The sequence below is a fragment of the Sus scrofa genome, chromosome 12, assembly GCF_000003025.6.
Source record: "Sus scrofa isolate TJ Tabasco breed Duroc chromosome 12, Sscrofa11.1, whole genome shotgun sequence".
Lineage (NCBI taxonomy): Eukaryota > Metazoa > Chordata > Mammalia > Artiodactyla > Suidae > Sus > Sus scrofa.
In genome coordinates, this window is record NC_010454.4 from 3,691,019 (window position 1) to 3,744,689 (window position 53,671).

At 58.8% G+C, this 53,671-nt stretch overlaps 2 protein-coding genes and 2 long non-coding RNA genes across 7 annotated transcripts; 3 read left to right on the top strand and 1 right to left on the bottom strand.

The window, feature by feature from the left end:
- On the top strand, positions 717-6,043 carry LOC110255951. The gene is made up of 3 exons (XR_002336947.1): positions 717-1,308; positions 1,929-3,457; positions 3,956-6,043. It is a non-coding gene; the product is annotated as an uncharacterized LOC110255951 (long non-coding RNA).
- LOC110255952 lies at positions 7,143-17,693 on the top strand. Of its 3 annotated transcripts, XR_002336948.1 has the most exons (4): positions 7,143-8,183; positions 9,009-9,160; positions 11,853-12,142; positions 13,575-17,693. It is a non-coding gene; the product is annotated as an uncharacterized LOC110255952 (long non-coding RNA). The 3 variants fall into 3 exon arrangements; XR_002336949.1 differs by lacking the exon at positions 9,009-9,160; XR_002336950.1 differs by lacking the exons at positions 9,009-9,160; positions 11,853-12,142.
- On the top strand, positions 37,724-43,191 carry LOC110255953 (probable low-specificity L-threonine aldolase 2). 2 transcript variants are annotated; one of them, XM_021066526.1, is made up of 7 exons: positions 37,724-38,021; positions 39,586-39,669; positions 40,174-40,262; positions 40,670-40,855; positions 41,554-41,691; positions 41,893-42,085; positions 42,527-43,191. In XM_021066526.1, exons 1-7 carry the CDS (start codon positions 37,820-37,822, stop codon positions 42,811-42,813), a joined length of 1,179 nt encoding a protein of 392 aa, XP_020922185.1. In that variant the 5' UTR covers positions 37,724-37,819; the 3' UTR covers positions 42,814-43,191. The 2 variants fall into 2 exon arrangements, with proteins under 2 accessions (XP_020922185.1, XP_020922186.1); XM_021066527.1 differs by lacking the exons at positions 37,724-38,021; positions 40,174-40,262 and adding an exon at positions 38,059-38,799.
- On the bottom strand, positions 46,265-51,727 carry TMEM235 (transmembrane protein 235; the record flags this gene model as incomplete). The annotated part of the gene is given in 5 exon segments (XM_021066528.1): positions 46,265-46,831; positions 49,622-49,723; positions 49,725-49,761; positions 50,288-50,360; positions 51,548-51,727. Coding segments are annotated over 5 exon segments (834 nt in total), but the record flags the coding sequence as incomplete, so codon positions are not given.

Consider the following 53,671-nt stretch of genomic DNA (forward strand, 5'->3'; position numbering starts at 1 on the left):
TTGGGGCTTGTAGTTTGTGGGGGGAGGGAGGCAAGGAGGGGGGCTGGAAAGGAGAGAAACAGTGAGCACTCAGCTGCCAAGAAATGTCAGAAAAAAAGGAGGAGGAGGTCCCGTCGTGGTGCAGCAGAAACGAATCTGACTAGGAACCATGAGGTTGCGGGTTCGATCCCCGGCCTCGCTCAGTGGGTTAAGGATCCGGCATTGCTGTAAGCTTTGGTGTAGGTCGCAGACGCGGCTCGGATCTGGCGTGGCTGTGGCTGTGGTGTAGGCCGGTGGCTACAGCTCGGATTCGACCCCTAGCCTGGGACCCTCCATATGCCGGGGGAGCGGCCCTAAAAAGACAAAAAAATAAAAAACAGACATTTCCACCATAAAGACAATCAGGATTTTTTTGTGTTTTTTTAAAAGTGATTTTGATATTTGTATAAAATGTTTAAAGGTTGGAGTTCCCGTCGTGGCGCAGTGGTTAACGAATCCGACTAGGAACCATGAGGTTGTGGGTTTGATCCCTGGCCTTGCTCAGTGGGTTAAGGATCTGGCGTTGCCGTGAGCTGTGGTGTAGGTCACAGACGTGGCTCGGATCCCAAGTTGCTGTGGCTCTGGTGTAGGCCAGCGGCTACAGCTCTGATTAGACCCCTAGCCTGGGAACTTCTATATGCCGCGGGAGCAGCCCTAGAAATGGCAAAAAGACAAAAAAAAAAAAAAAAAAACAAGTTTAAAGGTTACGCTCTATTTATTGTTATTACATAATATCATCCCCGTGTATTATTACACAATACACACCCTGGTAGCCTATCTTACCAATTTAGGGTGACCAACCATCCAAGACTTTTCCAGTGTTAGTGCTGAAAGTCTTGCATCCTGAGAAATCAAATCCAGACTTTGAGTTACCCTAGTAATGGAGCGCTTGCTCCTCATGGGCACAGTACAGTTGCCACAGCTCCAAGCATCACACCCTCATGAAATGACAGTGCACCGAGTAAGAGGAAAGGGGGAGCAAGCAAAACATATTTCTCCTTGAACTTCTCAGAAGCCACAGAGACACTCCCCTTGCATTTGATTGGCAGGCCTGGGTCTCATGATCACTCTGGACCAATCCCTGGAAAAAGAAGAAGGGGTTGGTATGACTGGTATAGGCCCATCCCTATTCATCCCCAGGGCCAAGATTCTGTTTCTGAGGAGGAAGAGGGTAGGTATGGCTGCTTGGAGGCACCCAAGGGCGTGAGACCAGGCTGGACCGGCCACACGGGGGACTCAGCCTGCTTGGAGTCCTGGCTCTGCCCTGTTGTGGCAGGTTACCTGTGCTTGGTGAGTTTCATACGCCTCACCTGAAATAGGGGACGATAAGAGTGGCTGTCCCCACAGAGTTCTTGGGGAGATCTAAGAAGTCATTGAGTCTGGCAAACAGCATGGCAGCTGGGTCAGCGGAGACAAGCTATGCCCACTGTTTTTCAGTTTCCAAGGCGGCTGATGGCCCAGCACCGACCGCCTGCTCTGGGGTCTCAGGCCTCCCCCTGGAAAATGTGCTGGGGGTGGGGGAGGGAGGGTTTTCGAGGGGAGCCTCGAATCTGCTCCACTGAATCGTGTCCTTTCTGAACCACTCATCCTTCATGCGGGGTTATTTCCTCGGGGGGCGGGGGGGGGTCCCAGAAGGGCAAATATTGACTCAGAGACAATGGACTTTGAAATGATGCTTTATTTTAAATTACATATGTAATAGATGATCTTTGTAGAAAGCTGGACCACAGAGAGAAGCAGAAAGGAGAATATTAAAATCGCCTGGTTGGCTTTCTTTTGGCTGTGCCTGTGACCCACGGAAGTTCCTGGGCCAGGGATCGAACCCAAGCCACAGCAGTGACTGAGCCACAGCAGTGACAGCACCAGAGCCGGATCTTTAATCTTTTTTTCTTTTTTGGCTACACCCGCAGCTTATGGAAGTTCCCGGGCCTGGAATGGAAGGGAAACTGCAGCTACGACCTACGCCACATCTGCAGCAATGACCGATCCTTAACCCACCGCACTGGGTCGGGGATGGAACCTGCACCTCCCCAGAGACGAGCCGGGTCCCCAACGCTCTGTGCCACAGTGGGAACTCCTGGAATCTTTTGCCCGTTTTCCTTTTGCTCCCACTGTCTGTCCCACTGCTGTTGACAGGTCTGCATATTCTGGATCTGGGTGCTTCAGCAACTGTACGCAGTGCAACGGTCTCTTTCCACTCAGTGGCTTGTCCTTTGCTCCTTACTAGTTGGGCGCAAGCCAGGGATGGCTCAGGGACTCCAGCACTTCTCCCAAAGGTCCCCCAGGTCTCCCCAAAGAATATTCCACCTGAGTGGAATGGCCCACTGGCCAGGCAAGCAGGCCCGAGGTCCCCGAGCCCCAGCTCTCCCTGGGGACAGCCCTCCAATCCTCTTGGCAGAAATATCATAGGAACTCCGGGCCTGCCACCGTCAGCGGCTAAGGGAGTGGAACACGCCCAGAAGAGGAGGCAGGGGTCCAGGTGCAGACCGAAGCATGGTCCCCCCCACTCCCCGCTCCTGCAAGCAGCCGAGGGGCAGGCTTGTCACGTACGGATTAGATCTGGGGGTCCAGAGACCCCCCCGGGGAGTCTGACACCCTTTCCCGAGTCAGCTCCCTCGGGAGCTCGCTCCCTCCTGGCTGGTTCTGGGGGCAGGGACCTTTCCTCTCTCCGCACGCCTCCCTCGGCTCTTCCTTCACTGATGATCAGAAAGCCCAGTCCATCCCCAGCGGGTGGCACCCTCCCCAGAGGGACTGTCCCTTCTCCCCTCTCACCATCACCTCCCCGTCTCGTCCCTCCATCCTTCGCTGCCCACCCCAGACATACTGGGCTACCTCCCGGCTCAGGGTCCCTCCCAGGACCCCGCTCTCTGCTCTCAGCTTCCCTTCCTGCCCCCTGGGCAGAGAAACTCCCACGAAGCGGCATCTGCTCTGCTTTCCCACCCCCAGGCCCCCCCAGCATCTTCTTGGTCCACACGGGCTGGCTTTTGTCCCCCCCCGCCCTTGTCAAGGTTGCCCGAGAGCCACCCTTTGTCCCACCTGTGGCCCCGTGTCTACCCTGGTCCCCTGGTGTCTGCAGAGCATCTGCCACCCGGCCCCCTCTGCCGCTCCCGCCCCCACCACACTCCCCCACCAAGCGATTCTCGTGACACCAGATGGCCGTCCTACAGCTGAACCCAACTCCGACACTGTCGACCTGGAGACAGCGCCACAGGTTAAGGCCTCTGGCCCGTGAGACTGTCCCCCCCGCTCAGAGCCCGAGCCCAAGGGCTTGATCCCCGAGTGACCCACCACGTCTGCTCAACTTGGCTGCAAGTCAGAGGTTCCCACGTCCTCCTCCCTCTGGATCCCGTCACCCGTCAGCACAGCTCTCGGAACTCGGTTTATTACAGGAGAAAGGACGCAGGACGGCCCAGATGAGCCGCCACGAAGAGGTACACAGGTGAGGACAGAGCGGGTCCTCGGCAAGGGGCCTCCTGTCCTCCCCCTCCCCCCAGGGTGCCTCACCCTCCCGGCACGTAGATGTGGTCACAGCCCAGAGGCCCTCCCAACCCTGCACTTTGGGGATTGTTCTGGAGCCGTCCTCCCACAGGCAGCCGTGATGATTAACCCCGTTTCCAGCCCCTCTTCCCTTCCCGGAGGGCGGGGGATGGGCCGCACGTCCCCAGCTTCTAATCACCGTCTGGTCCTTCTGGTGACCAGTCCCCACCCAGAGTCGCCTGGGTGACGATTGCCCAGGAAATTCCAAGGGATTTAGGAGCCCTGCGTCAGGAACCGGGGTCAGAGACCAAATATTAGGACAAAAGATAATCCTGCTGTTCTCACCGCTTAGGAAATTACCGGGGTTTTAGGTGCTCTGTGCCAAGAACCAGGTCAGAGACCCACATACACAAAAACACGTAACGATATTAATCCACGCGTCACGTTGCTTGTGCTCCAGACAGACGCCTCACCGTTTCAAACACCCGAAAAGCGAAGAGCAGCATGTGCTTTTCTTCAACCCCTCGCCTGGGAACCTCCACATGTTGCGGGTGCAGCCCTCGAAAGACAAAACAAACAAACAAGCAAAAACGGTACCAATTGCAACGGATGGGAAGCGTCCCCAGAGCGCTGCTCCCGGGGCTTCTCGGGAACTCAGCCCAGGGCCAGCATCCCCATCCAGGCAGCTGAGCCCCAAGATCATGCGGGGCGTTGGCCCGGCCAGGACCCATGGTTAGCCGTCTTTCTGGGATCTTCTCCCCGTTGTAGGAGGGAGGCTCCGTCCTGGGGTCGCACGCAGTGGTGGTTGAGAGATCGCCACGTGTCAGACCATCCCCACGTGGTCTGGGAGCCTGAAGCCTCGCTGTGTCCAGAATCTACCAACCCCGTGTCCCAGCGGTACCTCGGTGCACCTCCTGGACTGAGCCTTTGGCCTGAGCTCCTCCCCCAGTTCCAGGTGGGGGGTCCTGCCCCCTCCCTGCGGTTTATGCTCCATCGGCCTCCTGGACGAGTTATGGTCCCTCGCTGACCTCTCGGAGGCCTCCATCTCTCGGAGCACCCTGGGGACCTCTCATGCAGCGTGACCTGTGCCATCGCGTCCCTGTGACTTTGTCCCGAGGGCCAGGTTAGGGTCAAGCAGGACGAGCTTGTGGGGCGTTGAAAACACCCGTGGCAGAGGGAGTCTGGAGAGACCCAGAAGGGCGTGGCACGAAGCAAGATTTCCCAGGGTGCGTTCCTGGCCAGAGATGGCAGAGAGTTCCAGGGGCTGGGACTTTGGAGACATCCGTTGGAGAAGATGACCCGTGAGCAAAGGAAGACAGTCCAGAAAAGCAAAATGGAGGCTCTGGGGTCACTATCAGCCCTTTTTTTAAAAAAAATTCTTTTTATTTTTTGGTCATGCCTTCCGCGTGCAGAATTTCCCAGGCCAGGGATTGAACCTGTGGCACAGCAGCAACCGAGCCATGGCGGTGACAATGCTGGATTCTTAACCTGCTGCACCACGAGGGAACTCCAATATTTGTACGTTCTTGAGCCAGAGTGTTCCAGAAGTGAAGGGGGCTGCCTCGCCCAGCAGCAGGCTCCCTGTGGGTGAGCCTTTGGGAGAGACTGACTCCTGGGATACAGAGAACTGTCTGCCAGGATGCTTTGGATGGCAAGTACCCAAAAAACTAAGTTCTACCCGGCTTAGACCTCAAGGGGCGGTGGTCAGCTCCCATATCTGAATCGTCCAGGGGCCCAAGCGGTGGCCATGAGAGGGGCCCTGCCTCCTGGGAACCAGCTCCATCCTCCCAGGCTCTCCCACCTGGTGGAAAGATACCTTTGAGCAGCCCCAAAGGTATGCACCTTCAGGTTCAAATCCAGCAGACAAAGAACACATCTACTGCCAGCTAAAGCCAAAGCAGGGTTTACATCCTAGGGCGCCCATCTGGCCCGAGTGGGGTACACAACCTGAATTACTGTGACCAAAGGGCTGAGATGTTTTTAAACTGGCTCAAACCAATCAAGGCTCACCCTGTGGGTAGAGCTGCGTCAATGAGGAAAGTGGGGAGAAAAGCAACGAGTCCCCTCTCAGAAGGATGGGGCAGGGAGGGCCCTAAGTTTCTATGATTACAAGCTCCCAGAGGACACCCGTCGCAGCACAGCGTGTCCATAAATAGGTGATTAATGAATGCTTGTTGAGTGAATAAATGAAAGAAAAAGAAGGAAGGAAAGATACAGCTCAATATAAAAAAAAAAAACTATCCAAAAAATGGGCAGAAAAGTAAATCAATTATACGCCAATATGAAATAAAAATTAGGGAGCTCCTGTAGTGGCTCAGTGGTTAATGACCCCAACTAGTATCCATGAGGATGTGGGTTCGATCCCTGGCCTTGCTCAGTGGGTTAAGGATCTGGTGTTGCTGTGGCTGTGGTGCAGGCCGGCAGCTGCAGCTCTGATTCGATCCCTAGCCTGAGAACCTCCACATGCCTTGGGTGCGGTCTGAAGAAGAAGAAGAAAAAAAAAAGGCAAAAAATAAATTAATTAAATAAAATAAATAAAATTATAAAGGCAAAAAACGGGCAGAAGGTCTAAAAAGACATTTCTCCAAAGAAGAAATACAGATGGCTAACAGGCACATGAAAAGATGCCCGACATGGCTAATTATTAGAGAAATGCAAACCAAAACTACCAGTATCCCCTCACACCGGTCAGAATGGCCATCATTAAAACAGTCTTTAGGAGTTCCCGTTGCGGGCGCAGTGGAAACGAACCTGACTAGTATCCATGAGGGTGTGGGTTTGACCCCTGGCCCCACTCAGTGGGTTAAGGATCTGGTGTTGCCGTGGGCTGTGGTGTAAGTCACAGATGTGGCTCAGATGTGGCATTGCTGTGGCTGTGGCGTAGGCCAGGGGCTACAACTCCAGTTAGATCCCTAGCCTGGGGTCTTTCATATGCCTCAGGTGCAGCCCTAAAAAGCAAAAAACAAACAAACAAACAAAAAACCTCTATAAACGGAGTTCCCACTGTCACGCAATGGGACCAGCAGTGTCTCTGCAGCATCAGGATGCAGGTTTGATCCCTGGCCTGGCACAGTGGGCGTTGCGGCAGCTGCAGCAGAGTTCACAGCTGCAGCTTGGATCTGATCCCTGGCCCGGCAACTCCATATGTCTTGGGGTGGCCAACAAAGAAGAAAAAAATCTGCAAAGAGTAAGGGCTGGAGAGGGTGTGGAGAAAAAGGAGCCCTCCTGCGCTGCTGGTGGGAATGTAAACTGGCAGAGGGACGATACAGAAGAGTATGGAGATTCCTTATAAAACTAAAAACAGAGTTACCATATGATCCAATGGTCCCACTCCTGGGCATAGATCCAGAGAAAACCACAATTGGAAAAGATACGGCAGCACAATTTACAATATTAGCTAAGACATGGAAGTGGCATAGGCGTCCATCGACAGGAGAGTGGACAAGAAGATGCGGTGTATTCATACAATGGAATACTACTCAGCCATAAAAAAGAATGAAATAAAGCCATTTGCAGCCACACGATGGCCCTTCACTTATCCTAGAAATAAGTGAAATATTATATGAGATCACTTATATGCGGAACCTCAAAAAAGACACACATGAGCTTCTTTATAAAACAGAGACTCACAAACATAGAAAAGAAACTTATCAAAGGGGAAAGGGGGTGGAGGAGAGGTAAATTAGGAGGGTGGGATAAACACACACACACACACCACTATGTATAGATAATCCGTAAGGGCCGACTGTATAGCTCAGGGAACTGCGCTCACTATTTTATAATAACCTACGAGGGAAAAGAATCTGAAAAAGGATAGACAGACAGACAGACAGATGTATACCTGAATCACTGTGCTTTACACCTGGAACTAAGCCGATACTATAAATCAGCGGTACTCGAATGTTTTAACACATAGGGGAAGAAAGAGCAGAGGGTCCCAGCAATAAGGGAAGAGCCCCTCTGAGCAGCTGAAGTTGCTCTTCCTGGAGAGGAAGCCAAGCCAAAGGCAGAAACTAAAGCAGGAGGGCGAGACCCATCGGAGGCGACAGCTGGGACCACCAAGCTGTGGCGTGGGGCCCAGGACGTGATCTGAAGAGAGGCGGGGGACCAGGCTCGGCTGGGAGCTGTGGCTCTCACGTCCTTTTGAAGCCTGACTCGGGACACTTGGCAGACCCAGAGGTGAATTCTCAGATCAGAGAAGAGTGGGGGCAGGTGTGAGGGACGCAGCTGGACCAGGCCACCCTGGTGGAGGTGCCAGGGAGGCAGGAACAGGCCCCTGTTCCCTCCTACCCCGTGACCTCAGGCCCCTCTCGGGCAGTCTGTAATAGGCGGTGGAGGTGACAGGGTGGCAGAGATAGGCCTCTGTGACCTCAGGCCCCTCTCGGGCGGTCTGTAACAGGCGAGTGTCCACAGCACCTGCCGAAGATCTCGGGGCCCTGGGTGGACCTCAGAGAGGCCTCCCATTCGACTCCAGCTCTGGCTGCTCTCCTGGCCAGGACACCGCCTGTTCCCAGAACACCGCCTGCCCCAGAGGCCGTTCACCCTGGCCGGTCAGGCTGGGCCAGAGGGCAGGGGCCCAGCCCAGAAGCCAGGGGTGAAGAAAGAAAGCTGCCAGCTGGACGGCCCCACCGGGCCCCTCGGGCTGCAGGAGGCGGATGCTGTGGGTGCTCAGAGATGCGGGTCTGAAGGTGAGTGACAGGCCTGTCCGGCCCAGACACAGGCTTCCACTGGAAGTGTGAGAATCTCTCTTGGCAAATGGTCTGCCCGTCATAGGCTGCGGCACGCGTGGTACCTTGGGGCTCCTGCCAGGGTGAACGGGGGGCTGGGGAGGACTTGCAAGCATAATAGATGGTGGGGGCCGAGACCCCGGCTGACAGCCAGGGTGGATGGATGGATGTGGGCTCAGGAGTGGCACCACTGCACCCCGGGGGCCTCCCACATTCAGCTATGGTTTGTGGGGGCAACTGAGCCAACTGCCAAGAGCGTGAGAAAGAAGGGCTGCCCCTTGGGGCGAAGGGCGGCCCTTGGCACCCTTTTCCCATGGAGGTGGTTCCTTGCCTGCTGCACCTGATGACACAGGACAGGGACAGGGGAGCTGGCCCAGCTGCCAGGGTGCAGGGCCCAGGGCAGAATGACAGCTCAGGGCCCTGGGGTCAGAAGCATCGAGAATTTCTGACAGCAGAGCGTTCAGTCCAGCACAGGGTCCCCCTGGGCATGCCCAGAAGGAGAAGGGGAGAAAGTCACGACGGGGTGGGGGGGGGGGGCAAGGCCGTTGCAACGGGCACCTCAGGGGCACACAGGACTCACCCAGGGCCTGAGGCCGCACAGTGAGGAGCCAAGAGCCCTTTGCATCCTGTGTCTCGGTTAAACCTCTAGCTCAGGCTCCCTGGGCCTCAATTTCCTCACCTGTGAAGTGGATCTTATATGAATAGGGCTGTTTCCCATCATTTACACGGAATGCTTAGCACAGCACAGGGCATGGAAAAGGCTCCCAGTACGTGCCCTCATTGCAGCCTGGGTGGCTCTTCTTTGCTGAACTGCCTGCCTGGATGCCAGCGCCCACCGCGTCCCCCCAGCCTCCAAGTCAGTCTCAGCCGCCAACAGTGACCAGACCTCCACATGCGGGAAGCCAGGCCACTGCCCAGCGCCACGCCACTCCCGCCAGGTAGGACACACACACACACACACAGAGGCTTTCTCTTGCGCACACAGGAACACCCTTGATCCGGCCTTTCTCACCACTGTGATGCCTGGCAGCTGCACGCAGTAGCTTTGGCCGAGCACGACGCTGGGCCACGAAGGTCTCCCTCTAGTGGCCCCAGAAGCAGCAGCTGCTCACGTCTGACTCAGCAGCAGACAAGAAGCCACACGAAGGCACTTTGGCCCCTGGGCTGCAGCGGAACCCCAAGGGGAGCCTGCAGGGATCTTTCTGAATGAACGTTTTGTCCAGATATGTGCCTTGGAGTGGGATTGCTGGACCATAGCGTAGTTCTAGATTTAATTTTCTGAGGAACCGCCATCTGTTTTCCATAGTGGTTGTACCAATTGACATTCCCACCAACAGGGAGGGAGGGTTCCCTTTTCGCCACCCCCCCAGCACTGGCAATTTGATGACTTGTTATCAATGGCCATTCTGACCGGTGTGAGGTGGTACCTTGTAGTTTTGGTTTGCCTTTCGCTAATAATTCGTGATGTTGAGCATTTTTTCATGTGAGGTATATTCTGGAATCTAATCAGGTAGCACTTTTTTTGTGGGGGGGGCTTTTTGCCAATTCTAGGGCCACTCCCGCGGCATATGGAGATTCCCAAGCCATGGGTCGAACCGGAGTCACAGCTGATGGCCTACACCACAGCAACGCGGGATCCGAGCCATGTCTGCGACCTACACCACAGCTCACGGCCATGCCGGATCCTTAACCCACTGAGCAAGGCCAGGGATCGAACCCGCAACCTCATGGTCCCTAGTCAGATTCATTAACCGCTGCGCCACGACAGGAACTCCAAGGTAGCACTTTCTGATTGGATGTCAGTGTTTGGAAGGAGGGATGCTGGGATTAGAAAAGCCTCGGATCCCAAAGAAGAGATACAGAATCTTCCGGCTCTAGAGTCTCTGGCTGGGGTGTCCCCAGGATCTGAGGTCTGACGACTCCGACAGCAGCATCAGAGCAGTAAGTTACCGAGCTCAGATAAGGTCCCCCTCTTCTTCCCCATGTCAGCTGGTCTTGAATGGTAGCGTATGGCTCAGGGCAGCAGGGAGAGATTTTAAAAATTATTTCTTTGCAGATGAGCAAATTTAAGATTGTGCCTCCATAGTTTAATTTTGTCTGAATCCTGACATCTGAATGTGCTTTAGTTTATGTCATTCAAAAATATCTTAAGCAATCCAATCATCTTCTTAGTGAAAAATATACAACTGGGGTTCCCCCCCCCTTTTTTTTTGCTTTTTAGGGCCACACCCACGGCATACGGAGGTTCCCGGGCTAGGAGTTGAATCCGAGCTACAACCGCCGGCCTACACCACAGCCACAGCAACACCAGATCCGAGCCACATCTGCCACCTACACCACAGCTCACAGCAACACCGGATCCTTAACCCACTAAGCAAGGCCAGGGATTGAACCTGCCTCCTCGTGGATCCTAGTCAGATTTGTAACCACTGAGCCGATGGGAACCTCTGGGGTTTTTTTCTTTATATATAAGATATTTTGTGGTTCACTTCATGAACTATAGTGTAATTTTTTTTTTTTTTTTTTTTTTTTTTTTGGCTGCCCTGAGGCACGTGGAGGTCCCAGGCCAGGGATCAGACCTAAGCCGCAGTCATGACCTTTGCCGCAGCTGTAGCAACACCGATTCCTTAACCCCACTGTGTAGGGCTGGGCATGGAACCTGCATCCTGGGTGTCTTTTTAGGGCCACACCTGTGGCACATGGATGTTCCTAGGCTAGGGATCAAATCAGAGCTGTTGCTGCCAGCACACACCACAGCCACAGCAACGCGGGATCCTTAACACACTGAGCGAGGCCAGGGATCAAATCTGCGTCCTCATGGAAACCAGTCGGGTTTGTTGCCACTGAGCCACGATGGGAACTCCTTTTTTTTTTTTTTTTTTTTTTTTTTTTTTTTTTAATATTTAGGTGTTTCTTTGGGGGTGTGTGGTTTTTGGCTTTTTAGGGCCGCTCCCGCGGCATATGGAGGTTCCCAGGCTAGGGGTCTAATCGGAGCTGTAGCCACCGGCCTACGCCAGAGCCACAGCAACGCGGGATCTGAGCCGCGTCTGCGACCTACACCACAGCTCACGGCAACGCCGGATCGTTAACCCACTGAGCAAGGGCAGGGATCGAACCCGCAACCTCATGGTTCCTAGTCGGATTCGTTAACCACTGCGCCACGACGGGAACTCCTGTTTCTTTTTTTTTTAATGGCATTTATTTTAGGACCATCTCCTTTGCCACGACCATCTGGGTTTGCTTCGGTGACCGAGGGGCAGGCTGTGTCACCACACGAAATCCCATTCCTTTGGCTTCGGCCTCGGCATAATGGCCTGCAAGTGCTTCCCCTCAACACCGGGGTCGGCATCGAGGTCTCCGGTGCCCCGTTTCCAGTGGGACACGCTTTCAGCAAAGCAGATTGGAACCTTGGCGTTCCTCCCCCTCGGTACTTGAGAGACAACTGTTCGGATGCCAGCGTAGAAAACATGATTGCCTGGTGCCCACTGGAACGAGGGGAAACTGAGGGTCTTCCTTGATTTCCGGAGCAATAACTTCAGCCAGGAGTTTGTTCTTTCGAAAAGGGGGGGAGCAGGCAGATGAAGGTATGCCCTCCCCGTGGCCTGATAGAGACGTGTTGTTTCCTCCAAGATGCAACAGGATGCCTTTCGCAGCAAAGTCAGAGTGGGCGCCTGGACCCCACGCAGACCCCCGGACCTGCTGAGGAATGAGGGCTTGGGCAGCGCTGCTCTGGAGGAGCCGCCCACAGAGCGCATCCCACCACTGTTCATAAAGGCCTTTTACGGCCCCGAAGGCCCGCGTGCGGGCCTGGCCCTTGGGGTGCTTCCCTTTGGGGGAGCCGCTGCAGAAGCCGCCCCGGGGGGGACCCTCCAGGCAGCACTGGATGAGTGATGTCCTGCTTGCCCAGAGGATCGGCCCAGGTGAGTCTGAGCCAGGTAGCCGGGTGGGGTCCGGAGCACCCCCAGAAGATACTGGCAGGGTCAGGGAACACGAAGAGTCATGGGGAAACCAGAGGTTCTAAGGATGCCAATGCAAAAGTGCGGAGGCATCGCCGAGTTCACGCTGGGAAACGCCTCCTGGAAGGAGGAGGGTCTGAGAAACCGAAGCCTAAAATGACTCGGCCCCACCTGCCCCCGGAGAGGCTAAAAGAGAGCACATCTGCAGTCGTTCCCCCTGCAGCTCGGGGTTTAAGGACCCGACCTTGTCTCTGTGACGATGCAGGTTTGATCCCTGGTCTTGCTCATGGCCAGAAACCGTGGTGAAGGTCGCCGATGTGGCTCGGATCAGGTGTTGTCATCCTTATGGCACAGGCCTCAGCTGCAGCTCTGACTTGACCCCTAGCCCGGGAACTTTCTATGCCACAGGTGTAGCCAGGAAAAAAAAAAAAAAAAAAGATGGAGTTCCGATTGTGGCACAGCATAAACAAATCTGACTAGGAATCATGAGGTTGCGGGTTCAATCCCTGGCCTCGCTCAGTGGGTGAAGGATCTGGCCTTGCCGTGAGCTGTGGTGTAGGTTGAAGATGCAGCTTGGATCCCATGTGGCTGTGGCTGTGGTGGAGGCCGGCAGCTGTAGCTCTGATTCAACCCCTAGCCTGGGTACTTCCTTATGCCACGGGTGCGGCCCTAAAAATCAAAACAAAAAAGAAAAAGAATGAGTGTTTCTGTTTCTGCAGATGATGGTATTGGAGCAGGAGCCAAAAGGAGAGTAAAAGCTGGTAGGCGGCCGGCAGATGGTGCAGGGGTGGGAAGGGAGCCCTGGCGACGGGGCCCCCAGTTGACGCTGTGGAACCTCTCCCCGGGGTGGTTCGTTTCTTTCTTTCTTTCTTTCTTTCTTTCTTTCTTTCTTTCTTTCTTTCTTTCTTTCTTTCTTTCTTTCTTTTCATTTTTTTTATTACTCAAATGAATTTATCACATCTGTAGTTGTATAATGATCACAACAATCTGATTTCATAGGATTTCCATCCCACAGCCCAAGCACATAGGGCGGTTCTTTAGGCACGTCGCTCCGAAGCCTCGCCCGGCCTGAGATACGGGGGTCTGGGGTCCAGGTAGGGAGCTAAAGGGAGACTGAGAGCTGAGAGCATTTTCTGTTTGGTCTCCTAATACTGAAATTCAATGATGCCCACTCTTGACGGGGACGCTGCGTCAGGCTTTCTCTGCTCTGAGCATGTTCTGGTTCATTTAGCCATCGCAGCAGAAGACAGGGCTCAGGCTAAAATGAGACTGGTCTTCCTGGGTATTGACTTTCCCAGGGCAGTTAGGACCTTGGCTTTGGGCAAATCACTGAGGCTTCAAATTTAACTCAGCCACCACTGCGTTTCTCTGACCTATTTGCAGTTTTGTTCCCCAGATGCCTGGAGATCTCCTGGGACCACCTTGCAATAACTCACGGGCTGCTAACGAAGCAGGCTTGACCCGTCTGTCTCTGTGTGCGAGCATCCGTCAGCAAAAAACCTGGATCTGAGTGGCATCAAGCTGACCACCTAGAGTCCTGATCTCATCCCAGTTCTGCAGGAGAACGTTGCAGGGATTCTCTAGAAACTGCACTTGGAGCCGTGTGGCATCAAGGACCCCCACCAGGAGGCCATCCTGCCTGCCCTGAGCCGCTGCTCCCAGCTCAGGTCCACCAGCCTAGGTGGGAACCTCCTCTCCACGGTCGTGATGGAGAAGCTGCTGAGTCACACGGCTGGGCTGCCCCGCTGAAAGGATGAGTTTTATCCCGGCCCCCGGGAGAGTCAGAGCTCTAGAGGACCTCGGCCTGGGGATACTTGCCCAGCTGCGGGAGGAGCTGATGGAGTTGATGAGGGGCTTTGGAGGTCCAGGGCCATCTGGCTTTGCTCCAGCCCGCGTCCTCGCTGGGGCAATAAGACGTTCTATCACGAGGAGTCGTTCTATATGATTGCCGTCCACCTGTGTCGTTGGGTGTATCGGTCCAAAGCACTTCTGGGCACTTGGGTTCTGAAATCCAGGTCGGGCACCATGTCAAGGGAACACAGACCCATGATAAATGGCGGGGACCCTGGCATGAGCGTTTCTCATGGTTCCCCTGGTGCTCCCATTAGTCTCAGCTTCCGGGCATCGTGTGTCCCGGGAGAGGGTCTCGGTGCACAAGGCAAGGTCCCCAGTTCTGGAAAGTGTCGTCCACTTGGCCAAAGAGTGTTACCCTCTCATCTTCACCAACCTGTGCCTGTCATGAGTGGGTGGTTGTCCTATGTGAGTCAATCTACTTGTGGCCAGGAGAGAGACCCCCCCCAAAAAAAATACTAAAATAGTGTAGTCAGGGAGTTCCTGCTGTGGCTCAGCGGTTAATGAACCTGACTAGTATCCATGAGGACTCAGATTTGACGCCTGGCCTCGCTCAGTGCATTCAGGATCCAGTGTTGCCATGAGCTGTAGGTCACAGATGCAGCTCGGATCTGGCGTGGCTGTGGCTGTGGTGCAGGCCGGCAGCTGCAGCTCCAATTCGACCCCTAGCCTGGGAACCTCCATATACCACGGGTGTGGCCCTAAAGCCCCAAAAGACAGAAGAAAATAAAAATAGAATAGTCATTTAACATAGTTTTTTTAGTATTTCTAAGCCACATTAAAAATCTTATCAGGAGTTCCCGTCGTGGTGCAGTGGTTAACGAATCCGACTAGGAACCATGAGGTTGCAGGTTCGGTTCCTGCCCTTGCTCAGTGGGTTAACGATCTGGCGTTGCCGTGAGCTGTGGTGTAGGTTGCAGACGCGGCTTGGATCCCACGTTGCTGTGGCTCTGGCGTAGGCCGGTGGCTGCAGTTCCGATTAGACCCCTAGCCTGGGAACCTCCATGTGCCGCGGGAGCGGCCCAAAGAAATAGCAAAAAGACAAAAAAAAAAAAAATCTTATCTTTTGTGGGGTGGAGAAAATCCTTGAGATTATTTCTCTAAAAACTGCTGTCTCTCCTTATCAAGGAAGACCAGTATAGATTTTTTTCTTTTTTTATTAAATTTATTTTTTATGATATAGTTCATTGACAGTGCTGAGTCAATTTCTCCTATACAGCATAGTGTGAGAAAAAGAATGTATATATATATATATATATGATGTTTTTTCTTTTTATGGCCACACCTGGGTCCTATGGAAGTTCCCGGCTAGGGATCCAACCTGAGCTGCAGCTACCAGCCTACGCCACAGCCACAGCCACACCAGATCCGAGCCGCACCTGCAACCTATGCCACAGCTTGCTTGCAGCCATGCTGGATCCTTAACCACCCACTGAGAGTGAGACCAGGGGTGGAACCCACATCCCAACAGACACTATGTTGGGTTCTTAACCCGCTGAGCCACAACGGGAACTCCTTGCATAGCATTTTTCCTTCTAACCCATCGGGATGGATAACAAAACACTTGCTTTATGCTACTGATAACTCGGAGTCAACTCAACTTTTCCTCAGTTCCATACTCTTCATTCAACCAACAGCACATGGTATCGAAAAATATTCACTATTCACCATTGAAAAATACTCGTAAGTGCACACGATCAGCTGAAGACTCATCTATAGACAAATCAATACATAGATTGACCTTAGAAAGGAGTGATAACGAGAAGAAGCTTGCACAGTTACAGATGCCAAGGAGTCCCACAGTCCACGCTCTGTAGGGTCGAGAACCAGCAAAGCCATTGTAGAACTCAGTTCAAGGTTTAAACCTGAAAACCAGGAGAACTGAGGAAACCCCAAGTCCAAGGCCAAAGGCCTGAGAACCAGGACACCACTGGTGTCAGTCCGGAGTCACAGCTGTCGAGAGCCAGAAGCTCCAATGTTCCTGGGTGAGAAGAGGTAAAGGGAGGAAAGATGCAGTCTTGGCCAATTCAGGCCCCAAAGAGACCGGACGATGCCCATCTGCCGTGGTGAGGGCGGGCTCTTCATTCAGTCCCCAGTCAACCCGTAATCGCCTCTAGAAACACCATCCCAGAAACACTCAGAATTGGAGTTCCCACTGTGGCTCCGCGGTAATGAACCTGGCTAATATCCATGAGGATGTGGGTTCAATCCCTAGCCCCACTCAGTGGGTTAAGGATGCTGCGTTGCCGTGGCTGTGGTGTGGGTCACAGATGCGGCTTGGATCCCGAGTTGCTGTGGCTGTGGTGTAGCCTGGGAACTTCGACCCCTAGCCTGGGAACTTCCATATGCTGCAGGTATGGCCCTAAAAAGCAAAAAAAAAAAAAAAAAAAAAAAAAAAAAAAAAAAAAAAAAAAAAAGAGAGAGGAGAGAGATGCAGAGACACAGAGAGAGACCTGAGACACACAGAGGCACAGACTAGAGGGACACGGCCACAAGCCAAGCCACGCCTGCTGCCCCAGAAGCTGGAGGAGACGAGGAAGGACACTGGCCTTGAGGCTTTGGAGGGAGCACGACCCCGCTGACACCTTGACTCCAGACTCCTGGCCTCCAAAACCATGGAGGATCAATTTCCGCGGATAAAAGCTGCCCATCCTGCAGTAGTTTGTTCAGGCAACCCCACAAAACCGATACATCTGGGACACGCAAAGAGAGGCCACCTACGACCTGGCCCCCTGACCGGCCCTTCTAAGTCCGCGCTTTTGTTCCCATTTCACGGGCTCCCGAGGCTCTGAAATGTTAGCAACTTGCTCTCCAGGCGGCCTGCAAAGAAGTTGCTTCACCCTTTTGAAGTCTGCCCCGCCGGGGACCCCAACTGCTAGGCTGGGCTCCCAACCCCACCAGTCCCATCAGGGGAGACACAGAAGGACCCACTTTTTCTGAGAAGGATGTTTTACGTGTTTCACAGGCATGCTCTTATAATGTTGATTATTTTCAGGCAGTTTTCAGAACGTAAAATTGCAGCTGTATTGTTGGGAGTAAATTTTATTTCCTTGGCTTGAAAACACAAACCGAAATAATAAGCCCGTGAGTAGCTGAATAGTGTCATAATTCTGTAGAATATAAATTTATGGCAATAGAAAAACGGTAAAACACTAAGAACTCACTGCAGCAAAATTGGGGGGAATAAATGTTACTGCTGGGCCCCAAACACGAACGAATATTCTACTCAGGCTACAGAGGCACCTCATACAAATGAGAGTAAAATGCCTGCCGAGCACCAGCCCCCAGGTAATATCCCAAACGGCAGAGCTATGACTGGAAATCCATCTTAGGCCTCGGACAAGACACAAATAAAACAAATGATTCCCTGTGTAGTTAAATTTTCAATCATCCTGCTGACAAGAATTTTTTTACTGCTGCAATTGGGAAGCTATCAAAGGCAAAAAGAAGAAGTCATTTCAGCTCCGGGAAAGGCAGGATGAAAAAAAAGGCAGCTGCACTGCAAGAAGTCTACAGGGTGGAGGGACTAGGGCTGCCAGAGAAAATGCTCAGTTAAATGTGCATTTCAGGCAAACAATGACTACCCCTTTGTATAAGTATATCCCATCTGTTGCAAGGGATATACTTACCCTACAAAATGTATGTTATTTCTCTGAAACTCGCACTGAATGTGGCACCCAGTCTCTTGCTGGTTTGTTTTACTACATTTGGCAAACTTGGGTGGGGGGAACCTGAAGCCCAAGGGTGAGCCTCCACCTCCTCATAAGTGAAATCTTTTCCTTTCTTTTCTTTTCTTTTCTTTCCTTGTTTGTGTGTTTGTCTTTTTAGGGCCGCACCCACAGCATATGGAGGTTCCCAGGCTGGGAGTCTAATTGGAGCTGTAGCCACCAGCCTACACCACAGCCACCCACAGCAATGCCGGATCTGAGCCACAGCTCACAGCAACGCTGGATCCTTAACCCACTGAGCAAGGCCAGGGATCGAACCCGCAACCTCATGGTCCTTAGTCGGATTTGTTAACCACTGAGTCACGACGGGAACTCCCATGTCTGGAAGCTTTGAGTGAGGAGCAGCGAGGGGTGCTCAGGGGGTGTCGACAGAGCCTTGGCAGTGACTGTTTAGGTCCAGAGGTAAACAGTGAGGAGAAAGCCGTGAATATGACAGGGATTTAGAGACCTATTTCATAGAGCCTCACAACTGTGATGGGAGCGGGGCTGTGCTGGCGGCTGTTTTAAAGAAGGAGAGTGCAAGTCGCCATCATCTGGTGGCTCCACAGGGACCTACCTCTGCCCCCCACTGCAGCGTGAGGTCACTAAGGGGTCTGCGGGGGGCACCGCTTCCGTGCTGCACTGCGGGTGACCTTGGGAGGACACGCCCTGGGTCCTGAAAAGCTTTGCAGAAAGCCTGGCTTTGCAACCAGGCTCCGAGCCACCGCCGGGGTGGGGTGGGGGGGAACCAGCCTCGGGACTTCAGTAGGAGCCAGGGCTGCTTTGGGATCAAAAGTTGCACGATCCGGTTTTGACCAGCCACTCATTTGCCACGCTTAATAGAAAGTCGCTTTGGGCTGCTGCAAAAATCCACTTTCAGAGGCAGCCGGCTTTGCCCCTTTCCCCTTCCCACAGGGGGAAGTCAGGAGAGGTGAACCCCAGGAACCCCAGAAAAGGCTCCACCCCGAGGAGGCTCCCCAGGTGAAGAAACAGCCCTCTTCCCCATCAGTGGACTTGGCCTTGCCTCGCCGTGGCCGCGGGCGCCGGCGCCACTGACGGAAAGCCCCCAGTGGGCAGAGCGGGCCAGGCTGCCCTCCCACCTCCCGACGGGTGTCAGGCACACCCGCGGCTCCCGTGCCTCTTGGGCAGGACACACTGGTCTCTGCTTCCGCTTTGGGGGTTTGTTGAATGCAAATAAGGGGGAAACGTCAGAGTGTCCCCCAGTACACCCAGACACCAACCTCTCCCAGCATCTCCACCCAGGTGACCCGGGCCTCCACTCCACGGGCCCCGGACTCCCACCAGGACCCCCCACCCCCTGCCCAACACAAGCCCAACTCCCACCCTGCCTGCTGCCCACTTTTCTGCTGGAACCTCAGGCCTCCCGCAATTCGGGGAACACACCCCCCACACCTCCCCAGGGCCACTGTCCCCCAGGGCTGCTGCTCCAGCGGTCCCCCAGTTTTTCCTGTGAGGCTCGCCCCTGCTGCCTTCAAGGCCTGGCTCAATCACCCAGCCAGCCTTGAACTTCAGAACCCATCCCCGGCCCGCTGCCTGCTCCCCGCTCTCCTTTTTCCTTCCAACACACCGGAATGCTTCCTTCCTGCTGGCTGTCCTGGCACCTAGAACAGCACCTGCACCTGCGGGGCAGCCGGCACGCAGATGTGGAACAGATGAAGGAAGCGCAGGACAGCCAAGCCCGCTTCACAGTGACCATCTCTGGGGTCCTGCAGTGCCATTTAACCAGCCCATCACCTGTTGCTGGCGATGCCCGTTCTTTGTCTCCCCACGGGGACGAAATCCTCTGAAAGCCACCGCCGCACCCCTCCTCACAGCCCAGACCCGCCTGCCCCAGAACCCCTGCACGCAGTAGGTGGGGACAGGCCTGCAGCTACAGGCACCTGGCTTGAAGGGCTCTTCTCACCCGGAGCGGAGCGGAGTGGGGTCACTGGCTGGGGCAGGGCTCCCTTTGCATGTGTTTTGCATATATTTTGCATAAACACGACCCCTGGGGGAGTTTAAAGCTCTCTCCTCTGTCACTGCTGGAGCTTAAAGGCTGGCACAGAGAAAGGGCCTTTGCTGCCTCCCCAGGCAGGGGTGGGGGGTCGGGGCTGCAATCAAAGCAAGGACAAGCTTGTGATGCCAGCCGGAGGGCAGAGGGCCACGGCAGGACCCTGGGGAAGGGGGAGGACCCAGACCCCCAGCCCTGGCCACACTGAGCCTGGGAAGTGGGCACAGAGGGGCTTGGCCCCTGAAGCCCAGAAGGCAGAGGTCCTTCCCAGGGCTCGGGGAGCCCTACTTCACCCCCAGAGCTGGCCCCTCTCCCGGAGGCCAGGTCACAGAGAGAAGCTTCTGGGCGCAGAGCGGGTGGGACGGAGCCTTTACCTTCCTTCCTCTTTCTGGGAAGGGAGCCGTCCTGCAGGCCCCGGGAAGCTGTCCAAGGCTCCCCTGAGACCGCACCCGGCTCCCTGCACCTGCGGGGCTGGGGGGTGGGGCAGGCAGGGGCGTAGCCCTGGGGAGTAGAGGCAGGGAGGGGACACAATGGGGAGGGCGTGTCAGCTCCGCCGGTGGCCTGCGACCTCTGCCCTGACCCCACCCCCATCCCAGCCGCACAGAGTGGCCCGCAGAGGAGGGTCACAGGCAGCTCAGGTGAAGATCCCATCCACCTGCCTGGGAAATACCCTCCCGCTCCGTGCCCTCCCAAGGGCACCTCCCTCCCAGGGCAGGTGGGGAGCAGCTTTCAGGGAGCTGAGCCTGGGCCCGTGCCTGGTACCCACTTCAGGCCTGGCTGGGAAGGCATCTGAGCTGATGATCAGATTGGGGGGGGCGGGACTGGACCTCTCCTGCCCCTCAACAGGCTGCACCAGAGCGCAGGATCCCCGCCCCCAGCCCTGCCCGGCTGTCAAGAGACCGCCGCTGCTGTACCTGTGTGAGCAGAACCTTCCAGGGAGGGGGGCACCTGGGAACCAACTGCAAGGGGAGGGGGAGGACTCTGGCGGGGGGGTGGGGAGCAGGTGGGAGACGGGCGAGGGGAGGGGTGGCCCTGGGCAGGCAGAAGCTGGCACCCCACCCTATCTTCTGTCATTACCGGAATCGAGGCGGGCCCCCTGGGGTCTCAGCAGAGCTGCCTGCTGGTAAGTCCCTTCCCCAGAGGCCCCTCCACCCTTCTTCCCCGCAGGCCCAGCTGTGCCCGCCGCCCAGCCTGGTCCCCTCCCGGCTCCTCTGCTGGGGCTGTCCTGTGGCCCTGAGGCCCCGGGGGGGGGCGGCGTCCACGCCGGCTGGCTCTGCCCCTCCTGCCGCAGCAGCCTCTACCACCACCGCCCCTTGGTTTACGGGAAGCCCAGGCTTCGGGCCACGCAGGGAGCAGCAAAGACCCCTGTGGGAGGGTGGGTGGCGCTGAGCAGGTGGGAGGCCCTGGCTGGCCTGCCTCCCTCGGAGCCCTGGGTGGGCGGGCTCTGCCCGCCTCACTTCTGAACATGAGAGCCACACAGCCAAGCCAAGCCAAGCCGCAAGAGGGGCTCCATAACACACCAAGTCCCCGGCGGCCAGGCCACGGAGCGGGCTTTCACTGAGACCCAGCCCTGGGTCTGAACACCATCAGCTCACTGAGTGGGGCTGGTGGGCGGCTTCCTTCTCGACCCCCTGTTCGTTCCCAGAAGGAAGGAAGCCCATATTCGATGCCGCAGCAGCCCTTCTGGGCAATGTGCTCCACTTCCCAAGAGGCTACCAGCCTCCAATCATCTCATCCTGGGGGAGAAGGAAGGAGACTCAGTGCCCGCACCCTGGCACTATCCAGGTCTTGGGGTCTCCCCCCTCCCCCAACACCAGTGCTCTGAGTCTTGGCCCCTGGCAGTGGCTTGACGAAACGCCCACCCTGCCCTGGCGGAGGCTCAAGGTCATGGCTCAGGTGGAGACCTGCCTTTGAATCCTATTTATGTGCCTCCGGGCAGGTACCTGTCCACCCTCGCCTCACCTACGCTGGGCAGCATGAGCAGCCCTCACCTCGCTGGGTGGTTGAATTGTGACAGCGTGTGGGAGCGAGGACCCAGCTCGCAGTTAAGTGCTCAGCACAAGTTAGCTGGAACCTGAGAGGCACCTGCCGCTAAACCCACCCTAACTAGTACCAGTTACAAGAAACAGAAACGCATCTCAAACGAGAGCTTACTGTCAAAAGGAGACTGAAACACAAACCAAAACTACCATAAGACACTGCTTCACCCCCATTAAGAAGGTTATTATGTAGAAAGAAAGAAAGAAAAGACGGAAGGAAGGAAGGGAGCGAGGGAGGAAGGAAGGAAAAAACAGAAGCGTTGGTGAGGATGCAGGGCAACGGGAACCCTTGGGCACGGCTACCAGCGATGAATGGAAAACGGAGCAAGCACTGAGCAAAACACCATGGCAGCTTCTCAAAAAATTAAATTGGTTTTTTTTGTTTTTTTTGTTTTTGGCTTTTTAGGGACACGCCTACAGCACATGGAGGCTCCCAGGCTAGGGGTCGAATCAGAGGTGCAGCTGCCGGCCTACACCACAGCCACAGCCACGCCAGACCCAGGCCATGTCTGCGACCTACACCACAGCTCACCACAACGCCGGATCTTAACCCACTGAGCGAGGCCAGGGATGGAACCTGCCTCCCGATGGATGCTAGTTGGATTTGTTTCCACGGCGACACAATGGGAGTTCCTAAACTTAGATTATTAAACAACCCAGCAATTCTACGTCTGGGTATGTACTCAAAAGAACTGAAAGCAGAGTCTCAAACAGATACTCACACCCGTGTTGACGGCAGCATTAATCATAGCAGCCAAAAGATAGAAGCAGCCCACGTGTTCATCAACGGATGAATGGATAAACAAAATGTGGTAGATAAATACAATGGAATATTATATAGCCTTAAAAAGGAAGGACATTCTGACACAGGCTACAACACGGATGGACCTTGAAAAGCATTATGCTCCAGGAAATAAGCCAGTCGCAAAAGGACAGATATTATGTAATTTCTCTAGAAAGAGTCAAATTTATGGCGACAAAGTAGAATGGTGGTTGCCAGGGGCTGGGGAAGGGGAGGATGGGGAGCTAGTGTCTAATGGGGACAGCGACTCAGTTTAGCACAGGGAGCACGTTCTGGAGGTGGGTGCCGTCCTCTGCCTCTGGCCCTGCCTGGGACGCAGACCTCACCACACAGGGCTCCTCCCCACCTCCCGGGCCCGGGCACCCCGCACACACCAGCCTTCCCAGGTCCTCTGCACCCAGCTTCTCCTCCTCCGCTTCAGAGGCCCTGGAGGAGGTGTTCCCACTCCTACCCTAACCTTGCCAAGGGCAGGGGGCCAGTTCCCGGAGGTGAGGAAGGGGAGGGAGCAGGGGAAGCAACAGGTGTCACTGCAACGGGGGACTCACACAGGTGGGTTTGAGCCTCAGCCCCGACATTCACTAACTGCTGTCTGGGGTCACTGTCAAGGGCAGGTGGGATGTGACAGTCAGCTGTTCGACCACCCTGTTCACAGGACTGTCCGGAAGGGGTGTACGGCAGACCCTGCCCCAGATCAGATGCTCAAGAAAAGCAGACTAGCAGTGATGCTAACAGCAGCCCTGGAAGGAGGGCTGCGTGGCCGGGGAGGTTCCCTCATTCCCCAGGGAGGGCATTTGCAGCAGAGCGTGGGTCCCTGAGTCAAACAAAAAGGCAGTGAGAGCCCAGCTCTGCCTCTCGGTTTCCTGGCATTCGTTCATTCATTCATCCACCCATCCATCCATCAGGCCCTCCTCGGTGCTGCAGGTCCCGCTCTGCACTCTGCAGACCCATCAGGGAGCGAGCCCACGCCCCTGCCCTCATGGAGTCGACACCGGGGAAGATTAAGTGAGTCCGTCTCTGTACTGTGCTTAGAACGGGGCCTGGCATGACGTAAACACCACTGACATGTTCGCTGGGTGGTTTTGGTTTTTTAGGGCGGCACCTGCGCCACATCGAAGTTCCAGGGCTAGGGATCGAATTGGAGCTGCAGCTGTGGTCTACGCCACAGCCACGGCAACACCGGATCCAAGCAGGTCGACCACATGCCACCTATGCCGCAGCTCGAGGCAACGCTGGATCCTTAACCCACGGAGTGAGCCCAGGGATCGAACCCCCATCCTCACGGGGACTATGTCGGGTTCTTAACCTACTGAGCCACAACGGGAACTCCTGTTTGCTGTTATTATTAATTACTGATGCCCATCTAGCAAACCAGCCCTGTCCAGGCTGGCAGAGCCCCGCCTCTTTGGCCCTACAGATGCCCCCCCACCCCGTCAGCATGTTTGCATGTCTGACCACTGTTGCTCCCTTGGCCTGGTCTGCACAGGGGCCTGGGCAGAGCAGGAGGGCTGGACTGAGTGGAGAGAGACCCACAGAGCCCAGAGCCAGCCCACAGGTGCCCCACGGTGGGGAGCCCCTGCCCCAAGCCTGGCCCCAGGACACCTGCCCACTAGGCAAGTGCTGCCAACATTGGGACATACCCTGTTCCCAGGCTTTCAGGGGAAGGAGGTCCCTTCTTGCCTCCTGGAAGATAAAGGAAGCAGTGAAGGGGTTGAAGGGCAGAGCCTGGTAGCAGGGGGCCCGCAGGTGGGGGCTCACAGGGAGAAGCCAAATGCTGGGCCCTGGTGGTGCCCACGGAACAAATTCAAGTCTAGCTGTGGGCCTGGCAGGGGCAGGAACAGGAACGGGGCGGGAAGCCCGAGCCTTCCTTTCATCATCCCGCAGCAAAGCATTTACAGTCAATAAACGGGCTAATTAATTCTCTTCAAAGACCTCTCAATTATTCATCCTGGGCTACAGAGAGAACAATTAGAGCATCGCCCACTCACAGCTCTGGAAGTGCAAGCAGGCTGGGCCGCAAAGCTGAGCCCCTGGGCCGGCACACCCTCCCGGGGGTCCCCAGCCCTCCCCCCTGCAAGAAGTAAGGCAGGCTTTATCCCTGGGGCCCAGGAGGATGGAACCCCTCTTCTTCCTCAAACCTGCCAGCAGCCCAGATCACGAGCCTCCCTCCTCGGGGGAGGCCGCCAAGCCCTGATGCAGTCCGTGACTTCTGCCCAGCAGCCCATCAGAGCAGACCTGGGGACACAGAGCCAGGCTCCAGGCATGGGGGATGTGCTGCCAGATGTGGGCACTGGGGCTGCTGGACTTGAGCTGAGCCCTCTCTGCCTCTGGGAGAGAAGTCTGTGCCTCAGGAGCAGGGGACCAAGTAGGAGCTAATCTGGCCAGCAGCTGCGTGCGGCCGGGCTGGGTAGATCTGCTGCCCCACCAAGTGGGGCAGGAGGCCCCCTTGGCGAGCTGGAGCCAAGCAAGGACCCTGGGGGTCCGCAGCTGCCCCAGCAAGACTCCTCCAAGCTGGGAGACCGTGGGGAGCTAGCTCCCCTTCTCCCCTCCAACTTCCTGGAGTTGCTGAGGTCCCATCCTGGGGCCTTGAGGGAGAGGCCAGCCTGGCTGTCCCCTTGCACCTTCTCCTATCCTGCCCAGGTCCCCCACTTGCCGGCGGCTCTCTCCCCCCCCTGGCCTCCCCCAAACGGCTCGGGCAGGCCGGCAAGCAGAGGGTTAACTCCCAGCCGCTCCCAGACCGCGCAGAGTGGGGGGCGGGGGGCCGGGGGCGTGCCTGTCGGGAAGTATGGATTTCTGCAGTGGTTTTACTGGAAAAGCTGTAGCTGAAGGTGGGAGGGGGTCACCATGGCAACTTCTGGCTATGGGAACAGGTTGGCTGGTGGGAACCGATCCTGCCAGGGGCCCGAGGGGGCCCGGCTGGCGCTTCAGCCCCCGGGGGCTCCCTTGGCTGCCCGCTGGGGGTCCTCGCCGACTTGGGGAGGCCCAGAGACCCTCCCCGACCTGGAATTCCCGCCTTCCCTGCCTCCCCGGAGCGCCGCCGCCCAGGGCCGGGCCCCTGACTCAGCTGCCCCGCCCCCGCCGAGGCGCCCCCCACGCCCGCGCTCTCAATCGATGAACCAATTACCCGGCGGAGCTCGCAGGAATCCCCCTCGGAAAGAGCTTTACCTCGGGAGAAAGCTCCTCGCCGCGGCCTGGGGCGCAATTCTGGGAATGCCTCGATGAGGCTCCCGCCCCGCCAGGCCTGGCCGACCCAGGGAGTCCAGATTCCATGGGCCCCGAGCTCATCCCAACCCGGCCCCCACCCAGTCCCAACCGGCCCGCTCAAGGAAGTCCTCCCCACTCTCGGCACAAACACGCACCCCCTCCCGGCCAGGACCGGGGCCCCCCAGGCGCAGGAGGCTCCTCGGTGCACCTCCAAACCTCCAAACCTCCAGGCCCTCTGTCCTCCTGGAATTCCCGGTGGTCGGGGTAGGCCCTGCCCAGCGCTCCCCCCACCCCCCCGCGTCGTGGGCGCCTGCCATCCCCTGGGACCTCCCGCCCGGGCCGCCTGGGACGGGGGGGCAGGTCAGGGCGCTCCGGGCACCCCCGGAGGGAGCAGTTGGGAGCTCCCAGGACCTCCAGGCCCAGGTTCCCAAGGCCCCCAAGGATTGATCTCCGAGCCCCCCCTTGCAAATCCTGCAAAGCACAGGGTGGGCGGGTGCGAGAGGGAGGTGTGCGCCTGGGACGCTTCCAGGAATCTCCAGAGGCGGCGTTGCCCAAAAGGCCAGGAATAGAGGGCACAGACAGGCCACACGCAGCTGGGGGGCGGGGAGGAGGACCAAGTGAGGGGGCAGCCCCGGGCCCCTCCCCTCGCCTTGCTGCAGGTAAGACCATCCGCCTGAATCCACGTGGGCACCAACCCCTGCTCTGCTGGAGTCCGCAGATGGGTGACTCCTCTAAACCTCGCTTTCCTCATTTGTAAAACGGGCAGGAAACGCCTCCGGGGGATGGTGGAGCGCTAAACGGGGCCCTAACGCCCTGGGACGTTAGCAGGTGCGGGATCCAAAGGTCACGCCTCTGCTCTCCTTTGGCCGCCGCTACCAGGAAAGAGCCGAGACCCCCCGTCTTAAGGCCTCCTGAGTTGCTGCTGCTGAAAGAGGTGGTTCCCCACCCTCCTCCGCGGCCAGCTTTGCACCGAAGAGAACCGGCCCCGGCGTGGCGCCCCCTGTTGGCAGGATGGCGCAGGCAGTAAACCCGCCCAGGTGTTACCTCCCGCCGCGGAGATACCTGCTGCGGTTTCCCAAGGCGCGTCGGGGCCTGAAGGAGTTAAATCGACCACGAGTGGGGTCCTTCCTTTCTTCACCCCCGGGCCGGCTTAGGGGACGCCTCGACCACCTCCCCCAGCTCCCAGCTGCTCCCCTACGGCCCCCGCCCCGCCCCCGCGCGCCCCCGGGGCTTCCATCTCGCGCTCTCGGATCCGCCGAATCCCGATAAAACATTTGGGGAGATAAGTGCTGCGTATAAATAATTAAGACCACATGCATATTCGCCAACAAAAAAAAGTTTAAAACCCCCATTCCGGGAACAGCTGCGTGTGTGGGGCCGGGCGGGGCTGCCAGGCCCACCTCCACCCCACGGAGGCCCTCCCCCACCCCAGGGAGGGGCTGCCCGGCTCCTCCCCCAGCCCCTCCCCCAACCCAGGCTGGGCGGGAATGGGTGGCAGAGGGGCTCTGAGCCCACCCTTGAAGTAAAGACTAGAACCCCGGGTGGGGGGGGCGCCCTCACAAACCCCAGAGGCCAAGCCCCTAGGCAGCGTCCCCCACCCCCAAGGCCAGGCAGGGTCTCGGCGCCCATGGGTGCCCAATAAACATTTACTGAATAAACGAACGGATGTGCCAACGAGCCAGCTGACCCCAGGTTCCAGGGGAGTGTCCGTCCTGAGGTCTGGCAGAGGGCAAACTGCCCTCATCCCCCCTCCAGCTGCCGCGGGCACCTTTCCCAGGTGCAGCTGGAGGGCCTTAGGTGAGAAGGTGGGAAGGACTTCCAGAGGGAGCCAGGCCACAGGCTGGACAGCGGAGCTGCCCTCCTCCGCAGGAGTCAACGCAGGATGGCCCTGCCCAGAGCTCGCGCCTGCCAGGACTGTCTAATGCCCTCTAGCGCCTGCTGGAGCTGGCCTCTGGGGGTGGCCTGTTCCCCCCCCCACGAAAATCTTGTCCCCATCTTTGGAAGGAAGGGCCTCACGCCTCTCTACTCCTGGTTTTCTCATCCACGTCAATTCGGGTACTTATTTATTTATTTGTCTTTTTGCCATTTCTAGGGCCATTCCCATGTCATATGGAGGTTCCCAGGCTAGGAGTCGAATCGGAGCTGTAGCCTACACCAGAGCCACAGCAATGCAGGATCCAAGCCATGTCTGCAATCTACACCACAGCTCACGGCAATGTTGGCTCCTTAACCCACTGAGCAAGGCCAGGGATCGAACCCGCAACCTCATGATTCCTAGTTGGATTCATTAACTTCTGCACCACGATGGGAACTCCTATTCAGGTACTTGTTAATGCCCATCACGTTCCAAGCCCCCTGCTAGGGATCTGAGAATGAAAGACATAGGCCTTGCAGCTCGCAGAGGCACACGGGGCAAGTGACAGGGACAGAGGCTGCTCTGAAGTAAGCCAGCTGCCCAGGAACCTGGGAGAAAAGTGTGTCTTGGCAGCGGGCTAAGGGCCATCGTGGAAGGCTTCCTGGAGGAGAAGACAAGAAAGCTGAGTGGATGAGAGCTGGCTCCTGGGGCAGAAGGGGAGCAGGGCGGGCTGTGCCTCCAGGTGCTCCCAGCACTGCCCCCTGCTGGCTCTACGCACACCTGCAGTGCTCGCAGCCGGACCTCCAGGTACGGGTTCCAATCCTGTCTCTGCTACTTACCAGCTAGTGACTCTACCTCCCGGGCCTCAGTTTCCTCATCCGTTAAATGGGGATCATGGTCCCGGCTGAGCAGAGCTCCTCGTGATCTCCCCGTGGCCCTCTGTCCTCGGCAGGAGACAGAGCATCCTATTCCTGCACCCGGTCCAGGCTGGTGAACCGAACTGTGGCCCTTGGCGTTTTCTTCCTGCTCTTCCTTCCTCAGCAGCCACAAATCCCAGTGGGAGCACCAGCCGCTGCTCACCCGGAACTCAGGAAAATGCACCTCCGCTCGGGATCAACGGCGTCTTGTACTGTCACCCACCCACCTGACCAGGAACACGTGACACCACACGCTGTGTCCTGCCCCTGCCCGGGGCCCACAGGAGCGTGACACATGTTCGTTTCTGGTAGCAGGTGTTCTAGTGACAAATCTTGCAGGGACCGCCCGGCTAGAGAGACAGGTGGGCGTGCTCGAAAGGTGCCGGAACGTGCACTGCCCTCCATCCTGAGCAAGAGGTTCGGGGGGGCGCCCAGCTGCGGCCGCCTCTCTCCACACCCCACTCCAGGGTCAGGACGGTCTTGCCTCTGCTCCTGATGGGAGCAGGGACCCACCTGAAAACCCCATCTCTGCCTGCCCCCGAGCCCCATCTGCCCGCCCCACCTGCTGGCCCTCAGACCCCCAGCAATCCCCCAACGAGCTCGCTCTCCGGGACCCTGAAGGTGGGCCCTTCCTTTGCCCTGCCTTCCTGCACTTCAAGCTCAGCAGGCAGGTGCACAGGATAAAAAGTCCTCAGACCTGAGGGACAGTGACCTTCAAAGCACCTCACTGTGTGGCTCATGCACCCTCTTATTAGGAAGGTTTGAGCTCATAATTCCATGTGAGCTCATAACTATATATGTACAGTTATTTATAGATTTCAAGTTTCCATGACTGTGAATCTATTACTTGCATTATAAAATATTCACAAAAGATAGACATTTTAAAAGGACAAGATGTAAATACTCAGCATAAAATCCTCCTCTCCACCCCAGGGAGTCATACCGTGGGTCCCATTTTGGGGACCAAAGTGAGGGAGAGGCCACTCGGACTCCGGGGCTGTGATGGGGCCCATTCCCCAACCTTCCTCCTTCCTAAAGACCCCGCTCTGAATTCGGCCACCAGGAAGACTTACTCCTCCCTGAGGCCAGCCATCCTGTCAGCAGCGAGGGAGCCAAGCCCAGGGCTCCCAGGGGGTCCCCCAACAAAGTGCCACCCTCTGCAGGGCGGCCAGAGGAAGAGAAGTTTGACTAGTCTGTGGCGCAGGGGACAGAAACAGGCCCACGGGGGACAAAGTCACAGAAGGACTAGGGTTCCTTCGAAGACAGACATCTGGCAGTTAGGGCCTAGAGCGAGGAGAGAAGTCTTGAATGCTCCAGAACCGGGGTCCAGTCGCACCACTGGGGTCAAGACGGGCGGGGAGCCCCACGTCCAGCACAGGGCGAGGGCCCTGGGAACACCGCTCATAAACAAGGTAGGACCGACCCTGGGACGCCAGGTGTCTGTTCCTGGACTCAGAACTTGGCGGAGGCTGGGCTGCCTTCTCGCCCACACCCTGTGCCCCTGCGACGCCTCTGGGGTCCTTGGGGAGGCCCACCCGTGGTGGACAGGGCAGGCGAGCCCTGGAATTCTGCAGCAGAGGCTCTCTCCCCTCCCTGCGCCTGCGGATAAGGCCAAGCGGGCTCAGAGAGTGGACCCCGAAGCCCTGACTCCTGTCCATGTGAGCTCCATCCGTGTCCGCTCTCTAGAACTTTCTTTGCCCTTCCTTCCCACATGCGCTCTGGCCCCGGTGGCTGCAGGAGCAGGGGACAGAGAGGCAGGGGAGGTCGGAGGGGAAGGGTGCCCTCCGGGGCTCTGCCCACAGCCTCCCACCACGCAGGACCCTCGTCCTCAGGTCATCCACCCCCGGCGTGGGGTCAGAGTCGGTGGAACTGGACCCCACACAGGCCATGCCCTGGCCCATGCCCAGCGTCTGACCCCACCGTGCTCCCCACCTGGTGGCCGAGGGGCCAGGGCCCCGGCAACAGGCGAGGGCCTAGCCGGCACGGAGCTGACCCCGTGCCTCGGCCCCAGCCGGGTAACAGGAAGCGAGAGGCCGATGCCGGTAAGAGAGCAGATTCGAGAGATTAGAGGTCCTGCTGCCTGATCAGAAGCCGCCTGGACTCAGAGGACAAGTTACTGGAAGGAGGAGGAAGCTGCCGCAGTAAATAACGCCAGGCCCCCAGCACAGGCCTTCGCTGCAGGGAGCCCAGTCGCGGAGGGTGCAGGGTCTGCTCTGGGGGGGCAGGGGGAGGTGTGGCTCCAGAGGGTCCCCTGGGCCCAGCTGGCAGGGCCTGAAACTCGGGGGGGGGGTCCCCAAAGCTCTGCCCCTCCACCCTGCCCTGGCCCCATGCTTTCTGCCCCTACTGCCCCAGCCCCAGCGGAGGCCCCTGAAGTGGGGACCCTGTCCTCGGCTTGCTTGGCTTCTCCCACAATCCTCCCTGTCCCCACCCCAAAGCATTCCCGGAATTCACTAGCTGCTTCCTAGGAGAAAGGAGGGCACCTGGGGGTCCTGTCCCAGCGGATTTCCCAGGATTCCAGATGCTCCGCCCACCTGCCTGCCAGGCTTTGCCTGGGGCTGTTCTGCCTACTAGGGCCCCCGGGGCCCCCGAGGAGCCCCGAAGACCTGGAGCTCCCCGTGGCCTGTCCCCTGGACCCCCCACCCCTGCCCCGATGTGGGTGCTCCTGTCCAGACCCAAGACACCTCCAATCGAGAGGCTGAGCTCCCAACCTTGCACACCCTGGGAGGGGCTCCGAGAGGCAGCAGGGCCCCCCGCCTTTGTCCCCAAAGCCTTGGTGGCCCCCATCCTCCCTTTCACCAAGACCCCCACCTCAGCTGCTTCTTCCCCGGTCAGGACACTGTCCCACCCTGACCCAGGCAGCGCCCCCACTGGCAGCCTGCGCCAGCGCAGCGGCCACCTTGGGATGGGGGGCACAGGTGTCACACGGGCACCTGCTCTCCCAGCTGCAGTCTCCACACCATGGGGCCAGCAAGTGCTTAAATAATGGCCGAGCAGAACTTCCAAACTTCAGAAGACAATCCGGAGAAGGTCATCGTGACCTTGGGGAAAGGCAGGCTGTTTTAAACAAAACATGAATCTCGGCGGGTGCGGGGGAGGGCTTAGCTGCAGAAAATGAAGAGCTTGTGATCTAGCAAGAACTCCACAAAAGTGAAAAAACAGACCATAGAAAGGGGAAATTTTTATTTTATTTTTTTGGCCATACACATAACTAACAAGGCTTAGCATCCAGTATGTGGAACTGAGTCTGACAAAGCGATTCGAAGAGACTCGGGCTCCTCGCAGGAGCGGAATCCGAGAGGCTAACACGTAAGAAAAGGTGTTGGCGTGCGTCAGTGATCAGAAAGCGCAGATTAAAATCACGAGAAACCGCCACGTGTCCCCAGAACGACTGCAGTTTTGAAATCTGATGATGATGCGTGAATCACCGCGGTAACTTTGGGGCCCGGCCGGGAGGGTCCGGCAAGGAGGAGATAAGGTCACCGCCTCGGCGGGGCCTCCCTGGGCATCTGCCCCGTGGAAATGCGTGCACACGAGCCCGGGAAACAAGGGTGTGAACGCACACGCTCACGACAGGGCTGTTCCGAAGCCCGGTCTGAAAAGAGCCGAGGCGGGAATGGAGAAATGAGCCACGGCGCACAGCCGAAAACCACGTGGTCGCGGCAGGGACGAGCGACGGCTGCGGCGCGGATGAATCTGGCAGGCAGAGCATCCAAAAAGGAGCGAGGCACACAGGGGACACCCCTGACCCCATTCGGATCGAGTCCCCAAACCGGGAGCACTCAGCTATTACTCAGGATCCATCCACGGTGGCAAAACCATAAAGCAAAACAGGCAACAATCATAACAGTCAGACACAGCACAACTGCCGGCAGAGGGAGGGGTTGTGCACCGCAAGGAAAAGCCTGGAATCCTGGCCATATTCTTTTTCCTGGTCGGAGTGGCAACGACACGCGAGTTTATTTTATATGCATTTGTAAACCTGTGCACGTGTCTCGTGTGCTTTTCTGTAGCATGCTGTGTGATATCTCATGCTGTTTTTAAAAACACCAGTGCATTTGAGTTCCCACTGTGCCAGGCACTGGGAATCCAGCCACGCAGCCCCCAACCCAGTCCTGCTCCTGGCACTCCTGGTCCAGGCCCTTGAGGAGGGAGGATGTGAGTTCTGGGGTTGCCCCTTGGGCTGCACAGTGCAAGGGCTCCCAGCTACCAGAACCCCAAGCCCTGTCTGCAGAGCCCGCCTGCCGAGCATGGGGTGCAGCCCCCCCTTCTCCTGGTCCCTCGCCCTGTCTGGCACTCCAGAGATGGCTCTGGAGGGGACCCCTCTGATGCACTGTCACCTCTCCCTCCCTGGGGGCTGCTCCCACCCCCTTCCCTCCCTCCCAACAGCACACCTGGCCTTGACATGGGGTGGCCCCCACTGGAGCCAGTTGTGTGCCCACTGCCATACATGGCCAGGGCCCCCAGGCCCGGGGATCTGTCTGTCCCTCTGCCACCCCCAGCCCCCACCTTCAGAGATGATGGTACAAAGAGCTTTGCCTTGACTCCCGGGCTGTTGGGACTGGACTCAGGCCAGCGCCCTATAGATCCTGCAGGCTCAGGGCCAAGAGCACGGATGGGGAGGACATCTCCCCAACCTGTTTACAGGACCCGGGCTGCTATCTCCAGCTCCAATCTGCTGCCTCCCTTTATCTCGGCAGGGCCAGCCCCGGGTTCCCAGCAGCGGCCTCCCCGCCGCTCACTTCCTGCCAGCGGCCCAGTGTTACAGGAATACGCACACTGAACTTGGCTCGTGCGTGTGTGTGAGTGTGCGCGTGCCCACACCCCAGAGCCTGCCCCTGGAGGGGTGCCAGGGAGCCTGGGGGTGCCGCAAGAGGCAGCCCCCCAGGACTTGTATCTGTTCCCTCGAAAGCCTGTCCGTGTCCTCCTGCTGCTCTGGGGAGCGGCAAGGAGAAGCCAGGGAAAGGGCCACCTCCGGGACCCCCAATGTTCCCCATGGAGAGACCGAGGCAGGGCCAGCGCCTGGGCCCCCGCCCGCCTCCCCCTGCCCAGGGCCCTGGGGCTTCCACCGTCAGAGCCCCCATCGGGCCCCCTGCCTCACTTGACAGTCTCCACATTCCCCGGGGTCCCGGGGTCCAGGGACCACGTCCCCCCTCCTCATCCATTCCACTGGGCATGAGTACCACAGGCCGGCGCTGGGCTGGGCACACGGCACACCGTGAAAGCCAAGAGTGTCCCTGACAGGCCCGTAACCCGCAGGCAGTGAACAGAAAGCCCCTACCGCACCCCCAGAAGGAAAGCCACCTCCCTCCCCCACTGGACCAGGGTCGGGGAGCTTCCCGGAAAGAGCATCTCAGCTGAGACAAGACGACAGAGAGGTGGCAACCAGGGACACGTGCCGCTGGTTGGGGGTTTCCGGGCAGAGGGAATAGCAGGTGCAAAGATCTCGGGGTGAGGGTGAGGCCAGCGCATTCGGGGAACAGAAAGGTGGCTGCAGCGGCGAGAGGGAGGCAGCTGGGAGGAGGCCACCAGGGAGTTGGGGGCAGGAGCCCAAGGTGGCCTGACCCAGGGTGGTGGCCATGGGGGAGAAGGGGGACAGCTGATGTGTGGCGTGGGTGGGTCTGCATGCGTGACCTCCAGGATGGCAGCTGAGGACAGGGCTGGCTCCTTCTGAAGAGGAGGGAAGTGGGGGTCAGCACAGTGACATGGGGTGCGGGGGAGGGACAAGCCAGGCTGGCTGCACAAGGGGCTTCTGGCTTCTCATCCTGGCCTGGGCGCCGAGAACTGTCCCCAGCCTACAAACAGGGTGACCCCGGTCTCAGACACACGGCCCAGGGACACACATGCACAGAGACAGACATAGGCCTACACAGATACACACACGCATGGCACACACACACATGTACACAAACACACACGTGTACAGGCTGTTTTACTGTGCTCAGCAGATACTGCTTTTTTTTTTTTTTTAAACAGACTGAAGGTTTGCAGCAACCCTGCATCAAACAAGTCTATTGGCGCCATTTTCCCGAAAGTACCTGCTTACTTTGGGTCCCTGGCTCACGTTTTGGTCAGCCTCACAATATTTCAGACCCCCCACCAGCAAAAAAGATTGCAACTGCCTGGAGGCTCAGAGGATGGCTAGCAATTTTAGCAACACAATAGTTTTGGTTTTTTGCTTTTTAGGGCCACACCCACAGCATAAAGAGGTTCCCAGGCCAGGGGTCGAATCGGAGCTTCAGTTGCCAGCCTACACCACAGCCACAGCCTCGCAGGATCGAGCCGTGTCTGTGATCTACACCACAGCTCATGGCCACGCCGGATCTTTAACCCACTAAGTGAGGCCAGGGATTGAACCTGCAACCTCATGGTTCCTAATCGGATTCGTTTCCACCGCGCCACGATAGGAACGCCAGCAATAAAAGTGTTTTAAATGAAGGTATGTACCTTGTTTTTAGACATAATGCCACTGCACTTAAAGGACTACAGTACAGCATAGGCAGAACTTTTCTGTCCACAGAGTAACCAAAAACTTCATGTAGCCACTTTATTGCCGTGGTCTGGAACCGAACCCCCAGCATCTCCGACGTATGCCTTCCCCCACAAACACAGACTTATATACAAGGTCACAAATATCCCCCACGTGCATACACGCCCGTCTGCGTGCCTGCATGCATGGACACACCAACAAGCATGCACATTGGAAAAGACACCTTCACACATATGCATGTGCCTAGACAACCCCCGGGAGACCAAGCCTTGGTCAGAGGGCCTCCCTCCATGCTGACACATCAGAAACAGGCCTCAGTGGCCCAGGGAGGCCCCCGCCCTTGTCCCCTGAGAGCCCACCATTCCCCAACTCTGGCCAGCCAGCATTGGGCGAGGCCACGCTGGCCCAGTTGCCCTGGGAAGAGGCAGGCGGTGATAAGGAGCCACCCGGCAGAAGCACCCTCTCCTGGGCCCCACCTTCCCAGGAAGAGGCCAGCTTCCTGGAGAAACAGTTCTGCTATGGGAGGACAAAGGCCCAGCGTGGTGACCAGCTGTGACACCTTGGTGGCATTCTCGGGTAGCCCTAAGCCCCTGCCCAGTGCCCCTCCCCGAGGCCACTGGGAGCATTGGCAGGGAGGCTGGGGCTGGGGAGGTGTGGCAAAGCGGGGCCCATTCTGTGGCTCTGCGGTGCCTGGGGAGCCAGCGGTTGGCCCCTTCTCCCTGCTCCCCTGAGAGCCACCGCTGCGGCCGCAGCCCCGCCCTTCCTTCCCACGGAGGCCTCTGCTCTCCGCCCCCCACTTCCCAGCAGAAGGGCTGGAGCCAGACACTGAGATAAGGGGCTTGTTTTCTAAGGGCCCGGAATTCGGTGGAGATTGCGGGTCAGGGCCAGAGGGCTCTCGGGTGGGGGAGGGCACAGCGAGCCCTTCCTCTGGATGGGAGCCTTCGGGTCCCAGACGCCATGGGGACTCACCATTTCCGTCCTCTGGGAATGGTCCCACAGGCACAGGGGAGAGGTGGAAAGTTCCAGGGAGGTGGCCCTGACCCCGGGTGTAGCTGTTGGGCTCCATCACCAGCCCCTGCTGCCTTCTTCAGCCAGGCTGGGCCTCTTGCAGGACCTCAAACAGTCCAGCTGCCAACTACCCCAAGCCTTTCCCCATGCAGTTCCCTCTGCCCTTGTCTGATTAACACCTTGCTCTGCCTTCAAAGCTCAGCCCAATCACTGCTTCCTCCAGGAAGCCTACCCTGATGCCTTGACGAGGCCACAGGCAGCTTCTCCCAGCACTAGCAGACAGCATCCTGTCCCCACCCCAAGGGTCTGACCGCCACGAGCAGGCCGCTCTTGCTCTCATTTATCTGCAGACCCGACCTGGAGCAGGCACACAGCTGAGCTCCGATGAAGGTCAATGTCAGGTGAAGGCTGAGAGTCCTCTTTGCTGAGGGGTGCCCTGATCAGAGCTGCGGGTGCCTCTTTGGTGACTGTAGCCCCTCCGGACTGACCTCCTCCAGTGGGGAAGAGACATCTGTGGCCTACACTCGGGAAGGGGAGCTGCCGAACTGGGCTGGGCACTCCCTGAGTGAGGGTAGGTCACCCTGCAGGAGGCCCAGCCTTGGCTGAGTCAGGGTGCACCCCACAGCAGCACCAAGCCTGGGGACCCCGGGATGTGACCAGAAACCATGATAAAGCAGCAGCAGTAAGAGGGCAAACATTCATACGGAGCACTTACTACCAGGCAGGCACCACGCTCAGCACAAAGCACCTTGCCACCAAATCCTCAAAACAGCTCCTTTTGCATGTAAGGAGACTGAGGCACAGAGAGGTCAACTGGCTTGTCAAAGCCACACCCTGGTAAGTAGGCAATTAAGTCAGTCGGGCGTGACTACTACCCTGCAGGGGCCCTCGGCAGTCCACCCCTCCAGGGCCAGGGGTGTGGAGGAGGGGGCTCTCCGTGCACCCCTCTAATTACACCTCCATGTGCTGCACCATCTTTGCATCCCTCTGCTGGCACCCAGACAAAGCCTGATCACCAGTAGGTCATCAACTGAAAAAAGCAGATGATGGGAAGCTGCCTTTTTTTTTTTTTTTCCTTTTCAGGGCTGCACCTGCCGCGTATGTAAGTTCATGGGCTAGGGGTCAAATCAGAGCTGTAACTGCCCGCAGCTGTGTCTGCGATCTATGTGGCAACACCAGGGATCGAACCTGCATCCTCGTGGATACTAGTCAGGGTCTTAACCTGCTGAGCCAGGACAGAAACTCCTAAGGGAAGCTACTTTTCGTGGGCAAAGGTAACACAGTGCTTCAGAGCTGGACTCTCCTGGTCAAGCGACCTTAGGGCCGTTCACTGGCTCTGTGCGTCTCAGTTTCCCCCCGTGCAAAACGAGGTGGTAACAGTACTTGCCCTCGAAGGGCTGCTGGGAGGCTTACCTACGCCCACACTTACAAAGTGCCCGGGACGCTGCGGGCCGACGGGAAGAGGCACACGAGCGTCTGCTCTGTAACCACTTGCCTGGTCTCCGTCTCCTCCTGGGTAAGCGGGGTGAACCCTTCCTCTCCCGCATTCCGCGCCCGCTCGCAGCCCGCCGCGACGACGGCTGAACTACAACTCCCAGCATGCCGCGGGGCCCTGACGGCCGAACTACAACTCCCTGCACGCCGAGCCCCATCCCCACCCCGGCCCTGGTCAGCCGCGGCCGAAGTCCGGGAAGCCCTGCCCCGCCGCTCCGGGCCGCTCCCGCCGGGAAGAGTCGGGGCAGGGGGCCGGCGCGGCCCCCGCCATGCTCTCCAGCCTGTCCCGGGCCGCGGCCCGGCGGCACTGGGCCCTCTGGGCGCGGGGGTCTGGGAGCCTGGCCGGGGTCCCGACGCACGTGGTGGACCTGCGCAGCGACACGGTTACCCAGCCCGGGCCGGCCATGAGGCGCGCCATGGCAGAGGCCGTCGTGGGGGACGACGACTATGGCGAGGACCCCACCGTGCGCGGTGAGCCCGGCGTGCAGGCCGGGGTCCTCGCGGCGACCCCAGCGCGCTGTCCGAGGTGCTGGCAGGAGAGGTGGCCTGGGACCCAGGGGTGGCGGCCCGGCTGCTGGCTGGGCATTGCGCTTGGCACCTTTGCAACTCAGTCTGACCTGTCACTCGAGAGCCTGCTAGAAATACAGATTCTCGGGTCCCACAGCGGACCTGCTGAGCCAGAATCTGCAACTTAAGAGGACGGCCGGTGACTCGTGGGCTCACGACCCGGTGGGGCCCCACTGCCCATGAGCTGGATGTTAGCTCATCTTGCAGAGGAGGGCTCTGAGAAGCCAAGCCAAGGGCTCGAGGTCCCATACCTAGAAAATGGCAAAGCAGGATGTGAAGCCAGATCGTCTCACTCTAGAACCCACCACTTGCCCACATGAAAACAAACAGAAAATCTGTCTAGAAAAGGGGTTCTCCACAGGCTGCACCTCCCGAGGAGTGGGTTCTAAAAACCCCACCAGTGTTTTCAAGGTGACCGGTGCCCCCACCCTGGGTTGAGAATTGCTGCCAGGGTGAGCCAATGCTATGGCTGGGCTGCATACAACGGTAGCCGTGCCAGGGCCAAGCCACAGGGTCACCACCTGAGCCCTGAGGGAATGGCTATGCGTCCGGTGGTGATGGCGCTGATCATGCATCCAGCAGACACCCACTGTCGCCTGGAGCCTCAAAGATGCTGGGCCACTGCTCAGCAGGCAGCCTGCTGCATAGACAGTTACCCCCCTGGGATGAAGGAGGTGCTGGGGTGAGCAGGCGTCCGCAGAGCGTGTCTTGGGGACTGGGGGTGGGTGAGGGAGGCACAGGACTTACAGGAAAGGGCGACTCTGTGAAGGAACCGCTTAAAAGAAGAGTGACGTGCTCCACCCCGAACCCCGGCCCCGCGCAGGGAAGGGAATGCTGGGGAACGAGAGGCACAGTGCTGAGGAGTAGGCTCAGGATCTGGACAGGGTGCGGCTGGAGCGGGGGGGGAGGGGGGCCACCGCTGTGCCGGGAGGGGGAGGCAGAGGCCAGATCCCACCAGCTTTGAATGTCATGGTTCGGACTTGATGCCGCAGGCAGAGGGGAGCCACAGTGCGCTTTAAAGCAGAAGCAGGAAGCCCCACCCCTTCCAGCCCCCCTCAAGTCCCCCAGAGTCTCCCCTTCTGAGGGCTCCTGTCCTCTGTTCTGGGAGAGGAAGTCAGCAAGGAAACCGCAGGGCCCCACCTGCAAGGGACTGATGGGAAAGGAAGTGAGACAGGTGTGAGGTCTGGGTGGGACGGGGGTTCAAACCACAGAGTTTCAATGTGGGGGGAGAAGCTGGCCCAGAAAGAGGCAGGGCGCAGAGGGTTGACTGAGGGGCCCCTGGACCCTGTGAGGTCACCAAGACCACAGACTGCAGCTGGCCGACCGGAGCTGGCGTCTTGCTCGGCCACTCACCGCAGCCTTGGGCAGGGCGCCCTCATCCGGACAAGGGGCTCATGGGGTCGGCAAGGAGAGAGTCCGGAGAAGGGCCATTTTTTGATGGGCTCCCGCCCCCATCCCCCCCCCCCAGAGCTGCAGGCCACGGCTGCGGAGCTGCTCGGGGTGGAGCGGACCCTGTTTGTGCCCACAAACACCATGGCCAACCTCATCTCTGGTGAGCATGGGGCGACTTCCAATCACCCTCCAGGCCCTGCCTCCACGCTTGTCCCTTTTGTGCTGGGGACCATGACACCAGTGGAGCCTGAGCCCTTGGGAACCTGTAGACACACCCTCCTCTCAACCCTTCCTGCCTGGGGGTCCTGCACTGAACCTTGTGACTTTGCATGCTGCCACACCTTTATCAAATTGTCCCTTCATCAAACACTGGTTTCCCAGTGTGCGTGTGTCCTCTGTTTCCTGCTAGGGCCTGGTTGATGCCCGTGGCCTGGGCTCATTGTCCCCTAAGGGCATAGGGGCACAGGATGTGCAGGGCCCAATGATCCACAGACTTGGGGGCTTAGTGGGATGGTTTTCCAGCACATGGCAGGAAGCTGTCTTGACGGCCCACTGTTTCCTAACTGGCATAAAGCCCTGGGGGTCAGCCCCGCTGAGCTGGGTCAGGGGAGATGGGCCCCATGTGACTTGGTGCCAACATGCCCCCCTACCCCATCTACCTTAGTGATGTGTCACTGCCGGCGCCGGGGCTCCCAGCTCCTCCTCGGGCAGGAATGCCACGTCCACGTCTATGAGCAGGGCGGGGTGGCTCAGGTAAGGACCTGACAGCCCTTACCTGGGACCAGCACAGGATGCTCAGCACTTGCGGAGGGAACCTGCTTCCCAGGCGCCGAGCTGGGACCTGCAGAGGGGAGAAGTGGCTGGGAAGGCAGCCTCTCCAAGAGGAGACAGGAAGGAGAGCTGTTCCCAGATTGACCACGCGGGGGCAGGCTTGACGCCCGCTTGCTGGCCGTATGCGATACTCTGCTGCCCCCTAGTGGGCACCCAGAGCACTTGACGCTCAGGGCAGAGGGAGAGCAGCGTCCTTAGCTGGGATGGCTGTGCCAGGCCCACAGCACAGGGGGAGGCCCCACCGCCCAGCGCTGGGAGAAGCAGACAGGAGAGGGGTAGGGGTGCTGCTGGACCCACTGGACCTTACGCTCTGCCCCCTACCTCTGCAGATTGCGGGGGTGCACTCCCATCCTCTCCCAGACCTGCCCCATGGCACCCTGGACCTGGCAGAGCTGGAGAGGCTGATCACACGGGGCCTGGGGAGCCCCTACCACCCAGTCTGTGAGCTCATTTGCCTGGAGAACACCCACAGCAGCTCGGGGGGCCGGGTCCTCCCCATCGAATACCTACGTCAGGTAGGCCCTCTCCCCCCGCACTGGGCCCTCTCCCCTCAGCTGCTGGCTCCCTTTCCTCTGGGCCCCTCTCCTGGGCTTTGGTCCCCTCTGACACACACCTGGGTGCCCGTCAGAGGCCAGAGCTGCTGTGGGAGGCGTGGGTGTGCTTGGGGGCTACAGATGCGAAGGGAATGGCTGCCCCAGTTTAGAGTCCCCAGGGCCCGAACTTTCCTCCAAGAGCAGAGCCCCCACCCCCACCCCAAGGGGGTGAGTCCCCAGGCAGCACCAGCTTGGTCTGGTCTTTCCAAGGGTGTGAGGGCTGAGCTCTGCCGCTCGCCCGAGAACTCAAGCGCTAACACTCCACTGAGTCCTCGCTTGGGAAATGGGAGCAAAGGCATCCCCCTGGCGGGGCTGTGAGGCAGCTGGGACGGGATGATGCTTTTGTGGCCTGGACCACGGTGAGCCTGTGGCCCACAGTGAGCGCACTGTAAACAGGAGGAAAACCCTTACCCTTGACCCCGACACAGAGGACAGCATCAGGCCAAGGCCCAGAGAGCCTGCTCAGGTTCCAGACGGCCAAGCACCCTCCTGACTCAGACCCCTTGTGCTTCCTCAAGGAGCCAAGCCCAGTGGCCTCTAGTGACCTTCCGCAGACCCACCCTCCCTCCAGTCCTCCCCCAGCCTGGCCCCTCTAACCGCTGTCTGCGCCTTGCCCCCAGGTGCACTTGCTGGCCCGGACCCACGGGGTCCGGGTCCACCTGGACGGGGCCCGGTTGATGAACGCCGCAGTGGCTCTGCGCGTGCCCCCCGCCTGCATCGCGCAGCACTGTGACTCTGTGTCTCTCTGCTTCTCCAAGGTAGGGAAGGTGCTGGGCTGCCCCCGACACAGGAGGGTGTGCGTGCCTGCAGCTGGAGGCTGAGTTGGGTCCCCGAGCTCCTGTGCTGGCAGCTGTTGGCCCTGGTTCCCTCCAACCCCTCCCCTGATGAGCCCTCAGTGTCTGCCCCTCCCGGTCCCCTCTGCCCCTCCCGGCAGGTGACCACTCTCCGCGCATCCCCAGGGTCTTGGTGCACCAGTGGGAGCCCTGGTCGGGGGACCCAAGCACTTCATTGAAGAAGCCTGGCGCCTCCGGAAAGCCCTGGGCGGGGGGATGCGCCAGGCAGGGGTGCTGGCTGCAGCTGCCCTGGTGGGACTGGCTGACGCCGAGGAGGTGCTGCTGAGGGACCACCAGAACGCCCAGAAATTCGCCAAAGGTGCCTGGACCCCCCCACTTCCCTTTGGTCCCGGGGGTACATCTTGATCCCCAGTTCCCAGCATGTGTGCATCCTTCCAGCTGGAGAAGGTAAAGCTTAGCCGCTACGCCATCCCGCGCAGGGCCTGGACCGGGAGCGCCCGGTGGGGTCAGCAGTTCTCTGCAGGGTCTGGCAGACTGTAGCCTGTAACTAGGGTCTTTACATCCGCTGAGTCCTCACAACCACCCCGGGATGTCCCCACTTTACAGATGAGGAAACCCAGGCCCCAGGAGGTTAACGGATTTGGCCATGGTCACACAGCTAAAAAGCAGCAGAGCCAAGTCTGGCCATGTCTTTGTTTCTCTGCTATGGCTGGGCTGCCCTCTGCCTTCCCTGGGGTGACAAGGCTGGGGTGGTGGGGTCCTGGGGTTGGGCTCCACTTACCACGGGACCTGGGCCCAGGGCTCCAGGAGCTGGCGTCCCCTGTGTGCTCCGTGGATCTCAGCGCCGTGGAGACGAACGTGGTGATGGTGAGAGTGGACGGGCTGCCGCCCAAGGAGCTGTGCCAGCGCCTGCAGGCCGTGAGCGCTGACGAGGTGGTCCAGACCGGCCGTGCGGTGCGCGTGCTGCTGTTCCCTTGGACAGAGCAGTCCGTGCGCGCCGTGTGGCACCGTGATGTCTCCGCGCAGGACACCGAGCTGGCGCTGGGAAAGTGGGCATTCGTGCTGAGGGCGCTGAGGACGGGATGATGGACCCTGTGCCCTGGCCGGGAGGGAGGCAGGGAGTGGAGGTGTCCCCAGCGGGCGGGCAGGAGGAGAGGCAGTAAAATGATACCCCCGTTACCCCGGCTGGTCCCCCTGGAACCCTTCACTTCCCATGACATGGTTCATTCAGCAAACCCCAGGAGGCCCTAGCAGGCAGGGACAGCTGGGGCCCCAGGCCAGCCCCTCCCACCATCCGGGAGGCTCACGAGAGCATCCCATGCTTGGGGACCTGCAAGAGGAAGCGTGAGAGGACATCAGAAGGGGTCACTGGTGCGGGAGTGGGGGAGTAGGGGGCTGGGGCTTTATCTGGCTGTCATCTAATGTGTACTTTTTAAACAATAAAACATTTTGCTTACGAAATAATATGGCCTTGGAGGTCCTCTGTGGCTCAGCAGGTTAAGGATCTGGCATTGTCACTGCAGCCTCTTGGGTCACTGCTGTGGTGTGGGTTCAGTCCCTGGCCCAGGCTGCAGGTGCACCAAAAAATTAAAAAATAATAATAAAATAGGGTCTTTACTGCAGATGATTTGGGACTGGATCTCCTTCCGCCAACTCCAGGGCAGTCTAGGCCAACTCCGCCCTCTGGCTAAGGTCAACTAGAAACTACAAGGCCTGGGCGAAACATAACTTTTAAAAATCACCCAAGAGGAGTTCCCGTCGTGGCTCCGTGGTTAACAAATCCGACTAGGAACCGTGAGGTTGTGGGTTCGATCCCTGGCCTCGCTCTGTGGGTTAAGGATCTGGCGCTGCCGTGAGCTGTGGCATAGGTTGCAGACACTGCTCGGATCCCGCGTTGCTGTGACTCTGGCGTAGGCCAGCAGCTACAGCTCTGACTGGACCCCTAGCCTGGGAACCTCCATATGCCTTGGGGAGTGGCCCAAGAAATGGCAAAAAGACAGAAAGAAAAAAAAAAAAAGTCACCCAAGAATAACCACTGTTAATATTTTTGCATATTTCTTTCTGGATGGAAACCTATGTATGTATACGAATCTGTGAATGTTTGTGAGTTTTTTTATTTTTTTTTTTTCTTTTGTCTTTTTGCCATCTAGGGCCACTTCCTGTGGCATATGGAGGTTCCCAGGCTAGGGGTCGAATTGGAGCTGTAGCCACCGCCTACGCCAGAGCCACAGCAACGTGGGATCCGAGCCGAGTCTGCGACCTACACCACAGCTCACGGCAACGCCGGATCCTTAACCCACTGAGCAAGGCAGGGATCGAACCTGCAACCTCATGGTTCCTAGTCGGATTCGTTAAGCACTGCGCCACGACGGGAACTCCTCCTGATTTTTTTAAATAGGGGAGACAGGCTATCATGTCAGTGCTTTAGAAAACTCTGAACAGGAACCGTGGGAGGAGGACTAGCTTTGTGAGGGTCGAGGGATGGCTTCAGTTTAAGGGGTTCAGTCTTAACCCCAACACCAGGAGTTAGGAAGGGGCCAAAGCAGAGGCACGGAGCTCAGGGGAGGGGCTGGGCTGCAGAGGCACCGGTACAGGAGACGGCAGCGTGGGGGACATTAGGGACAGAGGTGAGTGTGAGCAAAGGAGGCCTGAGGCTGAGACCTCCTCCCTCAGAAGAATCTAGACCTACCTATACTCTGGGACGTGCAGCATCTAGGGGCCCCCAAAGCCCCAGAACCACCCTCCTGTGCTGGAGGAGGTGCTAAGAACACAGAGGACCAAAGGAAAGTCAGCAACTCTAACCCCGCCCGCCCTGCCCCACAAATACGTACTGAACTGCTCGTCCAGGACTCTGGGGCAAAATGCCCCAAAGAGCATGACCCTTAATTATTTCTCAGAGTTCCTGTGGTCCTGGATTAGGGAGAGGCTTGGCTGAGCAGTTCTGGGGGCTCATGAGTGTCTCAGGAAGTCGCAGTCAAGCCCCGGGTTGCGGGTAGAGGGGACGGTGAAAGACCCACAGTGGACACTGGCCCAACCAGGGTCCGAGGCTCACCTGGGCTGCTGCATCATGGATGGGTCTGTTCTAGGAGGCAGTAAGAGGCAAGCATCCCTCACACACACACGCCCCTCCTTCAGGGAGCTCTGCGGTCCCAGAGCCACCCATATGTGTCTGTTCCAGTGTCCTGTGCCTGGAGCCCAAGCCTGTCTGCAGTCAGCGAGGCCCAGGGTTAAGCTCTCACCCCCAACCCTTGGCAAACCCACCGGAGAAGCTGCTGTGTGAGAGGAGGGAGGCGTCAGCTAACAGCCCCCCAAGCCAAGGACCTGCCGACAAGGCCAAACCCTGGATCCAGTGTGAGGCCCCGGGAGCCCGCCCCGCTTGTGCTGACCAGAAGTAAGGGGGAGCTTATAGCGTCTGCCACAGACACACAGACCACACGCAGGCTGGCTCTGGATGGACGGACACACAGAACTGGTAACAAGGTTTCTGCTACACTGTTAGCCATGGGCATGTATTATCTATTCCAAAATTTGTTGAGAAAAGGTTTAACTGCGCACAGAATAAGCTGATTTATTGAAGGACAAACTGGCACAAGGCTAAATGTGCTAAAACACCCGTAGGAAGGGAGCCCCACTTAACCCCCCTGCTCTTTGTCCCTCGTGGGGTTCCACAATGGTGCCAGCCCCGATGGCCCGAGCTTCCTCAAACCTCCGAGGCCATAAAGGGAGACGGGGGAGTTGGGGGGGCAGGCAAGGGAAGCCGCAGGGCGCCCACACACCCCCGGCTCAGGAGGACCCTGAGTCTGAGATGAAGTCGACTGCCCCGCGAGGACACAGTCTCCGCCTTCAGAGACCACGAAGCCCAGGCGAGGGCTGGCACCCACCTTCCTGCCTGCCTGGCCCCAGAGCAGCGCTGGGCCTGGGTCTGCCTCTGCTACCGAAGGCAGCCCCTGTGCCCCCAGCCGAGAAGCCCCTGGCTCTCCACCCCGGCATGGCCCCCGCACACCAGCTTGTTCAGGTGCCCACATGGCCCTGGTGATCACAGATGAGGACGGGGTCCTGGAGCGCGGGCCCCTCGGAGGGAGCAGTGGCAGCCCCAGGATGAGGACAGAGGCCTGAAGACAAGCGGGGGTGGGCACTCAGCCCCCCTGCACCTGCAGATCCGAGGGGCTGCCCAGTCCGCAGCTTCCTCCCCACCACCGCTTGTCCTGGGGGCGAGGGGACAGAACCCAGGCCCGCGAGGCTGCTGGCTCTGCCATCTGCTCCGTGTGGTCTGGGCCTCTGTCTCCCTTCTGTAAAATGGGTGAATGGTACCGACTGTGAAGGGTGATGGGAGACTGGATGGGCAGATCTGAGGAGCAGGAGGCACCCAGCGCAGGGGTGTGGGCAGAAACCGCTTCCCTTCCCAGGACGGGGGTGGCTTCTCCGCCTGGCTCTGGTCCCGAGGAACAGGGCAGCTGTGGCCACCAGGACTGAGGGGAAAGGGCAGGCCCAGGCCACACCCTCAAGGGGCAGGGCCCCAGGACCACCCAGGGTTCTGCGGCACCCCACTAACCATCTCAGCTTCCTCTCCCCAGACTCACTTTCTCACCTCTAAGGGGAGGCTAAACTGCTTAGTCCCTAAAAGCACACGGGGCAGGGGAGCCCCCCAAACACCTGGCTTTGCTAAGCAAGAGGAACCTGGATTTCCAGCTCTGCCCCCACCCTCTGCTCAGCCCAGGGCCCCCCTCCCAGCCAGGCCTCCAGAAGGGCAGGGGGTGGGGTGGGGGTGCCCTCAGCCTCCTTCCTGGGGCCTCTCCAGGGCCAGGCTCCAGCCACCCAATCCCAGGAGATGCAAAAAGGGAAACAGAGGCCCTCTCCCCCTACCCTCCCGCCTGGGACCTGGAGGGCACCCGGCCGCTGGCTCAGGTTGAGGGCTCGGGCCACTGTGAGCAGGAGGGCGCCACTGAGTGCCTCTGAGGCACAGGAGCCCCAGGCCAGGGCCACAGACCAGCTGAAGCTGCTGCGGACATCCTGCACGTGCCGGGGGCCGTTCTGGCGGGCGGTCTGGGCGAAGGCCAGCTGCGAGTAGCTGATGTAGATGCTGAGCCCGCCAAGGTCAGGGCGCCTGGAGGAGGGCATGCAGAGTGACCACTCAGTGTGTCTGCCCGGTGGGGGCGCCTGCCCTACCTGGGCCCCTGGCCAAGGGGCTGTGCAGACGCGGCCTTGGGAGCCCCTGCCCACTGGCCTCTGGGGGGAATGGAAGCCTCAAACCTCAGGACCTCACCCCACCAAACCCCTTGCAAACAGCACCACCGAGACCCCAACACCCTGGTCTCCATTCATATAACTGCCCCCATATACACAGCACTCTCCTAGCACGCATACGTACACACACACACACACACACACACAGCCAGTGCCTCCACTGGCAGCCTTGAAGGGTGGCGGAGATCTGGAGCTCTGACCAAGCGCCCTGAGCCAGTCCCTGACCTGTATTCCGGCCCCCCTTCCTCGCAGCTCCCTCTCCCCGCCTCACTGGGCTCCCCACTTCCAGGCCCTAGCTCAGTGTCCCTCTTTCCAGAGCCATGGCCCGGCCCCTCTCCAGGTCTGAGTTTCAAGCCCTTCCATCCGCTCCCATAACCCCTGTCCTCCCCAGGCAAGGCCACCTGTCCCGCTCTGACCCTGCGTCCCTGTGCAGAGGAAGAAGACTGGCCTGTGACCCTGGAGGCTCAGGGGCAAGTGAGGAGCTGGGCACTGGGACATTTTCCTGTCCACCTGGGCTCAGAGGGACCAGCCCAGAGAGTGACCCCCGTCCCACAGCTGCAGACTGACAGCAAAGCCGGCCCTTGGTGCCAGCTGTAGGGACTGTAGGGTGGGGCCTGAGGCCCCTGCAGGCAGCTCCTGGGTGCACGGTGCTCCCTCTGGACACTGCCTGGCCAAGGGCAAGAGGCTGGCTGGAGCTGACCTTCAGTTCCAGGTCTGGATCTCACTGGGACCCAGAGAAGGGGTGGAGCCCTGGGCTCCCATGCTGCCTGCCTCTCCCCAGGTCCTCCTCGGGGATTCCTCCGGCGACCAAAGATGGGAAGGAGGACCCGCAGCCAGCAGCCTAGGGCTGGGCAGAGCCACCACAGACGTTATGGATTTAATCTGGGGAGGAGGTGAAGCTGAATCGACTGCAGGGCTCTGGGACTGACCAGGGTCAGCGGCCAGCGGCGGGGCTGGACACATTTCCCAGGCTTCCTCCAGGACCTCACGTCCAGCTGGGTCTGTCTCAGCTCCACCAGCTGCCTCCACCTGGCCAGGCCAGGCCAGAGCAGGGGGTGCAGAGTGCGCTCTCAAGCTGAGCCCCCAACTCTCCCTGGACACTGGAGAACCCAGGCCCGGCCCTTGCCAGGCCCTCTGAGCCTGACTTCCTGGGGGTGTCTCCGCCACCTCCCCACTGGGCGGAGGCAGCAGAACTCCTTCCCCAGGCCCGGTGGTCCCTGTGCCCCTGCTCAGGGCCCAGCCCGCGTCGTCCCGGCCCCCTCTGTGTCCCTCCCTCTTCTTGCAGTGCTGATGGAGGTGGGGTGGGTGATCTGGCCTCTCACAGTCCCTTGGTGACATTCTTGTCTCAGAGACCCCAGGGCTGGTGCATCTGCAGGCCCTGGCCCCACTCAAGCCACCTGAGCAGGCTCCTGACAGTCACATCACGTGACCCATTGCCAAGAACTCGCCATCCAAAGAAAGCAGAGGTGCAGCCTATCCGGCCCATGAGCAGGGGAGCAGGTGGAGTGTTTGAGCCAGGCCCACTGCCTGCCCTCCCCTGGGGCAGGGGCCGGGGGTCGGGGGACAGCCGCCAGCAGCTGCCTCCAGACCTTTCCTCCGCCCACTGGCCAGTGCCCTGGTTCTGAGCATATGCCAAGGTTTCCTGTCATCATAAGTTTCCTGGTTATCCTCCCGCCCAATGACTCCTCTCCGTGGCCTCCCGAGGTCCTCTTAGTTGGATCCTGGACTCTGTACACAGACAGTCTCTGGGGTCAGGCCAGAGCCAACGCCTAGATGCCTCCTGCTTTCACTCTCTAAACCGAACACTCGAGCTGCTGGTCCCCTGGCAACTGGCACCAGGCAGACTGTCTATTCCCTCTGGACTGAACCTCCCAAAGGGCCCAGCAGCCTCTGGGGAGGAAGCAGGCCTGCCCAGGAGGGAGCCCCGTGCCACAGCCCTGACAGTAGAGCTGGCCCAGGGTGCCAGACTTGGCTCAGGCCCGACCCTGGATGGGAGGGCCTCCAGCCCCTGGTCAATGACAGTCAGCCTTGGGACACAGGGTGGCTGGCTGGGGCAGATGGCACCAAAAGGCAGTGAAGGGGAGCCCAGGACCAGCCTCCCGCTGACCTTGGTGACTCCTCTGACACCTCAGCTGGGAGCTGTGACCACTGAGTGCCTACCACACCGTGTCCGTGAGGGAGGGCTTGGCCCAGTGCCCGTGGCCGGATGAATGGCAGCTGATGAAGTGTTAGTGGCCATGGTTTGGGCTTGGCTTGGGGTCCCTGCAAGGATTCCGAGGTTCTATCTCACCCCGGCTTACTGCCCGGTCCTGCTGTGCCCATGCCAAACTCCTGCCTGCATTGCTCCCCCAGCAGGACAGTCTGGAAGGATCAGGGAACAGGTGGGAGTCAGGGCCTGGGATCACCTGGGAGCTTTTTGCCTCTCTCACCTAGAAGCTCAGCCCTGGGACTCCTTTGACCCAGTCCCGGCTCTGCGCCCACAGCCTGAATCCCTGCCCCGGCAAAGGCCCCAGTGCCACCCGAGGTGCCCTCACCTGCTGCAGCCCAATCCCCAAGGTGGGCCCAGACTCAGTGTAGCTGGAGGGATGCAGGGGATGGGGCAGCAGGAGAGGCCCCTGCCCACTCCCCAGGCCCTCTGCAGCCCCCAGACTCACCCCCTAGCAAGAAGTAGCAGCCAGTGAAGAGCAGCAGAGGGACATGCTGGGCCAGGGAGCCAAGGAGGCCGCAGATCCAGCTGCACACGATGGGGACAGGCTGAGGGCAGGACCACCATGATGGCTTGGTGCAATGCTGCCCGGAGAGGGGGCTCAGGGGGTGGCAGGGACCCAGATCTGCCCCCCAAGGGTGGTCCAGCTGAGCACTGCAGAGCCCTGGCCCTGGAGGTCCACCTTCATAGGACACGGGGACTGTCTTGGCCTTGGCCAGGGGAGGGGCTCGACCATCTGATTCCCTCTGCCGTCTCCATGGTAACCACCTGACACTCCCTTATCCTGGCACAGGGTTCCGGAGGCCCAGGGTGAGGGAGGCTACCCACTACCCTCCCCAACCTCCCAGCTTCTTCTGGGGCAGCAGGTAGGCCTGTTTAGAACATAAAGGAGTCCAGAAGGAGCACGGGGGGACAGGACAGGCTGGGGGTCAGATGCCTGTGGTCATGAGCCAGTGGCAGAGCACGGGGGCCACGGTCGATCATGGGGAGGTTTCTGATCCCTGTGGAAATGCCCTCCTGGCAAGCGGGCCCAGCGGGAAGCAGTCCTGGGGTCCCGGCGGGGGCGGGGTCCTGGGCCTCCCGGGAGGCTAAGGAGGGAGGGCGACTCACAGAGGAGGGGCTGCCCCGAGGAGGCGGCGGCGTCCTGGCTCTCGCTGGCAAAGGGGTCAGTGAGGGGATGCAGCTGTCCTGCCCGAAAAAGCACAAAGAACGCAAAGCCTGTGGGCGGGACAGCTCCTTGGAGCAGGGGTGGCCTGCAGGCTCTCGCCCCTCATGGGAGCTGAGGCCTTGACAGGCGGCCACGATGGCCTCAGGGCCCTGGCAGTCTCTCTTTGAGCTCGGAGTTGGGGCTCCGAGAGGGTTTAGAGGACTCAAGAGCTTTCGTTTTGTTTATTTAATGTACAAATGACATGGATGCCTGAAGAAAAATTTTAAACACGGCAGAGACGCTGCCCTCGGGCCTCCCCCGGCCTGCTCACACCTGGATGCCAGGCTTTGCTTGCACAAGAAAGGGGCATGACTCTTGCACACACGTGTGCACACAGGCATAAGTCAGGAGAGCCTTGGGGCCTTAGGGTGCTTGTGGGATGGTTGAATAAACTGTCCCGTCCTTCCTCGCCAGCAGCTCTGTCCCTGTCACACACACTGACCTTGCTTCTATACACATGCACACTCGTTTACACACCCCTGCCGCCCAGCACTTTTCCTGCACGGGGGGAGCCCCTGAGGCTGGCCCCAGAAGGGTGAGAAGGGACCATGAGGCCAGAAGCTGGGGGGCGTGAGGAAGCCCCAGGCACCTGAGCCCTGGACAGCAGTGAGGAAAGCACACCTGGTCACTGGGAAGAGGAAGGCTGGCCTTGCCGCACCCCAGCTCCCCACACCTGGGCCTCCCCCCACTGGCTCCCACCTCACCCCAAGGCTCCTGCAGACAAGACAAGAACAGCAGCTGAAGGCCCCTGGGTGCTGGGCCGCCCACCCCCGTCCTGTCCTGCTTCCTGAGACATGCCATTTTCTCCCCATCTGACAAATCCAGACTTGCAGACTGAGGGGCAAGATCCTAGGTCACCCAGCAGTGACCTGCCGTCTACCAAGTGATGTGCCACCGCCTCTGTCACAAGAGAGGCCCCTGGCGGGTGAGGCCAAGGGACTGCCGAGGGCCCTGCTTCTGGAAGGCTCTTGGGGTCCTTACGGGGCCACACAGGGCCCTCTCCACTTTCACTTCCCACCCTGAGGTGGAGTCTCTTCCTCCTCCAGATGGACTGTCACCAGCACAGCTGGGGGTGGGGGAAGGGGTGCCCAAGATCCCAGGAGGGCGGACGGGTGGGGGAGGAGCGAGGAGGAGGGGTGTGGAGGGGGCCTCGGGGGAGAGACAGCGGGTATACCTTCGCAGATGCGCCAGAGCCCCGAGTGGGAGGAGAGCTGCCCATGGCGGTTGCCGGGGTCCGCCACCTCCAGGAGGTACCAGTAGTCACTGGTCACAGCAGCTGCCAGCAGCGCAGAGCTGAGCAGCGTGCCTCGGGCAGCAGACAGGAGCAGTGCGTGCAGCCGGGGTCATTGGGGTCTGAGCTGCAAGAGTGGGTTTCAGGTGAGAGGAAGGAGCTGGGGAGTGAGGCGCTAAGCGGTGACTTAGGGGGCGGGAGGGGGAGAGGGCATTCGGGAGCCTGGGAGGGCAAGAGAGGGGGCAGGAGCTGGGGAGCAGGGCCAGGGAGGAACCGCGGGGAGCCATGGGGTAGGCAGGTGCAGACCTGTGTTCAAATCCATGTGTCCCCAACCAGCTGGGTCCTGGCCGTGGGCCCTGGGCAAATTTCTTAATTTCTCTAAATCTCGGTTCTTCAGCTGCCAAATGGCCAAGCTGAGGAGGAGGAAGGGTGGGGCCTGAACCGGGGGCTCAGCGGGGAGCCTGAGTGGGGGAGGCCCGCCCCTGGCTGCGCACTTGGTTCTACGGTCCTGGTCTTAGTCTCCAGGACCAAGCACAGAGGAGTCCGCGAGGGGCTTCCCATCAAAAGCCACGGGAGGCAAGGTCAGCCTCTGCCTGTCCGGCACCCACCCACATACACGGAGCTTCTCCCAGGACCGGCACCAGGTGCTGGTGAGGTGGGAGGCAGAGGAGCCCCACGGGGCTCCCCCCCACCTGACCTGTGCGGGGAGGGACGGGCTGTCACAGCGAGGGCAGCCGGGCTTCACTCCTGGGCGATGGCAGGGCCTCCCCGCCAGGTCCCGGGCTGTGCACCGCTGCCTCCCCCAGGCTGGGCAGACGGGCCGGCTCAGATCTTAGGTGTTGGAAGTGAGTCGGATGCGGAACTACAGTGACAATGAGGGAAACAGGGTGAACAGCACACAGGACCCTTGTTCCAGCTTTACAGCTTCCAGTGAATCTCAGTTCAAAATAGAGTGAAAATCTTGTGAGCATCAGTGGAAGCCTCAGGAAGCAAGTGTCAGTTCATATAATGAGAGCCTTCATGGCAAAGCTGTCTGAAAAACGCACCGGAGCTGCTTTAAAGACAGGGCTCCCTCTGGAGTTCCCGTCGTGGCGCAGTGGTTAACGAATCCGACTAGAACCATGAGGTTGTGGGTACGATCCCTGTCCTTGCTCAGTGGGTTAACGATCTGGTGTTGCCGTGAGCTGTGACGTAGGTCGCAGACGCGGCTGGGATCCCGAGTTGCTGTGGCTCTGGCGTAGGCTGGCAGCTACAGCTCTGATTCAACCCCTAGCCTGGGAAACTCCATATGCCGCAGGAGTAGCCCAAGAAATGGCGAAAAGGACAAAAAAAAAAAAAAAAAAAAAAAAAAAAAAAAGACAGGGCTCCCTCTCTGGGGTGAGGCCACTGCCCATAGCAAGGCTGGGCAGTGTCATTAGATGGTAAGGGCCCAGTTCTGGGGCCAGACGGCCTGGGTTCAACCCCAACCCAAACACTTATTAGCTGTAAGATCTTGCATGAGTCTCCGTTTCTGCGCCCTCACAATGCAGATACAATCACACTAGGCTGGAGTTCTCCTGTGGCGTAGCAGGTTAAGGACTGCAGCGACTCATGTCACTGCTCTGGCATGAGTTCGATCCCTGGCCCAGGAATTTTCACAGGCCGCAAGCATGGCCAAAAGTGAATAAAGTATATGAGAGGATAGAAATAGGATATACACAAATACGCCAAAAAAAAAAAAAAAAAAAATCATGTCAGGAGTTCCCTTTGTGGCGCAGCAGAAACGAATCCAACTAGTATCCATGAGGATGCAGGTTCCATCCCTGGCCTCGCTCAGTGGGTCAGGAATCTGGTGTTGCCAGGCGCTGTGGTATAGGTCACAGATGTGGCTTGGACCCTCCGTTGCTGTGGCGTGGCGTAGGCGGGCAGCTCCAGTAGCTCCGATTTGACCCCTAGCCTGGGAACTCCCGTATGCCACGGGTGCTGCCCTAAGAAAAGAATAAAAAAATCATGGCAGACTTGACTGGCAATTGTCGAGCTATTGTTCCATTTTAACGGAGCACAACCTGTAAAGACT

What these genes read in the sequence shown, in the direction of transcription:
- LOC110255953 (XM_021066526.1), top strand. Translation starts at nt 37,820, where the DNA reads ATGCTCTCCAGCCTGTCCCGGGCCGCGGCCCGGCGGCACTGGGCCCTC. An exon ending in TGTCTCTCTGCTTCTCCAAG is followed by an intron (nt 41,692 to 41,892) that starts GTAGGGAAGGTG and finishes GCGCATCCCCAG; the next exon opens with GGTCTTGGTGCACCAGTGGG. An exon ending in CGCCCAGAAATTCGCCAAAG is followed by an intron (nt 42,086 to 42,526) that starts GTGCCTGGACCC and finishes ACCTGGGCCCAG; the next exon opens with GGCTCCAGGAGCTGGCGTCC.